General features: G+C 39.8%; 6 protein-coding genes and 1 long non-coding RNA gene across 21 annotated transcripts; 3 read left to right on the top strand and 4 right to left on the bottom strand.

Moving 5' to 3' along the window:
* The first annotated feature begins 9,035 nt into the window (after positions 1-9,035).
* On the top strand, positions 9,036-26,415 carry LOC124300130 (protein Skeletor, isoforms B/C). Of its 2 annotated transcripts, XM_046753827.1 has the most exons (14): positions 9,036-9,321; positions 14,171-14,308; positions 15,492-15,564; positions 16,409-16,517; positions 16,789-16,951; positions 17,636-17,895; positions 21,100-21,199; positions 21,554-21,738; positions 21,929-22,243; positions 22,305-22,473; positions 22,556-22,749; positions 22,835-23,059; positions 23,152-23,331; positions 24,172-26,415. In XM_046753827.1, the coding sequence occupies exons 1-14, from the start codon at positions 9,051-9,053 to the stop codon at positions 25,135-25,137; spliced, it is 3,348 nt and encodes a 1,115-aa protein (XP_046609783.1). In that variant the 5' UTR covers positions 9,036-9,050; the 3' UTR covers positions 25,138-26,415. The 2 variants fall into 2 exon arrangements, with proteins under 2 accessions (XP_046609783.1, XP_046609784.1); XM_046753828.1 differs by lacking the exons at positions 21,100-21,199; positions 21,554-21,738; positions 21,929-22,243; ... (3 more) ...; positions 23,152-23,331; positions 24,172-26,415 and adding an exon at positions 18,731-20,951.
* On the bottom strand, positions 25,938-28,119 carry LOC124300131 (uncharacterized). Its single transcript, XM_046753829.1, has 2 exons — positions 27,912-28,119; positions 25,938-27,552 (listed from the first exon to the last, which is right to left on the bottom strand). Exons 1-2 carry the CDS (start codon positions 28,013-28,015, stop codon positions 26,421-26,423), a joined length of 1,236 nt encoding a protein of 411 aa, XP_046609785.1. The 5' UTR covers positions 28,016-28,119; the 3' UTR covers positions 25,938-26,420.
* A 636-nt stretch (positions 28,120-28,755) lies between these two features.
* On the bottom strand, positions 28,756-35,752 carry LOC124301249 (DDB1- and CUL4-associated factor 10). Its single transcript, XM_046756076.1, has 6 exons — positions 34,843-35,752; positions 34,616-34,729; positions 34,323-34,520; positions 33,759-33,930; positions 32,998-33,213; positions 28,756-32,889 (listed from the first exon to the last, which is right to left on the bottom strand). Exons 1-6 carry the CDS (start codon positions 35,046-35,048, stop codon positions 31,708-31,710), a joined length of 2,088 nt encoding a protein of 695 aa, XP_046612032.1. The 5' UTR covers positions 35,049-35,752; the 3' UTR covers positions 28,756-31,707.
* A 536-nt stretch (positions 35,753-36,288) lies between these two features.
* Positions 36,289-51,673, top strand: LOC124301252 (uncharacterized). Its single transcript, XR_006907436.1, has 3 exons — positions 36,289-36,676; positions 50,572-50,701; positions 51,543-51,673. It is a non-coding gene; the product is annotated as an uncharacterized LOC124301252 (long non-coding RNA).
* On the bottom strand, positions 36,724-44,650 carry LOC124301248 (cytochrome b-c1 complex subunit 1, mitochondrial-like). 12 transcript variants are annotated; one of them, XM_046756073.1, is made up of 15 exons: positions 44,245-44,650; positions 43,502-43,572; positions 42,623-42,826; positions 42,290-42,551; positions 42,073-42,195; positions 41,832-41,993; positions 41,524-41,730; positions 39,510-39,767; positions 39,047-39,218; positions 38,793-38,949; positions 38,471-38,682; positions 38,234-38,377; positions 37,412-37,554; positions 37,075-37,278; positions 36,724-36,990 (listed from the first exon to the last, which is right to left on the bottom strand). In XM_046756073.1, exons 3-15 carry the CDS (start codon positions 42,811-42,813, stop codon positions 36,850-36,852), a joined length of 2,376 nt encoding a protein of 791 aa, XP_046612029.1. In that variant the 5' UTR covers positions 42,814-42,826; positions 43,502-43,572; positions 44,245-44,650; the 3' UTR covers positions 36,724-36,849. The 12 variants fall into 12 exon arrangements, with proteins under 12 accessions (XP_046612029.1, XP_046612028.1, XP_046612030.1 ...); XM_046756072.1 differs by having other exon boundaries at positions 44,339-44,650; XM_046756074.1 differs by having other exon boundaries at positions 44,375-44,650.
* LOC124301245 (AP-3 complex subunit delta-1) lies at positions 44,832-52,946 on the bottom strand. 2 transcript variants are annotated; one of them, XM_046756060.1, is made up of 14 exons: positions 52,604-52,946; positions 52,333-52,428; positions 52,106-52,234; positions 51,418-51,828; positions 51,195-51,268; positions 49,764-50,207; positions 49,464-49,691; positions 49,227-49,389; positions 48,963-49,145; positions 48,456-48,897; positions 48,116-48,387; positions 47,376-48,020; positions 46,863-47,291; positions 44,832-46,774 (listed from the first exon to the last, which is right to left on the bottom strand). In XM_046756060.1, the coding sequence occupies exons 1-14, from the start codon at positions 52,697-52,699 to the stop codon at positions 46,682-46,684; spliced, it is 3,705 nt and encodes a 1,234-aa protein (XP_046612016.1). In that variant the 5' UTR covers positions 52,700-52,946; the 3' UTR covers positions 44,832-46,681. The 2 variants fall into 2 exon arrangements, with proteins under 2 accessions (XP_046612016.1, XP_046612015.1); XM_046756059.1 differs by lacking the exon at positions 51,195-51,268 and adding an exon at positions 50,770-50,843.
* An 821-nt stretch (positions 52,947-53,767) lies between these two features.
* Positions 53,768-60,804, top strand: LOC124301246 (inner nuclear membrane protein Man1). 2 transcript variants are annotated; one of them, XM_046756062.1, is made up of 11 exons: positions 53,768-54,025; positions 54,086-55,042; positions 55,204-55,303; positions 55,402-55,595; positions 56,933-57,153; positions 57,254-57,388; positions 57,504-57,633; positions 58,000-58,273; positions 58,361-58,588; positions 58,680-58,864; positions 58,982-60,804. In XM_046756062.1, the coding sequence occupies exons 2-11, from the start codon at positions 54,172-54,174 to the stop codon at positions 59,131-59,133; spliced, it is 2,490 nt and encodes an 829-aa protein (XP_046612018.1). In that variant the 5' UTR covers positions 53,768-54,025; positions 54,086-54,171; the 3' UTR covers positions 59,134-60,804. The 2 variants fall into 2 exon arrangements, with proteins under 2 accessions (XP_046612018.1, XP_046612017.1); XM_046756061.1 differs by having other exon boundaries at positions 53,768-55,042.
* Positions 60,805-61,582: the final 778 nt, after the last annotated feature.

The raw sequence follows: 61,582 nt of genomic DNA, 5'->3' as shown, positions 1-61,582 counted from the left end.
GTCTGCGGAGGTCTGTGACGTCATCCAGGCCCGGATAAATCCGCCGCCTTTCGATCTGCGGTTTACGAATCCGGACGCAAAAAAAAAAAAAATTAATCTCACCTCGGAAACTCTCGTTTACCAACGTATCCGTATCAAGGAAGAAACTGTCCTGATAGTTTTTTTTTTTTTTTTTTTGAAATTGTCAAAGCCGAAATTAATATTCTTTGAAATCGGTAATTTCCAATTTTTTTGCTTGTTCAACAATCGACGCGGGAGAAGAATCGAATGTCAAATGAGACGAATCGATGATTTTTGTTTCGTGAAAGTCAGTGAATTTCTATCGTGATTTTTGAAAAATCAATTTGCGAGGTTCCACCATGGAAGCCTCTGTAAAGTTTGTTTCACTGTTATACATTTTTTTTTAAGTTTATCAAGTATCGTGAATGAAATTTTTTTTCCATCGCTTACGTCAATCCGACATCAATTTACGTCACACTTGTAAATATTAAGTCTCCGATTGATGCTCGAGAAGTGTAACTGACAACTTTTTCATTATAAATTAAATTACGTAAAATTGTTACAATTTAATATGAACTTTTAATTTTGGAGAATCGGATTCCCGGTTGATACAGAGCTGCGTTATAGATCGTGATCTTTCGGTTGAATATGAATATCGGGAATGAAATAATAATTTTTTTCACAAGGAAAAAAAAAAAAAATAAAAAAAAAACTTGAAAAATCAACCGAACGTAAAACGGTCATCTTTTCTACACAACAAACTTTTGCCCGATCATACGATCCAAAAATCGAATTCCGGTAGCGGGAAAGGTGCTAACACGAAGAAACTGCAGATCGGTTTCATCGACTTTCGCGAAGTGATTATAAGGGGTCCTATAATTGACGAATACACAGCCGATTGCCGAGCAATCGACGACTCGCCGATGTGTTTGAGGCGTGATTCCCTGCTCGGTAAACTCGTTTCGATATTTCTACGTACGCCGTTATAACACCCACACGATTATTCGTTCGCCCACGTATGCGACACGCACAGACGATTATACACGGTGAATCGCTCGGCTGGCAAAACACACCGCGATTCATGCACGAGGGCTACTCTCACTTTCACGTTTCTCCCGGCCAGGCCGACACCGCAAATTGTTCAGGTTCTTACCGCCGACTCAAAAATCCCGAACGCTGCGCGCCGATTTTGCCGAGTATCGATTTTCCGGAATCACGGTGTTTTTTTTTTTTTGTTTTTTTTTTTTCAAAGACCTCGAGAATTTAATAATCGCATCAATTTTAGTCGGATCAACGAGCGGAGAGAACAAAAATGGATTCGGATTCATTGCCGGGTTGAGTTGGATTTTTGAAAATAATTGATCAGAGAAATTTCATTTTTTTTTTTTTTTTACTATGAGAAATACAAATAATCGCATCAATTTTAATCAGATCAATAAGCGTAGAGAGGAAAAATTTGTGCAAAGGAAAAAGGGAGTTTAATTTTTGAAAATAATTGACCAGGGAATTGAAAATGTTTTTTTTTTTTCTTTTTTCTCTTGCAAAAAACAAAATTGTTCGGATTGATTTTCGATTTTTACGACAGGCAAATTTTCACCCACGAATCGTGTCGAGGTTGAACCGTTGGTTCGTTTGAAAAGAAATTTTACGATCTATCGATCTCGGAAAACAAAATGGATTCAAAAACTTGTTTGCGTTTTATTGTTTCTTGTACAGTTTTCGCCGTCGTTTAATTTTTTATTTCTTTTTTTTTCTCATTCTCTTTCAAACACTCTTTTATTAGTATCCGAACAACGATTTCGCGAATTCGTCACTCGAAACGGAATCACGGAAACTCTGCAATTTCCGTACGTATAATATACGCGATGATAATTGGAGAAGGTTGAGATCTAGATATGTTGAAATGAAATTTGGAAATAAGGATAATGAAAAATACAGCTTTGTCATGCAAATTCGATTAGAGGTGACGAGGAGAGAGCGAGGCTGAGATCAGACTGTTTAATATTAATCGTAAACTCAATCCTCGCGCACTTATGTATAATAATAAATCGTACAACGGATGCCAATCATTTTATTTCACAATAATTATCGTATCGGACAGAGTCTGAACTCCGCCCCCGTCTGGCCAACGGCGAGAATAAATTTCTAAACATCGTCGATCGAATAACTTCTGAATCGATAATATCGACCAATTTATAAAAAATTATATACACGACGATTTTGAAGAAGAAGCGTCGATGGTATTAATAATAATTAAATACTCGAAATCGCTTTGAATTCGAATTCAGTATTTCAGGCGTTTCTTTTTTACGATTGGTGAAAAAGCCCAAATTAAACTCACCTAACAGACATCCGGGTCGAAATACTCTCTCATATTCGAACTAACAACCGTTGCACAATACGGGATATGTGCTGCAGAATCATTCGTTTTTACACACCCGACATTAGTCGAGTGATCGGTATTTTATAAATTTTATACCCATACGTTGAACGATTTTCTATCCGTATCTTTCTTTAGCGGGCTCTCGCCGCGGAGTTTAAAATTCTGCCGGAGCTGTTTGACCTCACAGATAATCGCTTGGTCTTGGCCGTAATGAAGGTGACCACTCGAATCAACCACAAAGCCTCAAGGCTTCGACTCGACTATCAAGCCGCAATTTTACAACTCCAATTATCGGACCTTTTCCCCCCGTTAGTCTGAACGTCTAGCGAAATCAGCGGATTTCTTTCACTTTGACAATACCTTGTACGACGATTAGCGACGTTATTTTCAAATCGAAGTACGTATCGGGGATGAAGAGATGAACCGGAGAAAGATCAGCCGTCGAGGAAACGGGAATATTAAGAGAATCTGACAATTCGAATCGGCATCTTCTTATTCTTATTCGTAAGAAGGAAATGTGTATATTTTTTCAATTCGCTGCGAATTGATCGGGGAAAATTGTAATATTTTTTTCTTTTTGACTGGAAAATTTGAAAAGCACAGGGAAATTCGTGATGAAGATTTAGTGACCACCCTGTTATTGTTCTTCCCAATAAAGATTGCCATTCGGCCAAAAGTAATCGAACGCGACTCGATTGAATCGGTGAAAATTGATCGATTAACCGATTGTTTCGTAATTTTCTTGCGTTTTTTTGCTAATCTGTAGTTTGATTGAAAATAATTTTCACCATTAGGTAAAATATGTTCGCTTATTCTTCGCTTATTCAAACATTGAACAACAATCGAAAGGTTATTCGCGTAAAATGATAATGCTTTTTTCAAACAACAACCGATCGTGTGGAAAATCAATCGATTTTACTCGAAAATCGAGTATTTTTTCGCCGTCACTCGGAGTTACCAAGATCGAGTCTAAGCCGTATAACGCAGAGTTGCGGAGAGAATTGCGACAATACAAGAACTCGAGAGTTGCTCCATTATCGTGACTCAAGCACGGAGCATCAGACTTGCAGAGTTGTAACGCAACCGAGTGTTCCGAAACCTTATTCTCCGTAAACCGCATCAGCTCGACGGAGTTGCGGATTACAAGAACGGTTGCGGAGCATTGTTTAATCAAAGGTCTAATCATCGTCTGGTTTCGTTAACGGTCGCCCGTTACACGTCGTTGGGTAAAAGTCTCCGAGAGTTGAATAAAATCGAATGCGAAATATCGTAGAACGCGAGAAGAATTGACGTTGGTGAAAATGTTCACGTGTCAAATCATAAAATGTTTCGAAAGAATTCGGCGTGTAATTTCCACGTGTTGCACGATTTTTATTTTTCAAGTTCGACAAGGTGTGTAACAAATTACAAAAGTGCGAATCGTCAGACGCGATGGATGAAAATCCGCGTACGATGATTCGCGCTTTTTTAATTTATTGTACAGTTTGTCGAATTCAAAGAATAAAAGTCGTGGGATAAATTACACGCCGAATTATTTCGAAACGTTGCACGATTTGACGGATGAACATTTTCGGCAGGGGAACGGGAAGACTGATGCACCGTGCGGAGTGAAAAATGGACGTTGACCCGAACAACTTGCAGGACGAAATCCAGCGGGGAAGAATCGAAAGTGACTTTTTATTTTTGAGACGTCCCACGCCGATTTGACGATTCAACAGCCGCACTGTGTAAGAGAAATTTCGGCACCGCAGGCGGGCATTTGCATACGACTGGATTGTCCGCTCGAAACGGATTAATCGCCTCTCGATCCGTTACGCGTAAATCCCGATCGGAGGCGAAATCGAAAGATCGGGTTTGTTATTCCTTTTAAATGAATTTTCTAACCAATCAGTCCTGTGATGTGAATTCGAATTATCACCGAACGTCGACGTTAGAATCAAGCGGTATTCGAAGCGCCGGCAAGATGGCGTCGCGATGAGCGAACAGCTGATCGTTTCGCGCGAATTGCGCTGACGCGAAGACACGATGAAACTCGTGCAAGCTGTCGGACGTTTGTTTCGTTGCGTTGAATCGATGCAGGCTGAAATATACGCTGAAAGTCGAGGTTTGTAATTAAATACGAATCACCTTGATTCGATTTTCCGCCACCAGACGGCGCCTCTGGATATTTTGAATCCCGTTAACGCGCGTGTAAATGGATCGAGAATAGAAATTAAATCCGATCAACGGAACACCAGCGTTTAATCGTTATTTCATGTGATCTCAATATACCCGGTGTTTGAAAAATACGCGCAACTGACAAACGCAGGTTTCTTTCAGGCGCGTGATTCCACCGTTTTTTTTTTTTTATTTCTACCGAAAACCTGTCACTGAACAGCGATAAAAAAAAATGATTCAGACCCTGTGGTTAATTACCGTTGGAATAACATCCCGAGCGGCATAAATTAGGCATGAATGCATGAATTTTGCATAAATACAAAAGCTCCTCGCTACGATCCGGTGGTTATATTATGTCACTGGGCGGTTTTGTTGCTGCCACTTGTTACAACGTGTCGTTGCTGTAAACGCTAGCAAATATCCAACAGATGACGGCTCGAGACTGTGGCGCAAGAACCGGCCATTCGCGCTTGACAAAACCGTGTTAGTCGCGAAACTAATGGTAATTTGCATCCATACTACCCCCTCACGTATCGCTGATTTACGAATTTTTCATCCCCCCCATTATTCCGTAAAACGGACGCCCGAAAATTCGCGCAGAAATCTGCCAACATAAATTTTCCGCTCCCCGGTAATTTTGGAGTACTCGCTTTTCGATTCTACTTTTTCTTTTTTTCGCCGCACGGTTGTAAAACTTCAACGATGAACGAATACCTCATAACTGTGAAAACTTGGCGACAAATGCGAGGAATGCAACAACAATTTTTGGCCAGAATTTTGTTTTTCTTAGCTATTCCTTGAAAATAAAACAGATTAAAATGCGAAAGAGAATGCGAAGAAAAGGTTCCAAGTATTAATAAATATTGATTCAAACGAGTGACAGGTTCTGAACAAGGAAAAAAATTAAATAAATATTTACACGTCAGATAAACAAATTTATATTATGCACGTTGTTATATGTTTGTATTTGTACAAAGTTGCAAAGGTTTTTCATATCTAGATGTATGGGTGTAGGTAATAAAAGTTGATAACCTTGACTTGTTTTGTTCACAACACCGCGAGGGTTTGCGTATCTCAACTTTTGTGCAATTGCAATATAATATGTATTATGTACAGTAATTTGTACGGTATACTCGTTTCGACATAAAAAATGTACTCAAACGTTGCATAACCGGAGACACAATATTATTTTTTTTTTACATACTATACCTACACGGTTATAGATATAATTTACCTACATTTTTATTAGACAATTTTGGCAAATTTCTACATACGACAATAATTCTCGACAGCGAAATTTAACCACCTATATATAGCTATATTTCGTATACGAAATTCAGATAAAGGAACAAAAGTAACGAAACAACTAACTGGAAGGGAAGTAAAATTGCCGAGTTGAATAACACGGAATGAATATCGTCCGATAAAATGAGTGAGATAATTGTTTCTTCTTTCATCTTTTTTTCAAACAGATCCTTCAACGTTTCAATGACTAGATTAATTTAGGTGGCAGGAAAACGGCGAAAATTGTATTACCATAATTAATAATTTTATTTTTCCCTCTCCTGCGCCGATTTTTCCCAACACACGGAGTATGACGCGTAATAATAACGCGACACGGCTGAATAATATATCCAGACGTCGTCCGTTATATTGCCGTGTGCGGATTCACCGTACGTACGTATGTATGTACCTACCTACATATTAGCCGCGCGATGCAGAGGCCACTGATATTTAATACTTTCACTTGAACTCCTTGACCCGCACACAATCGCAAGTGAACGTCCGTGCGAAGAAGGCATGAATACGAGATGCCGACTCACAGACACGATGAAAAATGGAGAAAAACGCACGTGCGGAAGAGGGGAGGAGAAGGGAGAGAAAAAAATTTAAAAAAAAAAAAAAAAAAAAAAGAAGAAAAAGAAAAGGAAAGACGGAGGGAAAAAATCACTCCGCACGAGACTCACACGTGCCGACGTCATCATCCTTCGACATCCCACTCGTATTTGCAAATCGAGTTACATGTTATAATTCGCGATTTATCGTGCGACTGGTGAAAAGAAAAAATTTGACATATCATTTTTTCACCCCGGCGTAGAATCGAACGGAAATAACATCGCGTTCAAGTTTTTCCGGAGAGGAAAATTTCACCGTTTTCACGATTTATTTATCCATTTATTCGTCAGATTGTTTACGTTGTCAAATACAAGGATAAAAATGCAAACCCATGGAAAACTTGTTGTAAACTTATCGTTAGTTACCTGTTCGCAGGTCTGATGTAAAATTTTTAAAATTAATGGAATTAATTTTGTAAAAGTAAGAAATTTTTAAAACGTAATAATATTAATCATCCGTAAAGTATACAGTTCTAAATTTTTAATCGGCATGTTTCGAGCAACGTCCCTTAACAACGTAGTAACAAAATTGTATTTAGAAATTCTCTACGATCGATGGCTTTGCTTTATTTATCACCACGTATTGTGTTGTTGTTTAACGATTTAAATTCTTTCCAAAATTCTCGCAAGAATATACGCAATTGCGAGAATTCCGCAAGCGTTTTAATCGTTTTTGTAATAACAACTCGCGTTCCTCCTCCAGAATAGATCGTTGTCGAAGTTGTTGAGTTTGTAGGTTGTCCCCCCCAACCGAGAATAAAAAGAGCGTAAGAACACGCGTTGCTGTTGTTCGTCCCGCATGCCATTCGAGCCATGACAAAATAGAGAGTAATCAAGATTTCATTGCCCGCCGCGCCGTTCACGAGATCTTGAACACCTGCATCACGCTTCTAACGTATGAATTATTCCGTATAATATCAGTTATAATTTTCCACAATCGCACACGAGCGATTTTCACCGCAACGAATTTTCCGCACAAGTTTTGAAAATTTTTCACACCGTTGAAAATTAATAATATCGAAAGTAGACGAAGAGAGAATGAAAAAAAAAGAAAAAAAAAAAATCCACGCTTTATATACCCGAGCTAACGGGACGTTGACGAGAAGCCAGTCAAGTTAATTAGCAATGCGACATAGAACTTGTATTTCACCGCTGCACGCGAGTGAGCTTGGAGTGGATAAATCTGCCTTTAATCCGGAATTTGCATGAACGCGAATATAGTTAGACAAAGAGCGAATCGAACGAGCGGTTTTAGAGGGCGTCGATTGAGTAGGTAAATAAACGTCAGACGAACGACGAATTTTTTTTCAACTCTTTCCTGCTTTCTTTCACCTATTATTTTGTTTGTTTATTATAACCTGTAGATTTTTTTTCTTTCCTCCTCCTAGAATCGCGTCGATTATTTCTTATTCAACTTTGCCGGCGAAAGCTCTAACACAACGCGCGTCGTGTATAATACGTGTGTTTTTATACACGTGTATGTATATTATGTATATATTGAATGCCGGTGAAAAACTGGTCCTTTGATATCGCGGGAGAGGCGGAGAACCGCTACGCGTTAAACATGTATTACATACAATATCGTGCGTCTATCTATTTTCACCTACGTGTCGTTTCCTTTTTTTCGTCTACCTATGTTTGTCTCGTTGTCTTTTCGCTTCTGCGCCTCGCTTGTGGTTCGAAATTCGGCACACTCGTCGTATATCCTTGTCGCCAATCCTACGAATCGTGAGGAAAAAATTTTTCTTTCTCAAAACTCCAAATATGTCGATTAAAAAATTTCACTTCCCGTAAAGTTTTATCCGACAATAACTCTAAGAGTATGTAATAAAGTACATTGTATACGTACATAATACATATCATGAGAAGTAGATTTAAAAAATTCAAGTTTATTTGAACTGTCACGAAACGAACAAAGACCAGAAACAAAAAATTCAACGATCGTATTCAAAAGTTCAATTTCCAGTCGGTCGAATCGAATTGAAGTTTTTTATTTGTAACATCATAGATTTTGAATAACAGCATACTTTATTATTATTGTTTTTATAATGCTAATAAATCGTAACTTTATTGCTTATTGGTTGGAACGATTATACGAAATTTGACTTTACAAAAAAAGAAAACCATACATGTATCTTGTTCGAGATTTTCAAAAAACTTTATTCACGATCATCGAGTCGATTGTGTTGAAAAAAATCGGCAGAACGGTGCAATTTTCTGATTTTGATGGAAAAAAAAAACGAAAAAAAAAAAAAATTAACGTTGTCGAATCACTGAGTGATTTGCAGCTCTCGAATGTTGTTGAAAATTGAATATTCCATAAAGCCAGAGTACGGTTCTCTACAGTAAGCATTAATTAAAATTCTTGAATAGTCTCTGAACACTTTTTTCGTCGTTTCTGTTATTGGATTTCTTTTTATTTGTTAGTATTTTTTTTTTTTTGTTTTTTTTAACCAACAAACCGTACAAGCTACGCCTTCGTCATCCAAAAACGAACAGACGGACGCGAGATGTCGTGGATAAAAAAAGAGGAAGAGCGATAAGACTCGAAATTCCTTCTTAGGCCAAGACCCGATGTTTGCAATAAAGGTGCAAAACAACTTGCGCATAATCCAATGTGGATAAACGAAGCCTCCTACCGTCTCTCCTCGTCTCTCTTACCCTCTCTCGAGGCTCAGGGAGAGGCTCTGATCCTGAGGAGGAGGATCGTGGTGGGACCGGCGAAGCTAGGTGGTCAACTGGCAGCCACTTTCCAAGCCAGTAATCAAGTAGCCTGCACCATGGCGCGACCGGCACAACCCCTGGCCTCGTGCTTCAGTGCCTCAAGCTCGCGTCGACCGATCCTGAGCTTCGCTGCCATCGGGATTCTCCTCGCCTCCTGCCTACGTGAGTTTTCCGCTTCTGCCATTTTTTTACGCATTTTCTTCACGCTCTTCGTCGTCTAATTTTCCCGCGGGAAGCCGATTTCTCGTGCCGATTTCTCGTTCGAATTTGCGCGATTATTCGCACGGCCATCGCAACGAATCAAGATTTTACTTAGCCCGTCAAAATTGTCAAGGATCCATCCGATCTCAACGATCCTTGACTCGAAGATTTCTTTCACCGATTTCTCGGCCGGTTTCTACAGTCAAAATCGTCCGGCAGCTCCAGAATTATTTACACAGATATCACAACCGATTGCAAATTTGTGTTTTTTCTTTTCTTTTACTCGTCAATTTTTCAACGATCTTTCGATCAAGATTCAATTTCAAACCGACGATTCTTTGTTTTTTGTTGACGATTCTCCGATCTTTATCGTAAATGTTACAGATGTATCAAAATACTTATTGTGGTTTAAGAATTATGGATTTTAATATTTACTTGCAATGTTAAACCCTTGAGAAATCCTTTTTTCACATCGATATTTAACCTGTAGTGATCGGTGCTACCGATTTTCAAATACTAACGATTGCTAACGGTCCTAACGATTTCTAAAACAGAACGATCGAGTCAAGCGGCTTCTTTTCGTGTTTTATGATCGTTTTTTAATGCCTTTATAATTGTTTTCCCTCAAGTCACCCGAATGGATACCCAATTCCTGGATCTCGGGAACAACGATTTTTCGTACCGATTTCTCCGCTTTCACTGGAAATTTGAGGTTGTAGATACTAAACTGATGATTGCTTCAGAGAATTTGAATACTGCTTATAATTTTTGCGAGAAAGAAAAAACAATTGTCCTGTATCGTTAATTCCAGTGTTTGCAAATTCAAGAAGTGGTTGTTCCACAATGCGCGAAATCCTGAATTGATCATCCTGAACCACAAGGGTAATAATAATACTCGTATCTAGATAAATGTCTGTGGAAAATTTTCACATCGCTGTGACCGATGACCATATTTTTTTTCAACGTCATTTATTTGCCGATCTTTAATCAAATCCAGTAAATAGGTAAAAGAAATTTTTTTTTTGTCTGTATCCCTTTATACAGATTGAAATTTTTCCAACTACTAGAATGATTTACGTATAATACGAGTTACTGGTATAATGTTATGCGCGCAGTGTAAATCGTGCGTTAAATATATATGTAATATAACTAGCCGTTACCTTTCACCTGCTCGGTTTTCACTTGCAAATGCTTGTAGCCGGCGTTACATGCCCGGCAGGTAAAGCGTACCGCGTTCCATCATTATATTCATCGCATTATACAGCCACGGCGATTCCTCGCTTTATATATTACATAAACTCTTAAGCATAATGGTTATAAGAAATCGGTAAAACCAGGCTTCCTAGCTAGAGTGTTCTAAGCCGAATTCATTCGAAGATTCTTCTTCAGAATCGAAATTACGACTGAAATTGAATCGATTTTGCAAATTTTTCCATTTCCAAGAGATCGGTTTTGTTGTCCTGAATCGTACGAGTTAATCCTCTTTTTCTACAAGAAAAACACCATGAATTAAGCGTAAAATCGGTGAAAAATCGGCAACCGGTTGCCGAGGGCCGATCGTTGGTAGAGTTCCAGTGTTGTGTTGAAAAAAACATGTAGACCACGTCGTGGACATTCACTTGAATCGTAGGCCACGTGCCTCGGCATAATTGGCTGATATTTGGTCCGGTAGTTTTCTGCTCCATTTCCCCGATCGGTTTACGAACCGAGCCGCGCCGATCCGGAGTGAAAATTTTCGTGTTCGTAAAGGCGATGGAGTTCTTGTAATCACACGTTGAAAATCGGCGAAACGATCTTCCAGAATCCGAGCCCGCTAACCGATCGCTCTAAGCGATTCCCCGCGATCGAAACGCGTGAATCTCACGTTTAGACGGAGGTAGGAGGCTTATTATAGGCGTATCGGAATACGAGCGTGTATTCATGACCATGTAACGTACAGCTATCATATTAATGAATTTATTGAAGAGCCTTTGGCGGATCGGGACTCACGATCGGTTTGAAAAGTTGCTCAATGCACGGATACACATTATATTTATATGCATGTGAACGTGTAACGCCTATGCAGCCGGTGTTTAAGCCATGCAGAGGAAACTTTTACCTATTACGAGCCAACAACGCCAGGTTTGTTATTATAATTACGAAATTTCAATCGGTATCGCCGGGCTCAAGAGGAGGAGATATCCTTTCGTTAATCATCATCTATAAAGTAGAAAAATCGACACGCATGTTCTAGAACCTGTCGATAGGAAATTATGCAAACATGCAGAATGAAATGTCGGCTTTAAACTTTCTTTACGATTCGTCGTGAAACTCGGGAATCAACCGATTTTTAAATATATGGGACAGAAATCATTTGGAAAAATCGGTCGATTCCCGAGTTTCACGACGAATCGTGAAGGAAGTTATAGAAAAAAAAGATGTTATAAAAAAATCCCTCTTTTCCGATATCTTGAAAAATCGGTTGATATTTTGAAAAACGTCTCTCACACGATGTTTTGAAAGATCGTTTCGTTCCTAAGTTTCACGGCGAATCGTTAAGGAGGTATTTAAAAATATCGAGTAGCCAGCATTTTGCAACCGGAAGTCGCGGAAGCTTAATTTGTCTTGTAACGCAAAAATTCATCCGATCAACGATCAACTTTTGACACACAAATCGGGATTAAAAATTTCTCAACAACACTGCTCCCCTTCAGTTTTGTGGATGTAACAGTTTACAGTCCACTAAATTAGACAAAAAATTTCCTCCTTCACTTTCTTCTTCTTGTATTCTAAGGAACGTTTTTACTCTCCCGATTCCAGCAAAACGTCGATATTTCACGTATGTATTTACACATATTATTATTTCAAAGTCGTCTACATAAAACACGTTATTATAACTATGCCAGCTACACCTCATGCTATACTTCCTCTTGCTTTCTCTCGATCGTCGAAAGGTCGGTCTGGGTCAGTGACACCTCATCATCATTATCGTCATCGTCATCGTACATGTAGTCTAATAATTTCAGACAGATTTTCTTGTATGTATATACACGGTACGCATGTAATGTAAACCATCCGCGATTTCGCCATGCTCTTCAATTCGGTTCGACATAATTTGATAATTCGAAACTCGGTAAGAGACTACATTCGTGCACCTCGATCGAGAAAATTATCGTTATCATTTTTGTTGTTGTTGTTGTCATTATTACGTTCATTATGAAAAATATGCAGGAATATCAATCGTTACACCGAACTGTGAAACGGTGATCGATCGATCCGTGAGTATTTATCAAGGTTAAATAATCAGTCAAATGAAGATCCGACTTTTTTATATTTTCGACCGATTTTCTTCGACGATTCAAGCCGTCATATTTTCGATTTTCAGAAATCGATTATTACAAAGAATAAATTCCGCAAAACAATTTCAGGTTGAAAAACAACGATCGATATTGATTAACGTGGACTTAATACGGGAAGAACAAATCGTATAAGAAGAGAAAAAAAATTGACGCTTCGGTACCGATGATGAATTTAACGAGGGAAATGCCTAACCGCGAGTTTACCGACCTGGTTATACAAGATACAGCGGACCGTAGGGATAAGTAGGCCGGCATAATGTTGCAACAGAGAACGATTAGCGAGTGCTCGCCTCTCTCCAAAATCCGTCGATATTAAACCGTGAGGCGCAGCGGCAAAATATACGATCTCGTTGCGGAGAAGAAGCTTATTCACGAGTCTCGTCTTCGTCCTCTTCTTCATTTTCTCGCCTTCGTTCGCCATTTGCCAACTACATTTTACTTCGTTTACTGCTCATTTTCCAATTAACTCTCAGCCGGTGCCGTTAGATTGATTATAATTTTATCGATGCAATCATCATCCGCGCTTCGATGCACGAAACTGGGATGAAAATTGATCGCGAACTCGATACGAGACTTGAAATTTCGATGAATAGGAAAAAGTGTAGATAAACTCACGATTGGTGGTGTAAGAATGGTTTGTGTCACGGTCCAGGCATGTTTTACAGGTCGATGCTGGAAAATTAATTAAAATTGAAGAAAAGAACGTCGCGAGTTTTGCTCTCGCACATTTTGTTTCGCTCAATTGATAGATATTGGGGAATTTTTTTCTCGAGGGAGATGAAAAGACGAAATAACGTCCGGGGATTGAACTAGATTCGATGATCTTGAGAGGTTGACCGTTTGTCGAGCAAGCTCATTATAAATATCCATTATGCTAACTCGATGTTATGTCGTGTAATCAGGAATCGTTGAACGCGTGTCTTAGAAATGTATGTCTGTGTGTGTGTTATATGTAGAAGTAAGCGCGGTACTTGGACGTTGTTAAACCGCATTCCTTGCTCACTGACCGACCCGTCAGCGCATCTTGCGTGTTTATCGACTTCCATCTCAAGCTCAGAATCCTCAACCTTCGGGCCGTCAACGCCTTTCTCAAACCCGAGGAAGAAGAAGAAAAGGAAACTCATGACAGGAAAATAAGTGGAAGGCAATTAGAGAGATGACGAAGTAAGAGGCTGATGAAGTTTAAAAAGAAAATGGAAAATAATGTCAAATAATACAACGTACCGAGTTTTGCGGTTAAAAATTTCACAAAGTCATTTTGCGAACAAGGTCGGATAATTTGAGGAAGAACGAACGAACGATGAATTTTTTTTTTTTTTTTTTTAAAAAAAATCAGTTTCGCAACAATGGCTTGGCAGATAATTATAGCGAAAGATAAATATCCAACTTACGAAAGCTTGGAAAACTTTTTGAATAGCTAGCTTAAAATATTATATCAATCCCGTTTTTTCACAAATTTTATTCTGTTCCAGAGTCATGCGGTGCAGCAAGCTACGGAAAACCCCTGGGAAAATTGTCTCAACTTCATCACGGTGTTTCCGGTGAAGTCTTCGCCGTAGATGGACGCACCTTGTACATCAAGGACTTGACCTACGATGGCGAGGGTCCGGGTAAGCTTGACAAAACGATGTTGGACGATATTTTTGATTCTTCGAAACGTGGATTTGAAAGAGAAATTTTCAAAGGGAATGTGAAGAGAGAGAGAGAGAGAAACCGAGAAGAATTAGTTTATTTATGATTATCAAGGAGCCGGTTTTGCGATTGATCGATAAATTGATCGAGCGACGTAATCGAGAGTCTAAAATTAACTCGCGGTCATACAATTTATCCTGTCAAAATCGAACATTTTTTTACGTCTCGATGTGAATAGATTCGCTCTAACGAGACTCTGCAAAGCCTCTGTTTGAACTTGACCAACTTTCTCAACCTGGCTGTACGAAGGAAAATTTTTGACACACCGACAAATCGCGGAGCTTTATGCCCAGCCAAATGGAGCATTTCAAATAGTTTCGACGCCACTCGCATAAATTTGCCGCACGAATGTACTTTCGAAAAGAACTTTCTTCAAAAGTTTACAAGAGAGAAAGAGAAAATTACCGCACAAAACGGATACGGCAGATCCGTGGAGTAAATAACTATCGGCAAAAGTCGGTTTTTCTTCTTTCTATTTCTGACGCTGTGCTCAGTCTGTGAACATGTGAATGTGTGCTCGTGTGGTTGAGTCGAGTCCATTTGCCAGTCTTTTTATTTTCTTTTCCATCTACTTTTACACTCACTTGACAACAATCGAAAGTCGCCTTGTGGCTGTGAACTGGCTTCGTCCATTAATCGCAGTATGGCAAAAAGCCGGGATGCACGATACGCGCTTTAACCGGAATCACTGCATTCACGCAATTTTTATTAAGCACGTGACGATAGGTCAAGGTTGAGTCGAGTCAAGATTGAAACCACCTAATTTCACCGATTCGGACAATTTTTTTTTTTCCCTCCCACACCCCGCAACGATTTCGCCGAAATTCGCGGGCTTTTTGACGTTTGAATTTAAATCAGCCGTCCCACGCGTCGCGAATCGCCGATAATGCGAATTAGCATTTACCCGAAAAAGGAAACCTGCGCTGGTCCCTTTCTTCAATTCCCCGGTGAAAATGATGTTCGTTCGTTCGTTGAGCCGTGAAAAAAAGGGAGACGGAATAACAGTGAAGACAAGAGAAACGGGAAGAATTTTTAACGAATAAATAAATCAGATATCGAGCATCAAGGTTGACTAATCTTCGTGAACTAATCTACTTTCAGCCGCCTACTTTTACGCCGGCAATTCCAAGACACCGATCGACAATGGATTCAGAGTCCCGGACGAGAGGGGAACGTGAGTAGAAAGAAAAAATTGATTTTCAAAACAGAAGCCCGAAGTGAATTCAATTAATAAACACTTCGCGATACTGAAGTTGATGGTAACGTTTAACGTGACGAAAGTTGAACGAAAAATCGTTATTGTGCAAGTTTAAAATCACTTCCAAGGAGTTCTATTAGCTACACTTCATAACAAATCTGAGACGATCCTGAAGGAGCGAATTAACCCTTTGAGAGGCAGTTTAGTCTCAGTTTTTTTGTCATATTTCTAATATATTTTTTCTTTTTAGACTCTTGGATGCCTAAGTCATCAAAACTTCATACAAAATTGCAATAATTTGGTTATTTTTGTGTTTATTATAAGCAATAAACGTGAAAAAACTCATTTTTTTCAACAAAAATAATCGAGTTTTTGTAACGTAGACAGCTGAAACTTAAAATTTTTTTTTTATCTTCTACATATTCTCCACACACAGTTTTATAATATATATATTTTTGTCAGAATTTTCCGTTCGTTAGTTTTATCCCAAAAAATTTTGGAAACTTTGGAAAATTACCGCAATTTTTAATTTCGTAATTCCGACTTCAGAATCGTAATCAGCTATCCCGAAAACTTATGGACCACGTATGACTGTCGGAAATTTTTTCAGTAAAAAACAATGTGCCCGTCAAAAGGGTCAAGCAATGATTTTTCCTAAACACGGATCGTTACAGTAACGTTACCGACATCAACCTCCCAATTAATTTCCAACCTTCGAATCCTCTGCACCGACAAATCGGATCGTTAAACGTCCTCGTTTACTCATCGCGTCGTCATCAATACCATTCATGACTCGGTTTTGTGTTCGAACAAATTACAGGTACGACCTTCTGAGGAGGTACAGAAAGGAGGACATCACTCTGACACTGCCCGAGGGAAAGACCCTGAACAATATAAGATGGTTCGCGATATGGTGCGACGATTTTTCAGTGAGTACCCACCTTTCATAACGGCCGTCGGTGTGGCCTTCGGCCTTAGTCTGTCTCCCCCGTTCCTTCCCCCCGCACACTGCCCTTATATTGAAAAATTACCGCGGCGTGAAGAAACGCTCGAACGGTCGCCAAGGCTGGCCGCAGAAATGAGACCAGGCATCGATCGAGCTGCGAGCTCTCTAAGAGGGAAAAGTGCGATTCCCGGCAATTTCCCTGCCCACCGAGAAGAGAGCTCATCTAATTCCTTCCTGCTATTTCGATTCTCAAGGTAAACTTCGGCGACGTCAGGATACCGCGAGGGTTCGAGTATCCGCGACCCAAGAAGCTTGGAACCCTAAACGGCATCCACGGAGTAAGTTCGGAACCGGTTGTCATCGTCGACGCTCAGACTCTTCTTATACCCGGATTTAGCTACGACGGAGAAGCGCCAGGTGAGTCGTTACAAAATTCAGGAGCCGAGGTGGCTTCGTCGATAAAAGGGTACCACTCCTAGTAGCGTTCCAAGGAAAGTCTGCCCGCAGACTCCAGCTTCAGACACGACCCGTCCACTTCCACATTTGACCGTAGGTCTGATATCAGGATTTGCATTGCTCAAAATCTTGCGTGAGTCTGTTGTCAGGTGGCAAAAGTCCCTGTCAGGAAAAATTCTGTATTGACTTTGTTGAAACATTTCCCGCAGTCTTCTCAAATTTTTCCAACCCAAGGCAACGCTACTGGGGGTATATTCACAAATGGTACATTAACAGAACGATTCGCCGTTTCAGTAGGAGGATCAATCTTATTACACTGTTTAGAAAATTCTGTAGAATCGGAATGATCATCGTGTTGCAAAGGGGTGGTCCGAGTGTTACTTTTACATGGTGTCCGGTGGTCCTGGAAATGTCCTTGAATTTTGTTTGTCCTTCAAAAGTCCTGGAAACTATCCTCGAATTTTTTTTGTGTCCTGAAAATATTCAACTTTTGATGTCCTTGAATAACCTGAGAATGTCCTTGAATTGTCCTTGAATTTGTTACATACTCTTTACTGGACACCATGCCTTAGTGTTCTATTTTCTCCGGGCTCGTTTCCACGAGGAAAACGGGGAACTTAACCGTGACTTCGAACTCTGTTTCAGATGCGAAATTCTGGGCTGGTCCAGGACCGAATCCGACGCCCCAAGGCATCCGGATTCCTGACGAAAACGGAAAGGAGAATCCGCTCCGTAAGTACGACCACAAGACCATCGTCCTCACCCTGCCTGGTGACCTGACGGTCCACGAGCTCGGACACTTCGGTGTTTGGTGCGAGGCCTTCACCGTTGACTTTGGACACGTCAAGATACCCCAGAGCCTGAACGTTCCCCCGTCTCTAAAGATGCTCGGCGTTTCTCCCCAGGTGAGTGGCTACTCCAATTTCACGATTAGCCGCGGTCAATCCGTCGTCAGGCTTTCCCCTTTCCTCTGTCATTCTGTCTATCTCTTGCAACATCGACCACGCTCTGGTTGGCAGCGCGAGGCGCCTTTCTTCTTTCACTTTTTGTCACGTGCTTGACCGTAGGTATCAGGTACAGACGATTTCAAAATCACTCCCGGGTTGCTTTATTCTGGAAAAAAAAAGAAACACCGAAGGGTCCTCCAAGTCTTGTGAAATGAGTTCGAAGATCAAGGTCCGGTTAGTGTTGGAACTTGACTCCCGGACCTCAATGGCCTTGATTGAACCCCTTTCCGCTTGACCGGGCTCGCGTATGGTCACGGACAGTGGACAGTGGACAGTTCATTAACCTGAATTCAGGTGACTCTGTCGTTGTCAAGTGCAGACTGTTGCACTGTCCACCCAAGCGACGGAACGAAGTCGAGCTTTGCTGATATATCGTAAGACGAGCTTGAGTGTCGAGGTGTAACTGCTGTCCGCAGAAGTCAGAATCGAACCCCTGAAGCCCGAATTTCACTACCCTTTTATCGCTCCGAATCCAAACCGAAGGTAACGCAAGTTTTGTACGCCAGTGACACACTCGCCGTCCGCGTGCATTCAAACGCGCGTCAGCCAAGCGATGGTCAATATTTGCAAGCTCTCGGCAGTGAATTCGAAGCGTCGCGTCGCGTCGTCCAGGCGTTTGCACTTGGAATCGAACCACGGCTTTCCACGCGAGCGGAAAGCAAAGCTTTCGAACTATTGCGGAAGCCGGTGTTGAAATCACAAAATAACCACTGTCTCTGTCCTTGTGTTGCAGAATATGCGCGGAGGACAGGGACAGTTGGGGTTAGCGAAAGAGCCCTCGACCCCGGCGGCCTTTCCCTCGATCCTGTCCTCGTCCTCCAGCCAGGACCAACGCGTCACCACCTACCGGCCGACCCTGAGGCGCAATGACCAGGTCCAGCTGCTCCAGTCGGTCGACTACCGGATTCCGAAAAGCCTCCACCTCCAGGAGCCCATCCAGCAGGCTCCTCACTCCCTCCCGATCACCAGACGCGAGTTCCTCCTCGGACACGGAAGCCAAAACGACATTCAACAGTCGCTTTCGCGCCTCCAGCAGCTCGCCAACGTCCAGCCAGCGTTCAACCCTTATTCGCAACAGTTTTCCCAGCCCCCCTCTCACCATCAGCTCGAATATTCTCAGCCTCAGCATGACAATCGGTTCAGAAATTTCGGTGATCAGCACCGATACCAGAACCAGCAGCAAGGATCGTACGCGAGGTTCCTACGGTATCCTGGAGACCAGAGTGTCAACTCTTACGTTCAGTACTAGGGCGATTCTTGGAAAAACTTCCTTGATCATCGTTCGAATCGAACCCGCAAATCGAACCTCGAGGACGCGACGACCTTCGATAATAATCGTTTCGAAACTTTGTCGTTTGGTGTATTATTATTTTTTTATTTTCTTATTTTTGAGTCTTGTAATCATTTTTGGATGGTTTTTCTTCCCCGTGATGACAAAATCTCGTTTTCGAGTTACTTCCTACGATTGAAAATTAATTTTCACATCACACCTTGCCGTTTGAAACTGACACTGACGTCTCGCGAACAATTCGAATGAACTCGCGAAGCTTCGAGTTAGTCCAAATGACGTTTTAACGTATCCAATCACCTGTAATACTCTCTGTACGGTAACTTGACTATCGCGTCGAAAAATGGATACTGAATAGATCTTTTCTTCGTCAGTCTGATAATATAAGTAGAATATCCAATTTTTAATCAAAGCTTCTCAGCTGAGCAATTGTTTTGACGATATTGATAATTTCGTTCATTGCCCATTTCTGGATCCCGTGAAAAAACGTGCTTCGATTTAACGTCCACCCAGTAACTACCAGTGAAATAGGAAAAGCTGTTGTAATTTAAGAATAATCTCAACCGACGGAAAAGATAACGAGCACAAAATTACCGGTTCGCGACGGGTGAAATTTGGACGAAAAATTCCCGAGTTTTTTCAACCGAAAAAATTCTATCTTCATCGCGTTCTGTCTGGTTCCTTACATCTTTTTTTCCTGACCCTTTCTCCCATTTATCCACTTACTTTGTACTTTTGTTTTTCCAATTCTCTTCTTCCACGTGGCTTGCTTGCCATTAGTCGAACGCTCGGCGAGTGATATTTTTTCCACGAATTGAAATACCGTTTTATTTATTTAACATTCTACCGCGTGAAATAGGACTAAATATTATGATATGAGTAAATAAATAAATAAATCTACCGGTAGCTAGGCGCAGCTTATAAGTATTATACATAAACGTGATTTGTTTTTTTACACTATATATTATTAAATATGGCATATTTATCGGGTGAGAATTGTTTAGAGGTTGCATTGCTTGGAATTAACCAACGAAATAATTCATTGCGAAATTATAGGCCGCATGATTCTACTATTATATATACATATACGTTACACGCTATTCATATACCTTCATATCTCCGTAGCAACGTCGAAACTCGTGCATTACGTTGCAGCAGCATTTTAATGTAATTGCGCGTTTGCGATTTTTCCCTTTATGAATACTCATTTCTCTTGCAATTTTTCAATCTATACGATTAGTGGAAAATCTATACCTTCACCACTATTTACCAACATTTATATTGTATATACCTGTATATACACCACCTTCTGAACTGTGATACATTATAAACAGATCTTTTTTATTACATAAATACCTATACATATATAAATATAAACTATATGTCGTGTGCAAGTAACGGATGAAAATTTATCGTTATAAACTTATAAGGATTTTTGCAAACCGCAACGTGAGTACGATATACCTGTTTAATACGTCACTTATCAGTCACTCCTCAGTAACGAGCCAGTTTAAAAAAGTATCATAGTAATAATAATGATAATAATCATAGTGATAACGTATTATACATTTAGGAAAATATGTATTTTTTATACTTCACGTCTTTATTCGAATATCACAATTTTATACTTTCTTATTTACCTTCTTTTTTTGTACATGATGCGTATACTTTCCAATATTTTTATAATAAATATATTTTTTAATAAAAACTATAGCTTATGCGCTTCGATGTATATATATATATTTTCTCTTCCCGGAAACTAAGAGAGGATAGAAATTACAACAACGTGATTAAATTATCGTTTCGGTTTTCAGTCGAAATTAAACTGCGAAGTTCTCCAAGACGATCTCGCCTTCGAAGTCCGTTGGGCCGTTGCTGGTGACAGTGTCGTCGTTCAGCTCGTCGCAAAACTCGGTAAGAGTCTTGAAAAATTTCTATGTCAACACCAATTTTACCCGGATATTATTATACCCTTTTACATCGTATATCCCGTCATATAATTTCACTTTTACAATCATAACTATACTCAAGCATGTTCAAACTCACACTTAGATACACACACTGTATAATAAGTCAGAATATGCCCGTCGGCTAACGATGCCATTGATGGAATATAATTGAGATTTCAAAATGTCAAGAGAAAGGCAAACCGCGTTAGCAACGAGTATCGAACCAGGGCCGCAACTCTTGTCGAAAATATCTCTTTAGAGAATTAATAATGCCTGAAGCCCTCTGCTTTATTGATTTCTTATTGATTCCTCTCCTCAGACGCCGGACAGTACATGTCCTTCGGCCTGTCTCCGGACCCCAAGAAGAGCATCATGGTCGGTGGAGATGTTGTGGTCGCATGGGTGGACAAGGAAACCCTCCAGGGTTATGCCGTCGACTACTTTTTGGACGCGAAATCGCAGTGTTCGGGTCAGCGAGGCAGCTGTCCGGACACCAGGATCCAGGTACCTCCTTCCTCCTTCTCTCACTGTAAACAACGCGTTGTGTAGAAAATTTTTCGATATGGACTACTGTGGAACAGTTTTTGTGACTCCAGCTGATAAAGTGTCGGATAGACAACAAATTGATGTTGAATTTTTTATATATTATCCTTTGAAGGGAGCGCGAAAATGAACTTCCACCTTTTATGCTTAGGACAACTCAAACTCGGTGCGTTTATTGAACGCGGCGATGGTGAACGGCTACAGTATCGTGACTTACCAGCGCCCGCTCAAGGCCAGTGACGAACTTGACGTGCCAATAACGACGAACGGGAGCCAAGCGATTATCTGGGCTATCGGGCCCCTGAACGAGAGGAAAGAGGTCAGCTTTCACAGCAACTATCTGAGGAAGGATCAATTGATTGAATTCGGCAGACCACCCCGGTGGAATTGCCCGATGCCAGATAACCAGGAACAGGATCGTCATCCGGCCCTCACGGACAAGGACAAGGACTCCACGAGTCTGCAGGTACCGCTTTTTTTTATATAGAAACCGGTCGATAGAACTAACGAAACTCTTCCATCCCCAGACGGAAGTGACGACCAGAAGACCGCAGCGCGTTCCACCGCCACCAGCAGCAGCGCCGAAGAACGACCCGTGGGAAATACCACCGATCCATTGCAGCGAACCTGCTGACGGAGTTTTTTACGCCCAGATGGGACCGACCGGAGGAAAGCACGGATACCCCGCGATCACAGGTGAAATCGACTTGACGGTTTTTCAAATATTTTTATCTCCAGCGAGAGTGGCTCGAACTTGCGGTTCTGTGTTATATTTCAGGACACGTTGGCTGGGGGATATCCTGGTACATAAACGGGCTGCTTATCCCCGAGATCAACGTGGTCAGAGGCAAGAAGTACACCTTCGTCGTCGAGGGTGGTTCGGACCCGGAAGTACCGGCCCGCTATCATCCATTCTACATAACGGACGACCCCATCGGCGGTTATCAGCACAAAACACCGGAGGAAAAGGAGGTGGGTGCGAATCGCGATTTGGTCCTTGAATGGTTTGTGCGTCATAACCGATGAGTCTTACACACTATCTCCGTATACTTCCTAGAACGTGAGAATATTCGCTGGAGTTAAACGCATCCGCGGTACCATGAAGCTCACCGGAGTCGGTCGACTCTGCAACTGGGTTCCTGACCAGTCGCAGCCTCTCGCCGACGAGTTTTCGTCGTTCGGTGCCTATCAGCGCACTCTGACACTGGAGTGCGATCATGGAGAACCGGGAATCGTCGAATGGACTCCAGACGCTGACACTCCGGATACTGTCTACTATCAGGTGAGTTGTAAAAGACGAACCCAACAGTGTTGTTCTCCACTAGGAGAAGTGGCGCGAAAGGTGTCTGTATGGTTGCAATGATCTTTTTTCAGTGCTTCACTCACCGTCATCTTGGATGGAAGATCAACGTCCACGACGAATGTGACGAAGGTGGTATTCAGGGATCGGCAAGCGAAGTGCGCGAGGTCTACGCCGAGTTACCGGGAAGGCAGTTGAACGCCGGAGAAATGGACCAGCTCGTCGGAGGGGAGAGCATTCGTGTATCGAGCAAGGTAACGCCAAGGCCAGAATTCTTCCAGGAACATCGGGAATACATTCGTAATCCATCAATCATCGCTAACAACCTCCCCGTTGTAAAAGACGACGATCAATCATCGTTTACTAGCACTCAATTAATAAGGCTTAAGAGCAGGAATCCCACGTTCCAAATACCGTACGAAAGCTTACTGCAATCATTCGAGGACCATCATCACCACCATCACAATCATCATTTTAGTCATAACCATCATCAGCTGCATCAGTTAAAACAGGTCAGCCCATCCGCATCAGGCTTGCATTATAACATGAACAAGAACGGATATAAACACACGCTTGGCGCGAATAACAACAACAACAACAACTTGAAGGCTGATCAAGGCTATCAGGGACCGATGAAGCAGGTCGCGATGATGAACGGGAGATACGAAGTGAGGGAACGCGAACGTGAGCGGGATCCTAATTTGAAACAAAAACTAATTGCAGATGTCGCGAAGCGAAACCGGGGCCCAGTAATGACCAACTTCGGGGTAATGAAACTGGCTTACGCCCAGGGGGTGCCGACCTTCTCAAGACCATCCGCATCGGTGCACGCCGAGCCTCAGCTAGTGGTTGTGCAGCGGAGGCCGGTGCAGTCGCGCAGGCCTTCGCACTCCCTGATCCCTAACCCAGTATCGCTGTCGCAGCAAAGAGCATCCCAACACTTGATCCTGCAGGATAGGAAGAAATCCATTTACCGTCCAACCCAGCCATCATCATCATCATCCCCATCCCATCACAGCCTCCCTGCATCAGCGACGAACGAACCCCGGTTCAACGCGCAGATAACAAAGCTAACGAAAACCGATTTCAACCAGAACACCATCGAGGCGAAGATGTCCCAGGTCGAGGGTGTCGCCCAACGCGCCAAGAACACCGGGTTCAAGCCGGAGTCAGTCGTCGTCGAGGGTGGCTTCAAGCCCATCCTCAGGGTCACCGAAGTCAGCGACTACGCCGAGGACCGTCGCCTGAACGTCGACGAGTCGGACGACGCGATCCTCGACAGCAGGGAATACGCCCCCCTCGACAGCTTCGAGCCGATGTTCGTGCCCTCGCCGCCGGATGGGAACCAGAGCAAGAAGCTCAAGAAGAAGGCCCAGCGAAACAAGCGGCGAGAGGTTGAGGAGGACACGCAGCCGGCTGCCGACAGCCCCGAGGCCTACTATCTGCCCCCGTCTGCCCCCCGCCAATCATCACGAAGACCTGAGAGTCAGGCCCTCGTTGACGGGGCCCTGATCACAGCCGACGGGACTCAGGTACTGGACGCGAAGCTTGCGCGCTCGATTCCGAAGGTCAACGAGCGCCCCGGTCGAGTAAGGTTGTCGTCCGATGTTCTCAGCAAGACCCCGCAGTACGGAAGCTTCAGGGGAGAGCTGCCACCTCCCATTCCGGGCAACTTCAGGCCCGACGCTATTCCGCAGTTGCAGAACACCGACCGAGCAGGACGGAAGAACCCGGGAAACGGAAACACGAGACTCACTCTCGTCCAACGATCGAAGAGGGCTCCCCACCACGTACCGGGCCACAAAGAGGATGATGATACTCAAAACATGAATTCCAGTCTTGTTACTAACGCTGAGGTTACCCCCACCAATCAACAGTATCACGATCACTCCCAGCTTGACGATCAGCATGACCATCACAATCATTATCACAATCACACGGATTCCATGGATCATGCAGACCATGACCATGCGCGCGAACCCTCACCGAGTGCCGGCGAGTTGGTTATGGCCAATATCGAATACATAGTGCTCACGATTGTTCTATACTTTGTCATTTAATTTATTTTCTCTTTCCAAGGGTGGAGATCGGTCATCTATTACGCTCAAAAAATAATGATGGTATAAGATGAATATCGTTGCGCCATTTGTAGTGAATTCTACAGGCTAAATTCTCAATTTTTCTACTGCCGTTGGTATTCGAAATCATAACTACTCAAATCTTCCCATCGTTTCGTCTGTCCAAAAAAAGGACTCCATATCATAGATCACGGGGAAAGATTGCATCGCTAAAATAAAATTCCAACCTAATGGAATCAATGGTAGCCATGTTTATTTTCCCCCAGGGTTCGCAAAATTTGCACCTGCAGTTCCGTTTACATTTTTGACATACATTCTCTTGGTCTCGTCACTTTCGTCAGTATTGAAGTGAGTCAAGTTCTGAAATTTTTTACTGAGAAAGTATTCGAAGAACATGATCGTTTTAATAATTTTGAAGAATTAACTTCGGTGCTTCACTCTTCATGTCACAACGACTTACGATCAGTAAACTAATCTCGGATCCATAAATTGTCGCTGCGCGTTGTGTTTCAGTAATTCAAATGTTAAATCGGGAGTATATTTTTATGTGTACCATTTATCCCAAGGATACAAGACATGTAGTATAGGATCCCGTCAAGTATAGCAGTGTAGTATCGCAGAATGTTATTGATACGATATAAGGTTTAGTGTTAATCATTAGTTAAGTGAATCTGAGAACTGAAGTTATACATTTTAATACACACATATTCATAATCGTAGTTATCATTAATTGTACTATACGCATTATATATTATTTGTTCGTGTTTCTTTTTTTATTTTTCATACTTTTTCTAGGCGACTCGGACGAAGGCCGCGCATTAATCGCAGATGCCCGTATTGTTACTAATCCACCGTTACTATCTAGCAATTCTACCTATAAGAAGACTACGAGATATATAACCGGAGAGGATAAAAAATTTCGACCAATTCGGACGCTCAGCATGATTTCGGCAGCTCTGCAATAAGAGTCAGCGATTGTCTCGTTACACGCTGACTACAAATCCGACCGCGTTCAAAAGCGACTGTAAGGTACAAGATGTGCAAAAAAACTAACGTATATAAATTATATTTCTTCTCGATTCATTATACGTATATATAAACGAGAATTGTTAAGTTTGCAGATATAGTTGTACATACATACATATATATATATATATATATATATATATCTGTATATATATATATATATATATTTTATACGATATTAATAAAACGTAAATTAATTGTCATACAATAAACAGAAACGAGACATCATAGGAATACGGTTACCCCTTTCTCTTTTGATTTTCCATTCTCTTGGCATACCTGAACATTTTATAAAGATGATCAGACAGATTGTGATTAGTATCGGGTGCCTCCGCGATGCACTGAATCAACCACGGGGCCGCATCGGTCGACAAGCCGATATCGTTCACGAGTTCGTCGGCCGAGCGATTTGCATCGTCCTCGTCGGAAGGCGGTACGACATGCTTTCCCTGGGCTCCTTGTTTGTGGCCAATTCCCCTGCCCTTTCCCTCTTCCCTGTTCGGCGACTTTCGGTTGGAAACCTTTCCCCTGGCCTTCAGCGACTCGGGTAAAGATGTAGTGCGTTTTTGATTACCGTGGACATGCGACTTCTGCGATTTCACCGCAGATTGGGGGTTCCTGACGCCGTCCCGCTTCCCGCCTTGCCATTTTCCCTTTCCCTGATTTTGGTTCGATCTGTTCGGTAGCGGCGGCGGCGGTGGCGGCGGGGGTGGTGGCGTTAGTGTGGGCCCTGCGCCCTCCGTCGCTGTGATGTCCACCGTCGTCGTGACGGGGGTCGTAACAACGTCGTCGTCTTGACGTTTCACCAACCGCGAGTGCGGCACGCTCTCCGCGCTCGCCCTCATCTGATAACGCGCCACGCGAGCCGCTATCCCATTGGTCGCTGCTGCCATCACGTGACCCGGACTGGGCTCAGCCGCGTTCGACTGTTTTCCAAGCGGCGTCGCGTCGGCCGCCCTGATAAACCGTCGGGAGAAACTCGGCAGACGACCGTTTTTCAGCAACCGCATCATCGCCCCGTTCTGCTCCTTCGTCGCCGTCCGCTCGTCGTCCGTCGCTGGTTCCCGGTCTATCAGGTTCCCCAACACGTTGCTTCCTCGCAGCTTTTCCAACAGCGTTCGGTTCGCTCGCTGTTCCTGCAGTGCCGAGAACTCCGTCTTCGGCACGCAGTACGGCGTCTGCGACACGTAAACGTTGCGCTCAATCGTGTGTCGATATATGGCCTCCCTGTCCTCCGGGTCGCTCATCACGTGCACCAGACTATCATCGTCCGGGTTTCTCGCTATCGTCACCGACCGGATCAAGCTCAAGTATCTAGTCAGGTGGGGCAGCTCATCCCGCGATGGGACCAGCAGGAAGATGTGCTTCAGCCTGGAAAATCGAATTTGCCGCGTTTCCTTATCGTTACTTTTTTTTTTTTTTTTTTTTTAACCATGGATCACGAATGGAAACCTTTCACGAGGAAAAATGAATAGCTGTAATTACATCCAAATTTTGTCCATCTGATATTTATATCTGATTAGATCTATGCGCGTCTATGAATTATACATGTCTTGATCGGATTAGGTACTGAGAAAATTTATATCTACGTAGATCAGTTCATACTTTCCCACGTCACAACGAATTTCTCATTATGGTGGTCATCATTGAATTTCAATTCAAGGACCTGTAGGTATCACAAACTACGGTGCTAATTCGCAAATTTGAGCAAACAGTTGATGAATTCTTACACAAATTCAGCGCTGCAGAAGGCGGGCTCATCAGAGACGGTGCAGATTGACCCGGTAAAGAGTTGGAGACCGATGGTCATGAGCAAGATCCAATTGGAAGCCATTTTCTCCTTGTTCAAGAGCGTCGAGGCCGGAGCTGAAACTCGGCCCAAGACGCAATTGCGTTCCGATGTTACGCTGTCGAGATGAAACGTGAAACTGCAGGAGAATCGTTGGATTAGCGAGTTAATATTGTTCAAACGCGCAGTTAATTTACCCGTCAAGTTTTATTGCTGTTTACAATTTTTACGTCTAGCTTTGACGTTTACGTTTCTAGCATGATGTATTCTTTTTTGAACCGATAGCGAGTTGCGTGCATTTGAAATTATGATTTTCAACTGTTTTTCAACAATTTTTGCTTTGTCGATCATCCAACCTTATCCGGCGTTTTACGATCTCAGATTAATCATTGCGATCCGTTGCACTGTTCTAATTACTCAAAGTCCGATAAAATTTTCTTCCGATTTTTACGTATACCCGTAAATCACGCGACATGATTATTCTCTCATTGAAAAAGGTTCGTTTTCTAGAAAATATGAGCAAATAGATCACGCGAAGACGATAAAATTACTGAAAAAACGAGTATAAAGTTGGGCTTCCCAATAATTCAAAAATAGTTCGACCGAAATTAAAAATCATCTCTATAAAGAAATATCCTCACCCTAAATTGTTTCCTCCCTTTTTATTATCGAAGGTTTGAAATTACCGATTAAATGATTTTCGAACCAGAAATAGTCTAGATGATTGTTATATTTTATTGATCGCGTATTAGTACAGTTACATAATGAAACAAACCAATAGAAAAGGAAGCTAAAACCATCGTTTATTTGTCTATCCTCATCATATTACATGTCATATTATTGAACGACCCTTGCTATTAATTTTGTTACTTATATTTTTTCCAGAGATTTATACGTATGAATTGCAGTTTTTTATATCGATCGCTAAGGAGAATAAACATCATGCATTTCATCCCTTTTAGTATATCTCATATATCAATACATAAAAATGCATGTACAATATTTAGGATATGATCGAAGCGAGACAAACGTTTTCTTCACATATCATTAGCTGCCAAACACACTTTATTTGTTTCAATATACATAATGACAGTTTTTATAATGGTTCGGCTTGAAGTTAATCTGTAGAAATTGCACGAGAATGGCATAACTCATTGATAATATCGCAAATAACGCGTTTGCGATTTTAAGTACTTTTTATAATTTTTCATCATTTTACGAATTATTTGCATTCTTATCTATTCCTTACATTATTTCTTTTTTTCTTTTATCTTCTTCTCATCGCGAACCCAAGTGACTATCGACATACATTGCGAAATAAGTTTATTTGCGAGATAACCACGTGTACCGTGATCTAACAAAAACAAATGGAAAATCGAATATAACAATAATAATAATAACAATAATGATTGTACTATAAGTTAACAGTGCTGAATGGCAAATGGAATTTTTGTTCTAATATTTTTTTATTAATTCCATAGACTTGCGTTATGGCAAATTGTTTCTCTTATAGAATAGTTTGGCATAAAGTTCGACGTGACATTGCGTAAAAAAAAAAATAAATAACAAGTTACCAATTCAAATTTCAAAGTCGTACAAAATTTGTAAATACCACAAAAACGTTTTTAATCTTGTAAATTGGCGAATGTTTTCAATTTTTTGTTAAACCACGTCGATATAGTATAAAATTATCCACATGCTTGACGGCAAAAGATAATGTGAAAAACGAAATGAAAGAACGATATAGATTGAAAATAAGACGGAAGAATTTAGCACGGCGGATAGCAAATATATAGAAAACGCAATTCTAATCGTATAGTATCAGCAACTGAAAAACAAAAGAAAAAATAGAGAGATATATCCATGCATGTATATTATTTATACATACCTATACACACACGCACACACACACACACACACACACACACCTATATATATATATTATAAACTAGACAATAAATTATTTACAAATGTTCAATATATAATATATATGTACTTTACAGTTGTTTTTTTTTCTTTATTTTCTCGTTTTCTTTTTCGTCTTTTTTATACTTCTCAAGTATGTAATATCGGAGGTAAATATTCACAATTTCCTTTCTACCTTTTAGGATCTTAAGTTTTCATTATTCGTATGTATAATAATACAGATATAAGTTGTGTGCATACAGCGCGTAATTATAGACTCGCAAAAAATTAGGAATCGATGATTCACAAGACTGTATCCGGATGATTGTGATATTCCGTATTTGTGTACAAAGATTATAGACGCGTATGTATAGTCGTGTTATTTGATGTCGTTTCAATTAATGCAATAAATTCGGATACCCGAGATTTAAATCGAATTGAATGCTTCGATTTGATGATTACTGTTAACTATTTGCTAAGCTAAGCTGGTTCTTCAATCGGGAGATGAAATATTCAGCGTCATAAAACGAGGAAGAAAAAAATCAGTTACTCGCTTTTAATATCTTCGGATATTAATTATACAAAACGTATACATCTACCGCTCAAATAATCATTATAAATTTAACTGCCCTGTGTAATACTCGACAGTAAAAATTTTGGTTTTGTTTTCTTTAACGTTTCTCCCATTGTACGTCGTATTTAAAACCGCATATTACAAGTATAAAATAACTTTAACGTGGCAATTGATACATTTTGATTATCGATTTATTTTTGTTTCATTCCTCCCTCTAAAATTCGAGTCTTACTCATGAAATGATAAATAAAATTTCTAAGTATATATTAACATTTAACTTATGTACAAGGCTTGAGGAACGTTTCAAACTGCGCTGAGATAATTATTCTTCAAAACCAAAGTTGATAAACTCGCAGAGTTTCTAGTGCTACATAATTATAAGGTGTATACATGTAAAAATTATTAGCAAACGATCTGGATCGATACGTGATAACTTTCGTGGTAATTTTATTTCAGAATTATTTTCAACTCTTCAATATTTTTCTTTTTCTTCTTCTCCCTTACGTTACGAGAATAAAGAAAAAAAGCTGTTTCTCGGATCAACAGCAGTGCAGACGGTCCGACCTCAATTCGAGTAAAACGTCAAACGTTTGATAAAAAAAAAATTGCAATAATATAACAATGATAATAATAATAATAATAATAATAATAATAATAATAATAATAATAATAACCGATACCGGGAAAATACTGAAGGGAAAAATTCGCGTCGAAAACGAGAAAAAAAAATTATTGCTTTTAAGTCACATCTATAGTACAAAAATAATAATATACAACAAACGTAGCATATATGTATTATACTATACGTATATGCATGCGTGCGGTGAAACTAACGTCGTTGGTTCACATTTATTTTTCCCCGTTCTTATTCGTGTATATTTATTAAATAATTATTCTATTGTTTAATTACGGGTTTCAACTTTATTTTTCCATCATCTTGATATTTATTTTCTTATTTTTGCTACCATGTTGTAAACATGTGTGTATATTGTATATATATATATATATATATATATATATATTATGTGTTACACAGGAAAAATTTGATTTAAATTCACTATTACAAGATTGCAGGCTACATAATACAGACTATTCCCTGCGTAAGTTTTTACAAAACAGAGATCAACGACTGTCGTTCGCGTGTGTTACATAGGTATACGAATAATATAAATACCACGAATAAAAATTTCGAAAATGAGAACGATAAAAAAAAAGGAACTAAAAAAAAATAATGAATAATAATTAAGGAATTAATTAGCTAGACCACCGGTTGATGCCACGTAATCTGTCCGCTCAGACAGCCGGAAACGAGTAAACAGTGTTTCGGTGAAAATTTCGTGCTAACAACAATGTCCGAGTGACTAACGTTGGTGGCGAGTTCGTGTAATTTAACGGACTCGTTGCCCGGCGGTACGCAGTTAGAAAGGTCCTGACAGTCACCGGAGAATGCTAATAGACGAACGCCGTAGCCGAAGGGCGAGCAGATCAATCTGCCGTCGGAGGAGAAGCAGAGCTCCTTGATGTAGCCCGAACCCACATTCGGCTCCTCGATGTAGTGCGTCAGCCTCGGCGTATTCTGGTGGATTTTATGGTTACGCGGTATCGCGTACATCGTCTGTGAGCCTTGCCTGTTCTGGCCCTGCGCCCTCGCCCTGTCGCCGAGTATGACAACGGTGTGGGACGGCGGCATGCTGACGCTAACGCCGCTGCTCGACCTGGGCAGCCAGTCCCTCCGTTCGCCGGGGGACGAGTGGAATTCCCTCTCGCGTTCTCGTCTGTGTCTCGCTTCCCTTATCGCTACGAGAGCCTCCCAGACGTCGGTGCTGCTCACGTGAAGTTCGAATCCATCGATCACGTTTCTTCGCCGCAGGTCACTGAGCTGGGAGTTTTGACGCGGCAGTCTGTAGTCCTCGGTATTATCTCCCGGAGACGAGTTGCCGCCTGGTAAATTATCGCCCTCGTTGTCGCTCTCGTGAAGTCTGTTCGCCTGCCGCCGTCTCTCCTCAGCTTCACTTCCCGAGCCAAGTCTGGACTCCAGGGAATTTTCTATCGAGCTAACTTCTACTACACCGAAATTCGTCCTCACTATGTTTCTCTCCAGTCGCGGTAGCGCCCCGGAACGGGACTGAGACCGCGAATTTCGCCTCGGTATGTCCTGCCAATTGCTAGTTCGCGACGGTCTTATAGGCTGCGTCGCGTCCGTCGATACGAACGAGTTCGTCATTATGTCAGTCACTTCTTGCACTATTCTAGCTCGGCTCACGCTGTCTATCACGAACGGCGACGTGGTTCCTGACCTCGAAGGCTGCGGCTGGTGATCATCCTCGTATTCTTCTACAGAGAGATCGTTGAAGTGCGATGCCGAATCTTCGTTGTCTTTAACCTGCTCCTCAATTTGCGCCGCTGCGTCAGTCTCCTGAATGTCGTGAACGCAGGTCCACTAGAGAGGAGTTGAAATGGGTCAGAGGTTTACTTCGCAATAAAATTTACAAATATCGGTGAAACGAAGATTCAAGTCTTTTGCGAAGATTTCTCGGATATACTCTACCTCTGACTTTTCGCCCGTACTGACGTTCCTCGACAGAGCACACCAGCCCTGTGGATGAACCTGAAGGCTTGAAATCACCTCCGCGTCATCCCCAACAGGAAAATCAGTAAGGAACTCGACCCTATTATGTGATCGGGAGTGTGAAAAAAGGTGTGTAAAACTCGCTGCTACAGGTATCGTCGTCTGTGACAATTGCATGAGTCTGTACATATTCGGCTGTGAACAGAAATTGAACAACGAATGATACCTGCAAAAGTTTTTTCGCTTCTAGAATTTACATTTTCGCGATTGAAGAAAAGACGTTTCACAACAATGTATTCATTGCTACCTTGAAAGTCATTTCAACTTTTATCATCGAATAAAAGTCGTGTACATGAATTTTTATTATAAGATATATCATTGTCTCTCTCTGCGATTTAATTATCTGTTCTCCTATATCTCTGCAGAGTGTGATAACTCATATATTGACAAACGATATTTAATATATATATATTACTTGCGCAATTCAACAATAAAAAACAACATGAAATAACAAGTTTTATCTCTGAGATGATAGCAGTCTTCTAACCGACGTTCATTAGTATGAAAAAAATGAAAACACAATCTTTATCGAACAAACTAAGTATCATTTATCTCGAATTTACAACAAACTGTAATGAATTCTTTGTATTCATTTAATTTGCGAGATAATTTTTTAACTTACTTAGGACTTGAAACTGAGGAACTGTGAAAATTGAGTCTGAAAGCTCAGATTATAATACCTTGAATCCTGCTAAATCCTGCGACAGAGTGCTCAGCTGAAGATTGTGTATAATGATTAAGTACCCAGAGGTTGTGCAAATGAGCATTTTGGTTGCATCGGGACTCAGCCTAGTCCGCATGAGTCCGTTGGTGTGAAATACTCGATTGTACAAAAAACTGTTCTCTGTAAAGCTGCAAGAGAAAACGAGAATTAAAAAAAGAAAGGAAATCGAAGTGCAACCGAATTAAATGAAATCAGTGAGAAAAGCCAAGCTGACAGCCAACAATTTGCCAATTTGCAAACTTGTTATTTTTTATTTCACAATCAGGCTACAGTCGGCAAAGAAACCCTGACAAAAGCAATTCAATCATTCATTCACTCACTCACTCTCACATAAAAATGCTAATTTCATGTCCAAATGAGGCCAGAAGAATTTCTAGAACATGTGACATAACAAGACTGGGATCTCAAGGACACAGGTGAAAAGTATCTGCAGTACTGTATATTTTAGCTGCGTTTTTTTCAATGATTAAATAGCAGTATTCTCGATGACTCGGAGAGCTATGACTCCACAAATCCTCACCTATTGATGTCCCATGTATAAATACTGCCGTCGAATCCACTCGTCAAAAGTAAACCGTCGCTTGGACTAAACTCGATATTCTTGACCCAATTCGAATGGCCTTGGAGAGTTCTTATGCGCTGTTTAAGATTTCTCGCGTCCCAGAGTGCCACGGTACTATCGTCTGAACACGTAGCGAACATCCGCTGATCCAGGAACCTGTAGATAAACAAGAAGTAAATTTAATCATTGTGTATTCTACATTAAGAGAACAAAGTCTCAGATTTTAGCAGGCAAATGACCAAGTTTATTACCTTACACAGTTGACACAGTCATTGTGCGCATTGTCTATAGCGTGTATGAGCCTTCTGCAAAGTGGATCGAACATCAGAATACTGCGTTTTTCGCATGCCGCAAGCAGGAGGGACCTGAAAAATAAGGATAGAATTATCGGAAGGGAAACAAAAATGGGCCAGCAATCTCCAGATGCTGAGCGAAACGGAACTTGGAAAGGGGAATCCAGGTCGACAGAGATTCTTACCCATCCGGTGAATATTCTAGGTTGAAAACACCGCCGTGCATAGCACTGGAAACATTTTCGCGGTGATCCCAGGAGGTGCATGGCTGTATGGAGGAATAGAGAGTCTTGTAGAATCTGTCGTTGTGACCTAGAGGGAACTTGAATCCAATTTCTCGCTGCCTGAGCCACGAGCTATTGGACACAGGTTTAGTTCTTATTTTTGGCATTCTTCTTCCTCCTCTCCTCTGTACGTTCTTATAATAATTAAGTCACTCAGAGTTCGGTGGTTACGATGGCCGAGAGTTTAGTTTAGTTTAAGCCGCGGTTCAAGGGCTCCCCAAAGTTAGGTTAAGTTCGCCTCTCGGTTGTCACTCCACGAGTTGCAACGAACGCGGGGCTAAACTAAACGCTGCGATCCTTCGCCGATCGTGTAAAAATCACGATAATAACAGTAACAACAGAAATAATGACAATGGTAATGACAAGGTTCACGAATTTCTGGCAAGACGGTTTAAATCACTTTCTGATCCTTCGTTACGCGCATGATATCGAATGTTATTGTCGAATGTTGCGCGCCGATAATTTATTATTTTCCAGTATCTTTTTAACCCCCGACTTATTTCCATCAACCCTGTTAAACAGGGTGTCTTCCCATCCGTCCCACGTTTGTCTTCAATTTCGAGATTTTTCAACCCGAAACAAACAACCCAACAATCCGATTCTGCCTCACAGTACGTTTGTAGAAAAGTGCGTTAACTTCAAAATACTTGACCGAATATCACATATCCATCTTCCCCTGTGCCAGGCAGGCGGGCGATTGCAGCCAGTACTCTCCATTTGGTTTATCGATATATCGATATAACAACCCTCGACACTGTCGACTACCCGGGAAAAAACTAACAATATTCAACAATCTGATCAATGCTCTTTTCTCGACCGCCTCGCGCGGTCACGAAATTTTGAAATCATGCTACTACCAGATGTATCAGTAGACTTGACGTTCGCTCGAAGTATCAGCCGCTTTTCGGAATTTAGAATTTTAAGAATCTGAATTTTGGAGTGAGGAAACATGTTTCCTCTTACGAAGGTTAAAACTTGATACGATCAAACTCGAAACTAAAAGTAAATCTTTGATCCAGTAATCTCTACAAATCTGTCGCGCTATACAGTCAGATTATGTGTATTCTTTAGCCGTGAAAATCAAGTCAATTAATAAATTTACCTGACAATGATGATTTTCCTAATTAGAGTTTCTCGGAATATAACGGAATACCACACTATTGTTAGTACAATTTAGCACAGTTGGAAGGAATTAAATTAATTTTCTATCACTCCAATCGGCGCCTGACACGGCGAGCAGCGGCAACCCGCACACCTGATTTACCCCATGCGCAGAAATCGTGCGCGGCCGGTCTGAGCGATAAGCGGTAAAAGTTCGTCGCGACGTCAGTCGCATTTGGCGAGCTGACGAGAAATCATACGCTCGGACGTCGGGTCAGTTTAAACCGTTTGAACTGTAATATTCACGGCATACCGTGCAATTTTACCAATAAATACTACTTTCCGTGAATAAATTTACACCTGAGTGACATTCGGCGACTCCATCTGTGAAACAAGAACAATTCTTTGACTCGAATTTCTTTAAGCGGGAAACGTTTTACAGCCGACTTCAGTTGTTTGCGGTGAATCCGCGGGAATTCATGCCGTTGCATGTTGTGAGATTGTTTATCGCAATATTTATCGTGTGTTGTGTAAGTTTACCAGTAAATTTGTGGTACAGTGCCGTTCAGTGATTGATGAGTGACCCGCAGATTTACGCCGACAAAAAGAATGAGATTTGGACAGCATCTTACAGGTATGTCGATGATGCTTCTAACATGCAATTTTCGAAAAATATCAAAATTATTCGTCTGTGTACGTTTGATTTATTTTGTTTACAATGGAGATTCGAAGTATTGATTGGAAATAATAGACTAACAATAGATATTCTGACTACTGATTATCAGCATAAAGGAAATTATAACTAGATCAGTAACGTAGTCGATACATAGAAGATCGAATTCTGGTATAGTCTGGCAGATTCTCGACAGGTCCGAAAGCTGCTACAGCGGGGCATTGATCGTATATATATTTCGAAGCTATGTCTCTTATAGCGTTAGCCTTGATTTCCTGTAATTCAAAATTGAGTCACCCAACGATTTCTAGAAATCTTTAAACATATTCGATTTGAAGATTGTAACTCGTATAACTCACATCGTATTTGTACAGACGTTGGGAAATCTGTTCGTATCTACCCTGGCGAAACAAGCTTACGGCAATATCAAAAAATCGGTCAATGGAGCTATTCAGTTTGGCCAATTCACGTGTTTTACATTGATTTACCGCACGCTGAACCTCCTTTTCTGTTATCGACGTGCACAAGCGAAACCATTCATTTTGAATAACCCATAAAGTATCCTGAGAAATGATCAAATTTTCAAATATTTTCGACACCAAACACGAATTAAGGCAATAATGTTATAATTTTCTTGTATAATTCATCGGTTTTTAATTGGTCATGCGTGAAAATCTATGCCCATATAACAAATACCTGAAGCAGCATTCTGTCGCAAGCGAAATAACAGCCCCACAAGCCTGTGTTTGCCCAGGCGATGTTGAAGGATTTATAAACGTGGCACAAATTATAATTGAAAGCGTAATGAGCAACAGACTGCGCATTGTTATCGCCACCACCTGAAGAAGTTCATTCGTTTACACAACTTTATGTTTTTATCTTTGAGCATATACTACTGGAGATTGCTTCGCGCGTAGAGAAAGTGTAGCGAAGGAGTGAGAGTATATATATGTATTAGGATTACTCCGTCTCTCTCACTCTGTACTTTAATACCTAAGAGGAAACGGATTGGCCAATCAGGCGTAGAGCGAGAGAAACAGATTATAATACATCTCGCACTATTGCCTTATATATATATATACACGACAGCACTAGTGCTTATATACCCTCCAGTTTTTATACAACGCATGAATGAGAAATGGTACTTCTCGTGCCTGCAGAGAGTGGCGTAAGCGATGCTTTACAATAGAATAAAGATACTACGCATGCGCAAAACGGCTCGCCATTTTACTTCTCGCACTAGTGCTTTCTTCACATTCACTTCTCGCACTATTACCTTTCCACATCCCGAGCTCGCTGCAGCAGACACGAAAAGCAGCACTTCTCATGCATTTGTTGCGTAAGCAGTTACGTGACACTTGTGCCAAAGAGAGACCACATGCATACCGTACTTTGGCTCACGCGGCCAACTTCACAGCATGCGTGTAACGGTTGCTTTCTCGCACTTGTGTCACAATGATCGCAATATACTATCAACACTTCCAACTTATCGAGGAATCTAAGGATACGAAAACTTGCCACACGTCACGTCCCACGATCCAACAATATTCTTGGCCACCGTCAGTGCATATTGATCATTAATTTGACCAAAACCTGGTGTTTCCACTGCTAAAGCAACGTGGGCTAATTTTTCATCGTCATCTCTGTGTCTCATGTCAATTGCTGAAAAGAATATTAAATTCGACAATCGATATCAATATCCGTCGATGACAGATAAATTCGCTCTTCCAGACTTATTTTCCACTACAAACTGACCTGAGAATCGATAACTTAAAGGAAGCGGGACGTGATCCTGTGTTTCACATGAATCTGGCGATGGTGCAGAGTCTTCGTCGCAACAAATAATGTACTCTTCGGCGCATTTGTTGACGGTAGCCAAACTTGTGCCCCCTGTGCAAACAATTGTCATCAAATTGAACTTGAAAAAACGATCCCGGAAAGATGATATGGTCTCCGCTGATAAACATCTGGTTAATAATAGTCAAAAGTATTATTGGATAGTTGGGAAAATTAGGATTGTCTTGTTTTCCAAGTCACGGCAGATAAGTTTCCAAAAGTAATACAATAAATCTCTTACTTTATCGCACATGTCTCCGGATACACGCTTTTACTCAACTCGGTATCCTGGTAAGCAATATTCTTTAAATAGTCCATCACTATTCGTTCGCCGTCCATATCAATCTCCTGCAGTTCATGTAGAATAGTGAATCTTTCCTTGTCGACTTCATCGTTCACTGAAATATCATATTGTTAAATCGAATTTATAAAGAATAGGGTTTTACAAACATTAGTACCCCTGTATTAATCGGCAATGAGATTCAAACAATTTACCTATAATACCGTTGTTGATAATATCGCCCAACAAATTGAATAGCTTTTCGATATCGCAGGACGGAACAGTACCCCAAAACAAAAACATATCATGCATAGCGAGAGCTCCAAGTTTTCCACCAATTTCTTCCAACGCTTGTTCAATCTGCAGCTGATCTCTGCATCGTGTTTCCTGTGAAATCGTAGCGATAATTAAGACAGCTGCAAAAACCAACTGTGGAATATAGTAGGTACATTATGTAACAATGGAATAATCGGCTTTATTCCCGTTTTGCACGTAGGACTTTATTCCCGACTTAAATGTGGCCGCTTTATTAACTTGAAAAGTAGGAACCCGGCACAGAAGCGGAGTATTTCAAATTTCCCGCGTCACAGGTGCTGGTGCGAAGAGAAACCCAAAAAAACTGAAAACTGTATTTACGGGAAAAACAAGTATAAGAGGGAGAATCCTGCTTTTACTTACTCGAAATATTAAATGTTCCATAAATAAAGAGGCTCCACGCTCTTCACATTTCTCGTGCATGGAGCCTGCGGGTAAAAAAAAACCAACTGTAGTTACGTCAGAACTCTTGTATTCGCAGACTACTTTCATTCCGTTTCGTAGTTCACAAAATTCGAGAGGTTGCTCGGGAATGCATAGGCTTTGCGAGTTCGAATTTCCGTGAAATCGCTTTGCTGTCCAGAAATATTTATTCCCGCACGAGGAGCCGAACTTGAACAACTATTGAAACGGTTATGATTATGTCAGTTTAAAATTAGGAAAGAAATCAGGATTACTCAGATTCTGCGAATAATAGTAACATACTCTGAATTTTGACCATTGCTTCGAGCAGTTTCTAATACGCCGATAATATCTCAATCCGAGCATATCGTAAGATATGAATAAACTTAAATGGTTCAAACTTTATGTATTACCATCAGTGTAAATAAATAACCCACAGGATCTGTCAGATAATTTCATGGCAAGCTTGAATCTTGACGAACTAAATAAAACGAGGTGAAAATGATAAAAGAAATTCGATCCAACAGACGTGAAACAAATTTGAATATACTGTTGAAAAAATGTTCCATTTATTTTTAGCGTAAGGAACTAGTACGGATAAAGTAATAATGTTAATTAGTAACTAATAATAATATCTCTTACAAAAGACACTAGCACAACAACAATAGATAGATGAGAAAGAACTTTTCAGTATACCCATAAGTTATAAACGATATTTTATATCATCTAAAAGATAAAAAAAAAAAAATTTATTCTAGGTCGACAAAGAAAATCTTACAGTTGTTTTACACACGCCCATTCCTACTTAAAGTCAGGTATACGCACAAACACTTACATACACACAAGTTTAGCAGTTGCTCACATATATTTATATTACTACATTGATAGCTGGTAAAAGACTACCAGAATTTTTAAAGCTCTCGAGGTACAGAAAAGAAACATTTGTCAGAGCTTAAATAGCCGAAGTGAGGTAAAATTTTTCAACGCACACGATTCTCAATTTTATCATAGCGGTATAATATATTAATATAATTTATTAACCAATAATGCGCTGTGGAAAAGAAATAAAATGGAAAGAAAAAAATTTAAACAATACAGTGTACCACTCAAGCTTAGTTCTTATTGCCTACGCATTCATAATTTATGATACAGTGCACATATTGAAGTTTTGGTACGACAATTCAAGTTCTGAATTTGGATACGAAAAGAATTGTGTACAATATACACATTAAACTATCAAATTAGGACGTGATTGTATGGGATTTTTAATCCTGTAACTTTTAATCCTGTAACTTCAATGAACCTAAAGCTGCAAGAATGCGATGATGAAACTAAGAAACCAATCAATTCTCTCTTTGTTTTCACAATGCTTCGGTTAATCGAGACCTCCCTTTGATTTTAATGCTTGAATTCAAGTTTCATATTGACGTTATGTTTCATCAAATGACGATAATATTGTAACGCCAGGCTTTTGTGACTTGAACATTTCAACACCTTCTCGAGTTACGGTAGTTCCCGTCACGTCCAAATATTCAAGGCTAGGTGCATTCGCGGCCAAATGTACTAGACTTTGATTCGTTACTCGTGGATAGTTTCTGAAAGGAAAGATGTTAATTTTGTTCCAACTCATCACCATTATTATTCACTTAGACTTTTATCTCCAGCACAATTGAATCGAACTTACCGCACTACCAATTCCTTGAGATTGGGATTGTTTACAACACGCCTATCCACTTCGACGAAAATCATATCCTGTATATTGTTGAGAATTGTACGATCGCAAACGTAGCTTCCTAAAGCGCAAATAGCTCGATCGGATACGAGACATCGTTCGAAATCAAAGTACGGCACGATGCGTCTCTCGTCTATTAATAACTGGAAAATGTTTTATACATATCGAAGGTTAGATCCCGTTTTTTTCTGACAAGGCAAATAGACTCAGGGTTGTAATTTATCTTACCCTATCATTATTTACCTCCAAGATATTTTGATCCTCGAACACTCTCAAGCGCGGGTCTGTCGAATGCTGTTGAGGTGGCCTGTAGGGCCGTGGCTCATGCTCGTAGCAATAAACTGGTCTCGGCGACCGTGGACATTCCAAGTACAAATGCGTCAATGTTTTAGTGCTGCTGAAACAGCATATCTCGCTATCCCCCAGTCCAGTGTCTCTAAGATCTAAAATCTGTTGGGAGTTGAGTGTAAATTTCGTGGATCAAAGAAATTCGGCAAAATTACGAGAGCAATCGATTGTTATTTCTGATGGGTGATATTCATAAAAATTACCTCCAACGATTTGAAACCAAATCTGGTAGCCAGGCTTGCGTAAGCGACGCATTCGCCGAGTCGATAACAAGAATCCAGTCGAAGTTCTTTCAGTTTTACCATCTTGCTTATCACCATCAATGAATGTGGATAGAACCAGTTGCATTTGCTCAATATCAGGCACTGTAATTTAGACAAATGTTGAGTATTTCAACGATTATTTGCCTGTTGAAAAACCTGAGATGAATATATATAATATTACCGTCAAGTTGGGCATGTGAAAGTCCATCCTGAAAAAGTAGGATTTGTCGGTTTGCAAATGGTGCATCCTGCAGCCTTTGAGTGAAAGTTTTTCAATCATTTTGGGAAAGTCTGTGATTTGTATCTGTTGCGAGAAGACATGAGCAGACAAAGACATTAAACCCATAGAACAGTGAAATTGTTTATCCTTGTAACATTGAATCTACTCATCGACTTACTTTATCAGCATCAATATCGTATTCTTCCATAGTTAATTCCTTGAGTTGACATGTTGCTCGTATTGCACTAAAAAAGCTTTGGCTCAATCCTCGATGCTTATTCGATTGCAAGTTACCGCGTATTCTCAGTCTTGTGGTCATCGGTCTAAAAAACTTTACATACTTTTCTAGATCCTCTAACAGTGTCGGAGCCGTTCGAAAATCGACGCAATTACTCCACAGCGTTCTGTCCCTTGTTACTTGCTCCAAACGTTGGCAACACCTTAAAGCATTTGTACGTCATAAAAATACAAATACAAATATCAGACGAATCTGTAGTAAATTCACACTTACAAGCTCAGAGCCATGAGATCTTGCGGATGGAGAAACTTCATGATATTCAGTAAAACATCATCGGAGAGATTGAGAAGCCGACATTCTAGATAGTCATTATCACTGTCCCCGGAATTGGCAATCCTGGGCCTCTTGTACTCGTTACTGCTCGACGGTTCAGGGGAAAGGGATTTGCTTCGTTTAACTTTCATCTTGCGTTTGCACCTGATTGGGAAACAAAAAAATTGCATTTTTAAAAGGGAACTATTGAAAAATGGGACAAAGGATACGCATCTAAGTGTCTGATAGTTACATATGGCAAACAAAATACTGATAGTAATAAGGATCAGAAGATCTATAATTGGGGATGCTGGCTTGAAACATGTTCAATAAATTATTAAGTTATTGCAAATATGTTTCCGAGCAACACAAAGAACGTGAAGGATTGCTAAGTTCCTCTTCTGCCAAAGTTGGACGTTGAACTAAAGTTAAAAAACACAGTTTAGGGAACAGCCCGATCTAATTTCAACTCACGGTTAACATCCTCCAATAAACATGTGTTTGGCTAAAGCCCAAAAAAGAGCAATATATAGCAATGTACAAGTATTCAACACGTTTATTTAGTGCTCTTTAGTTTCAACTAAATTTTCCTTTGTTCAACGTTGATTACGTTCCAACGGGATCTCATCGAGTTCTCGAAATCCTTGCAATTTATTATCAATTGAAGAAGAGATTTTGGAAAATCTTTCTTCATTTCATTTCCGTATTTCAATTATTTGATGTTATTAATCAAAAGTCGCAATTAGTAGGAATCATACCAGGGAATCCGAGTCCAACTGTCGTTCTTCTCGTGACCTCCGATACCGTAACTATAACTTGAGTTCGAATAATATACTCAACCCAAGGAAAGTAGCTGCGATAACTGTTCACGAGCAAAATTCCCAGACTTGATAACCCGAGGCACCAGGCTTCTAAAAAAAAAAAGAGGAAATTTTCTCTACAATACCGGACATAGTTGAGGAGAAGTGACAATTGCCAGGAAAGTGATCAGCGATTCCAAGGTGGGAAAAACCGATGAGATAGAGAGACTAGCAGAATCGACTAGTCATTGGATTGGGTTTGAGCCAACGTTTTGTGCATTGTTAAAATATTCATTACAATAATGCAATTGAATGTTTGCAAACGGATCGCATTGGAACTGTAAAAGTCTCAAGAATCTGAGGGGCGTAATCAATGTAAACGTGATCTGTGGATTTAGAATATTTCGCATCTCCGCTATTCGTTCGGTCATTGGCAAAGGTTGTTTGAATAGCGATATACGCAACGTTTTCGATACTACGTAGTTCTGAGGTGAAATAAATATGTAAATGGACCAAAATAACTATCAGAGTTAATTCACGGTACGTAGGTAGTTGCGGGATGATCAGATGCTCGGTTGACAGAGATCGAACAACGAGCAAAAAAAAACTCGCTATTCATTCAGCCCCGTGATATTTGGTAGTAAACGGTCCAAAAAAAAAAAAACATACGCGAAGAATCCGAAACATTGAACTGCGTGTGAAAAAATACGACACATATCCGAAAGGTGAATTTATTCTCTCCTCTGCCCTCCTTTATCGTTATCAGGCAGTGTGCAACATAACCTTGAACCGTTTCGCCTAAGCAGTCGAATCGACGGCTCAAAATATGATAACCAGCAAAAGAGAATATCGCATTATCGCCTCCCTGAGCTCTTACATCGATCAATTATTCTTAAATTATCGTTTTTTTCACGTTTTCAGCCACTTTCACGGTAATTCACATACGAATATTATTCAGATTACAGTAAAAAATACACCTTGGGCCCGATTATAATATATCTGCGCGTGTGTGCATCTGTATATGTATATCAATATGCAATAGCCGCTTTGTGCGTCGTACACGCTGCCACTTTCGCCACATCATGCAAAAAGAACCCATTTATACATCAATATTTCAGAATTCTATTATCTTTCAATAGTTTCAGAATTTTTGAGATCTTTCTTCTCGAGGGTAGTATTTCAATGGCTGATTTGATTTCATCCGAAATGGTAGTTTCGAAAATATATTTTGACAGCTCGGGTCGGTAAGTTGATATAAGATCCCAGACTTACCGACTAGCCATTTCAATTATTACACAGATAGAAGTTAGAGTCAACAACAGGAAAACGAAAAGGATACATTACAAAGATGATAAGACAAAGTAGAATGATTCCTTGAGTATAGTTAATTAATATTTTAATCTTATATTGACTGTATACAATTTATATAACATAAAAGTTCGCGAATCCATACATAGCGTTTGGCAATATCGCTGAATACGCAGTTCCCAATTTTTTTTTATAATTATTATTCATTAAAATAACTAACCGTAGATTATAATAGCCGAGTGATTATTGTTTTACATATTTTGAATTTCATTGAGAAAAATTTTCGACGCTTAATTTTGTTACTTTGCTTCTTTGTTTTGAAAAGTAAGTAATGTAATGTATACTTAATCCACGACCAGCCACTCGGACGTGATATCAAGTATGTAAATATCTATATATGTATAGAAAATCAGTGCCGTGTACCCTAAATTCATTATCGAAAACTTTCGTTATCAATTTTCTTTAGGCACCGATTCCAAACACAATGAATGTGTGCTGATGATTTCGTCTTTTAAATTTTCTCCGCTTTCTCGCTATCTTTTTATCTCTCTCTCTCATTCTGTCTGTCTTATTTCGTTACTTACAATATAATGTGGGTATGTATGTGTATATATTTATGCCAGTGTACATTATAATCGTAGGATTACCGTAGCTCAAAGTGACGACAAAAGTCGCATAGCGTGTTTACTACGAAACCAGAATACGGCGTATCAAGTACACCGATCAAAATGGGGATAAAAAAAGTGCTTTTATCTACGATAAACTCTTTATTCATCGTCGCAAGCCACTAAAGTATCCTCTTTGAGCCAAGCAAACCTGGATTCAGATACCTATATCTATGTACATACAGTATCCATCCATCATTTGAAATTTTTTTTTTTCTGGTACCTATAAAAGTAATAGCATCAGCTTTATAATTGTTTCTCTTGAAAAACGAACAAATTATACCATGCAAATTACTTATTGATTGTAAGATAAATTTGAAACGCGTAGAGAATTTAATCATAACTGCGTCAAATAATAATAGTATAATTGAAGTTAATATGCTGATACTATTGACACTACTAGGTACAGTTACAAGTTAAACGTGGATTCGTAGATAGTACATCAGACTGTCTTCATTTGTTTTAAAGATCAATACGATCCGGAATAACAATTTCCTATTTACAGGGTCATATCTATAGCAGCAGCAACAGCAGCAACTTACCAGGCACATATCACAAATTCAAATCCTAACAGTAATAGAAAATGAAGAAAGAATATCATATCATTTTTCCAGCTCGAAAAAAAATATGCGAATACAGATACCGACAAAGAAATTTCTTGTTCACATTTTCATGAAAATTCAAGGAAAACACGAATCTGGCAAATTTTGTTCGAAAAAAACAATACTCTACGCTGTCATGCTTCTCTCTGTTTATGTGTATATATATGAAGGAAAATTTTCGTCGATTTTGGTCACGATGGACATTTTTATTTCAAAATTTATTGCCCTTGCGACCGGGTCCAGCCCCGACCGTCACCAGGCTACTGTTTTAACAAAAGAAAAAATGTTTGGCAGGACATTTCTTTTTTTTGTTAAAATAGTAACCTGGTGATGTCGAGGCTGCGCCCGGTCGAAACGTCGCAAAGACAATAAATTTTGAAATAAAAATGTCTGTCATGACCAAAATCGACGAAAATTTTCCTTCATCAAGCCTCCTTGGTCACGAACGCTAAATTGTATACATACATACATATATATAAATATATATACATGTGTATATATATAAAAAAAATTTGTTTATTTTTATTTTTTACTACGCCACTGACGTAGGGATTGATTTGAATATTATAAAGTTCTAACTATAGATAACATATGTTGAATTTCCACAATTTCCTCTTCAACTTGATACACTTCTCCGTGGTTGCGTTATACCAAAATTCGGGATATTTCATCAACGATACCTGATAACAGCGAGTTATTGTCACTTTTTCCCTCAATCATCAAGGTCCCCTTTGAATTCTGAAAGAGGCAGGGAAAAAAACAACAAAATATTCAAAATTATCGGTATGTGAATGGTGAATAAAAAATGATAATCGTGAATACTCACGTTATGTTTTAATAATAGGCAAACATGGTGTCCCTTCAAGGAATGTCCATAAAGAGATGCGGTTTGATCGATCTGTTCGACTAGAGTAACGTTGCATTTTTGGCAAACGGTATTTAACAGTTGTGAGAAATCTTGTCCGCTAGATTCAACTTCGTTTTTTATTTTCTCAGTCAACTGACCGCTGCTAAGTAATTCGGTTAGAATATCTTTGTGAGAAATATGACCGATCATAAAGCTGCTGCATGGTAATGTCAATACAAAGTCAAGCTTCTCCTGGGAAGTTCCCGACTCTCCTTCTATCATGTACGCCAAAGTACCTCGTAACTTTTGTGTAAACGTTACATCCGACACAGACATCGTGAATTGTGTCACGTTGTTGGAATTGGGCAGTAATTGAAATCGCGTTTTCATTTCGAACTCGTCACCCGCCTGAAAATCGGGAAAATTATGGAAGTGGTACAAGATAAAATGAAAAAAAAAAAAATTAAGTGTATATTCAAATTTTTAACTCACAGCTCGCAACAGCTTCAATGTCGCGGTATCGGAGATGCTAAAGTCAAATTCTTTCAAAAGGTTCGTTCCGATGTTCGCGACGACTAGGAGAATAACGATCTTGTCAGCTTCGTGAGGTAATTGTTTGACGTCGTAAGTGAGTTTGACCGTTTTATCAGTCGCTAGAATTTTGTAGGAAGAATTTTGATCCGTCGAATCAAACTGAGACAGAAGATTCGTTGACGGACTATCAAACCTGTTCAAAATTGTGTTCAAAGACGGCAAAATTTCTTTGGACGGAGTTGAAATACCGGCTGTTTCCTCATAGCCAGACGATTTCTTATCTTTGCTCAACTTGGAATCGTCTTTAGCTTTCCTAGATTTTTTTTTATGCTTACTTGTTTCATGGTCGCTTTTATTTTTACCCTTGTTCTTAGAACTCTTAGATCTACCGCCCTCTTCTTTCTTATCAGTTTCTACTTTACTCGGCATTTCCATGTAATCGCCGCTACCCATTTTCTGATTTTTCTCTGGTGAAGTATCGCTTGCCAACCACAGATCTATGCTATTTCCATTCTCTTCCGCTTTCTTAGTCGTCGGCTGCTTTACTTTATTATGTTCTTTCGCACTTTTGCTTTTCTTCTTGGACTTTCTGTGCTCCTTGTCCTAAAAAACGAAATTGTTTCTCCTCGTTGTTACTTATCAAAGTGAACAAAAAAAGGTTCAACTAATTCGTCTAAGGAACGGTGAATTGTTGTTACCTTGTCCTTTTTACTTTTCTTAACATCAGGCACTTCGTTGGCAAGACTATTCTCAACGATTCTGTGTTCCAGAACTGGCAATCTTTCGTCCTCTCGCAACGGCATGTCCAAGTCGATGTCCAGAGCCCTGTGAGGATCATTCATGTCTCCGATATCGTAATCGTCACCATCGCTCAATTCAGCACCAGGCGGTAACTCGCCTATTCCAGTGTTTACCAACTGCGTAGGGTGAACGATTTCGTGCTCATCTTCAGAACTGTTCGATCTCTTATCTGGAATGAAAGTAACGATTAATGTGACGAAAAGCAAAGCGTAATCACATGAAGGTGCATCTCGTTACTTTTCTTGGACGATTTCTTTTTGCCGCGCCTCTTGTGTCTCTTGTCACCGTCATCTTCGCCGAAACTTATATTCAAATATTTATTTGAATTTGCGAGCCCAGGAACTTCAAGCGCGACAGGTATATTCAACTCGGCAACTGGAATGCTCTCAAAATCGTCTTCATTGTTATTCGAAATATTGTGATAAGATGAAGAGTTTTTATACGTGTTACTAGAGCCCTTCAAATAATGGGGATTGTTTTCTTGTTCCAATTTTCTTGCTTCTCGCCTCTGCTGAAGTTCCTCTGATGTCAACTCAACGACGTTTTGTTTGCGGTAAGAATCGCTGGGCCTTTCAGTTTTTACAAATATGTCATTCATGTCAAGATCTTCGGAATCAGAGCTCTCTGAAGGAGGGTCGTTGATCCACGCATCGAGGTCAAGACCCTCCGGAATTTGGACCTAGTTAAACAAAAAGTTTAATTGACAATTGAAAATCATTAATCGTTCATGCGTTTGTCTTGTACCTTTCTTTGAGCTTTTGGCGCTACGGGATTCAATTCCCCGACAAACATTTCAGCCAATTCTTCAGCGAGTCCGGAAGTTTCCTTCAAACACTCTAGAAGAACAATTGCAGAACTAGCTCTCTCCTGCACCTCCAAGTCACCGCTGCATACGAAAGCTACTATTTTGTCGCTGAGCGCGTATATCTAAGAATAATTGACAAAGAAACAATTTAGGAAAATAAAATTTCAGTAAAGCTTTGATAAATCTGACGAATAATGCCATACCTCCTGTATAGATTTCGTGTCATTTTCTTTTTCCGCTTTGCTCAAAGTACAAGCGATTAGTTTTAGAATGTTGTGTACGTAAACAGCTTGAATGTGACCTGGCAATGTAGAAGCCCTTGATCGCAGCATCGATCGCAAAGTGGCCAAGGGATTTTGCAGCTCACTATAAACAAACGGAAATTTAATATCGTCGATGTCAAACTGCGATTAATTGCACGTATTAAGCGGACAACTCGCCTCGAAAATTCGCCACAAATCCATGCAGCTGCGTACAGTACTTCAGCCATAGTAGCTCTGGGCTGTCCAGTGAGCAAGTGAGCATTCTCCAAAAGCAGAGCACATTGTTGTACAGCAAAGTTTCGAATTGCCTGAACGCGAATAGCAACGTCAAGTAATTGAGTCGCTACTAATTGTCCGTGTTTTGTACCTTCCATCCGTGTAAGCTCAACCAATATGGAAATATACCTAGATTAAGAAGAAGCGAAAGAATGTAGAGCCGGAAAACGTTTGTTGATGACAAAAATGCTGGACGTTTACCATTCGAAGTACGTGATGAACTGGTAATTGTTTTGCGAGCATATCTGTATGATCTTTGAGAGTAATTCATCCCTGTATGTTGTTCCTTCAGCTTTATCCATGTGTATCATTAATTTCCGTACAATTTCCATTAGATTCTTCTTAGACACCATTCCGTAAAGCAGGTCCAAAGCACGAAGCCGAATGCTCTCGTCTTTGTCATCAAGGCACTGCATTATGAGATCCTTGTGTGCCTGAACGCTCTTTGGATGCGTTTTGAGAATTTTCGACATCGCCAAAAGTCCAAGATATTTCAGATTCTGGTCAGAATCTTCTATCAGTATTCTGAGCTTTTGAACGCATAACTGAATAGAGTCTGAATGATTTGGCATACCCGATGATATCGATATAAGTACAGCTATCACTGTATTGATGCATTCGTACAACAGCGACATTGCCGACGTACTAAAAAATACAGATAAATTATTATCCTGTCGAATGTTTTTTTTGCTTCTTAATGAATTAGCTTTTGTTTTATACAGCTACATATTTTAATTCGAACAAGTAAAAGCCTTTGTAATGTAAAAAAATAAAAAATGTTCTGTTCCGCATTTATCTAAAAATAACTTTTTACAGCCTGTAATCTTTTGAGCTAATAATTCGATTTTTCTATGGTATTGTAGTAGCTGGTAGTCCGTTATTAAAAAATTAAGAAAGAAATTAAATAATGACTCTGACCAACGTATTTCAGAGTTGTTAAGGTTTCTTGTGAAAATTTTTGTACTATGTATTTTCGATCCTCTTTCATATAGCAGAGTGACTATTTTAGTTTCAGAAACGTATGTGGCCTCGATCGGCAAGAGAATGAGCTTAAGAACGCATCGCAGCATTTCAGTCTAAGGTTTCAGTATCCACGCGAATGATGTAATAGAATTGACAGCCCACTTCAGTCAGCTCAGGTAAATCGTTTGAATACAATTACAGTGAATCAATACGACGTGTATACATAATATAATATAGCATGTACCTGTGTATTAGATTGGTAAGGGGTTCTATTAGCTTTTTGCCAAGCCTAGGCTCTAAAGGAGTCAACGCGCCAAACTGTAAGGAAAAACATTGTAACGTTTCTAATGTACAATCAACCAGCGAACATATTTTACAAATATTGTAACAATGTGATAATCTATGACGACAGTACGATGCACTACTAGGATTGGACATCTAATGAGTAAATTCGTTTTAACTGGGGTCTAAGAATATAATCCCTTCCCCTAGCCTCTGATTCAATTGATAAAATTAAAAAATCAACAAAACACAAGTGAAAACCAAGAATACAAGATGAAAGCGATATTTTCTCGTTTTCTCTCTGAAAACTAAACGATAAATAGCAGAATGTGTATATTGAACAACAAAAGATACTCTATGTTATGTAAGATTTTTTAATATAGGAACCTTGATATCAAATCAATGAGGGGCTGTGTCAAGCGTTGACCCATTTTTGGTTCAATGAGAGTTATCGCTGAGAACTGCATGGGAAAAAAAAGAAAGAAAAGATAACAAGGTTTTGAAAGAGTTAGACTGTCTCTTCCGTCTTCGACGTTTATATCACAAGTGAATTCAATACTCTATTAAATGCCTGGGCAACTAAACGCGTTTATAATTAAAAAATACTTACGAGCTTGATAATTTTTATTAGCATCCAATTGTTCGTGGATGTAGTCATGAGTTTGAAGAAAACGGGAGCAAGACTGAGATAATTTTTGGGATTTTTTCTGGCTAATTCGCATACAACGTTGACAGCTGCAGACTGAACACCGCTATCTGGATCTTCTAGTTTTTCTTTAAGCCTAGGAAAAGCTGGCCGCAGAGCCTCAGGAAACCGGAGGAAGACTTTGTACATCATTAACACAGCTTTCTTTCGGAGATATGGCTTTGTCGACGTTAACAAAGTCATTATGTCGTTTACCAAATCCCGAGCCAAGTCGGGACTAATGAAACACGACAATCCACTCAAAGCCAAACCTGCATCATACTGATTCTGACTGTTCAAATCTTTTCGCACCATATTAGTTGTTAACATCAAGAGCTGAAAAAAATAAAAGAAGGTTTAGCTCAACCAAATTATCGAGATGGGACAATCTCGGTCATAAAGAACACGAATTATATTCTGTTCAATTCACTTCATCACATTTATGTAGTGAAATAATGAAAATAAAATATATTTGTACGGTTAGAAACCCGCGACAAAGAAAAGTTATTGCTTTTTTTTTTCCAGTTATATACTGCGAAACATTTCAATGGTAATGATTAAAAATGGTACGCAAGATGTAAAAAATAAATTAAATCTGAAAAGGAATTCTCACTTCTGTATCAGTGTGAAAACTCTGGCTAGCAGCCAAATATCCTATACGTTTATAAGTGAACTTGGCGGATGACATTACTTCGATGATATTGAATCCAGCCCAGCTGATATCGTAGCCAAGCATTTGAAGCTGCGAGATAAAAAATTACACAGTTATCGATAGTTATAAATAGGAGGTTAAGAAGGAGATGAGGGGATTTTGTCAACATGAAAGTAATGTTAACATACATATGTCAATTTGGCAACAGCATTTGCTTTGACGGCGATATTGTCTTGGCGTAGTTCCTGTTTGATCTCTTCCATACACTGTGCGATGTATTTTGCCTGCAAATAGGAAAATTAGATTGTAATATACCGTTAGAAACAGACGATTGAGGTTTCGGTTGAAGGATAGTTTTTTCTTTTATCTCTTTTCTCGTGGCGATAATGGTATACTAGGTTATGTTTGAAGGGGATGTCGCATCAGGGATGATAAAGGATGGCAAAATTTAGGGCATACCTCATTCTCCTTGTTGTTTCTAATACCGCGGACCAAATCGGTAAGATTCTTATCAAACATTCGCTCAAAATTCCCCTTCACTTTGCGTAGAGCCATTTTTCGATCTTAACGACTAAGCGAAATACGGTTAAAATAACTATCTCTTGCGTATCCTAGAACGAGTTAAAATTTCGTTCAGTATAAATCGCATCAATTACACCCTGATTTCTTTACCGCCGTACATCAAACGAAACACTTTATTTATGAAAAGTCGGTCTCAAGTATCGAAAAGAACGACCATCTTGACCGTCGTTTTTGACAGGTTGGCAGAAGCAGCACACTGCACAAAATATATTCACGATTTAATGTAAAAACCGAAACTACATACACTATAGTCACGACTCTCAATAGTTATTTTTATTCGTTCATCTTTGACCATTGCGTATTTATGATTAAAGATGGCCGACTCCGCCAATGCCTCACGGCCAGGAGCATTAAAGCGATAGAAAGAGAGAGAGCAACTAGGGAGTCTGGTTGTCTTTGTTTAATCACGCATGCGCTGGCGTGCCGAAGGTTATTGACACAAACATAACCTACTTCGTACTCTATTCTCTTCACCTCTACGACCTCTACCCTCTGCACGACTATCGGTAATGTGAAATTACATGATGTAAATAGATAAAGGTGGGATTTCATGCGCAGCAAAAAGCAGAAGCAGTTTAGTAACTTACTAAATAATACTAGCATCTGTCTAGTGATTTGACGCAGTAGCAGCGCTGCTCATTAAACGTCTTACGTATGCTGCTCTTAATATATCTCCAAATATCGAAGTCGCGTATCTCAAACGCGAGAGAGCTTTAAGAGTCTCGTTCTATAAACAATTCCGAAAAAAAACACTCCAATCCATTTTCATTCGACGCAGAAATATAAAAGAAATAGTACGGAATCTACGAAATCGTAATATTGCATTCGTAGAATTCATGTCATTTCTTTATTTCTGCGTCAAATTAAATTGTATTACAGTATTTTTGGGTCCGTTTAGTTCACGTTTGAGATACGCGGACACCGATATTTGGAGATTTATTATAAGACATCGAAATCGACTAGGGCACCCTCTTAAGAATTTTAGTGAAAGGGAAAAATCAGAAATAAATCTCTCGGTATCCAGGGTCTGCCGGTGCGCAGTTCTCTTTGAAGCTGGATTTCAATTACATAAGGGTCGTTTGGCGCCTCAAAAGCCCGCGTTTTCTCGCGCCGAGGAGCAGCAGCGCGAGAGGAGAGAACAACGCGCAACCAACCAACCAACCAACCAACCAACCAACCAATCAACCAACCAACCAACCAAACCAACACCGCACGCACGCACCATCCATTTTTCTTTCGGTGTAGAAAAATTGTTGTTTTGAGGCTAGCGCGTTGGTGGTTTGCTTGGCGCGTGTCGCGGTGAGTGATCATCGCGTAATCAGTATCAAGTATAAATCTACCGTCGAAACTTGTTCGCAGATTTGGTTATAAACGGCGAACGTTCTTCTTTCGATACGGGATAAAATCCGGCGTGTGACGAACCGAAGAGTGACCGTGTATAAAAGATGCACGCCGTAGACGCGTTGTCGGATTCGGAGCTGCGCAGCAAGCTGGCGGAGTACGGCTACCCCGTGGGTCCCGTAACTCTTACCACGCGCAAGATCCTCGTCAAGAAATTGAAGAACCTGATGGAGGCCCGAGAGGCAGGCCTCAAGGGCTCGGGTCGGCATTCACTCGCCGCCAAGTACAGCAGCGACGACACCGACGACGACTCGGCGTCCGTCGGTCGCAAGAAGAAATTATCCAGCTCGCGACGCCAGACTCTTGCCAATCCCATGCCGCCGCCGGCTCCGGCTGTGGCTCCGAAAAGTCCTTCTCGGCGACGCTCCGCTGCTCGAACGACGACGACCTCGAGCATCGCGAACAACGAGGTTACCGGTGAGCCCTACGTTCGTCTCGAGGCGCCGCTCAACACCTCGCTCAAATCGGTCAAGAACGTGTCCAGGAAGGTGACGAGAAACTTCAAGACCACCGTCTCCAACGACGGTCTAGAGACTGGATCGGACTCGGACATAGCCGAGGAGCCGGAGAAATCTTACTCGACCTCTGCGGCTAGATACAAAACTGTCGAGCCAAGGACCTACGAGTCCTCGTCTTCGTCCACGTCCGCTTCTACTTTTCTGAATAACGAGAGACACGTACCTGTGAGTCTTGAATATAACACCAAGAAACGATCCATATTCACCAACAACGAGGATAGCTACGTCACTCCTGCCTTCAAACTCAACATATCTCCGATACACAGCCAGAAGGAGGATAACTACAGAGACGCCGAAGATCCTCTTGCTAATATTGAAACACCATATTTGTCCGACTTCACTAGGAGACTGAGCAAAATTTCTAGCAGCAATTTACCGTCAAAGACCAGTCTTAGCTGTGAGTGCAGAGATTTTCGATGGTCTTATAAACCTCTAGTGAAATTTTTTCAGCTCCATTTACCATTGTTTACTGTTTTATTGTGTATTGCTCTTGAATTTTTCACTTGGCCGACTAATCGACAACGATAAAAGCCTATTCTTGTGTCTGTTTATTTTTAGCTCCAATCTTACGCCACTCTGCCTTACCAGAATTGAAGGAAACCGATTCGAATGGACACTTTGCATCGTTGCGATCCAAGTACTTGCCGTCTACGCCAAGGTGAGAGGAAGATATTAGATACTTGATGATGTTGTTAGTCTTCTTGAAGAAGCGCGGGATTGTTCTAGCATCTTATTTTTTCATACATTTGATTACAGGTACAATGCGCTGGCTTCGGAGAGACCGGCAATCACAAGAACGTTCCCATCCACGTCGGATGGTAAAGAAATGAAAAACAATCACAACCTGATATCGGTTATACTGGTTGGAGTCTTGTTGCTGTTTTTCATTCTTTTGGCAGTCGTTTATTTGGGGCTTGGTGGAAAGAACGACACCTTTTCACCTGATGCTGGTAGGTATTAGTTACAGTAAAAATAAACTACGAAAGATACTCAGACATTTTAAAAAAAAATCTCATGCAATGAAAAAGAAAAGAAAAATGACATATTATATATTACTAGTAAAATGTAGTTTAGGAATACATATTTTTTTCTTGCATTTTTTTTTTTTTTTTTATTTAAGAAGAGTAATTGATACTTTACCTGTATACCTGATATGGATACAACATTACCCAGTGTATGTTTTTTCTCTCCTCGCAATTATACGTGATAAATCAGAACATTTTGGAACGTGTGTCTGATGGAAAATAATTATGACGTTTCGATCTAATTGGAAAGATACTGTCCCTTGTCTCAAGCTTTGAAAGTATCAACATATTTTAAACCACTGTACGTACTTGTACTTGTCTTTACTAACTATTTTTTTTCTTCCTTTGATTTGTTGTCGAGATATTTAATATTTTTACAATAACTTGTACACTAACAAATTTTTTTTTTACATGTATTTTGTGGATTGTTTTATATTGTACTAGGTCATTTTCGTGATTGGATCCATAGTTTTTGATAAATTTTGGAAAATCATCGTTATTCATGTCATATTACAAAGAAAACAGTGGATTTACTGTAAAGTTTTGAAAGTATTTAATTGGAACGGACTGGATGAAAGTTCTATTTTGGTATCGAGAACTGAAAATTTTTTTGACACCTGCCTTGAGGTATGGTTAGCACTAGTGGACAGAGTTTACGTGTTTTCTGTGTTTATTCATAAGCGGCAATGAAACTCTGTTTTGGTATGGTAAAATGAAAACTGAAAAACGAACAAAAAAAAGAAAACACAACTATAAAGTATATTTAACAATTAAATTCGGTAGTCTCTCTGAGGTGATGATTTGATGATAACTCAACTAAATAACAATTATTATCTAATTACTATAAAAACATGAAATTAAAAGAACAAAAAAAGAAAGAAATCGAGTGCCTACTTATATAACTCTAACATTTTAATAATATTGTATACTTTTTTCTGATTATAAATAATTATCAATAAATATTTGTGTATTGGAGAATTTTCTCAGTTTTCTGTACTTTCATTTCCTTTTCCCACGATTTTATACATACTTTTTTTCAAAATATTTCTGTTTGAAACGGTCATTGATCTGAACGTTTTTCACAAAACTCACTTGAAAGTTATTTTCTCGTAAGAATTTTGCACCTTTTACAATTTGTCGTAGCCTCCGATTATATTTATCTTATACAGTACAGCAATTATATTTTGATTTTATCTGCCATCACTGTTCGGAACGATTGTTGACAAATAAGTAAATGCAATGTTCTTCATTTATTATTATAGATAACAACAATTTTCCATTCTGCTCACCCAACGTGCCACATAGCGATAGTCCTGGTATCAATTGTATTCGCAAGGGAACGGAACACACAGCAATACAATTGCTGGAAAAGTTGCAGACCATTCTAACAGAGAAGGCAATAAGCTACAACTGCGATGACGCAACAGACTTTCCTTATATGACCGACAATAACGTGATGGAAAGATTTCTGAAGAATGATTTGGTTGGTACTAAATAATTTCTATAAATCAATGTAAACACTTTCTGGCCTGGGTTTGCTGTTGCATTGCCACGCACGAAATTATAAAATATCGTTGTCGCAGGATGAATTGGACATCAAGGAAGATCTTCACAACGCACAGTTGCTCATTTTTAAGAATCCCAAATGGGGAATTTCCCTGATCGAAATCGACGACATCAACAAGGCCTCAGCGGATACACAGATTCTAGATTCTATGGTAAACTGCAGCCGATTAATGACACTTACTCAGTTTTTAGTTACAGAAATATTTAAAATTCGATGAATTTTAACAGCGATCATCAATCTTAAGCTATACTGTTCGACCATTTCAGGATAAAGTATTGGCAAAACGCTTAGATGGCAAAGTGGGAATGGTTGTCCTAAACCCTGATGTCCCAATGAAGTGTTTGATCAAGAACAAGCTCTACACCCTGCTCACCTCGATTCTGGCTGTAGCAGTCGGTAAATTCCTTACTGATTCGTTATTGAACGATATCAACTGAAACTTATTACCCTCGTATCGCACGAATTTTCCTTTTTTTCTGTCACAACCAAGGTGAAAGGACTGAATCTTCCGATGCTCATCGCATTACTGACAGATATTCGTTTTACCATACATTATGTAGATTTGTACGCGTTTCCACTTAGTAAATTCGTACCAGATTTCTCGTTTGGCGTTTTATTTCGTAATTTTTTTATTTTTATCCAAATTTTAATGCCGAGTATTGCAGTAACCATTTCAATATCAAAATGTAGAGTCTTACATTTTTTCCTCAGTCGTACATCGCTCAAGCAATTGAGCGTAATTGAATTGATGTGATTTTCCAGGTGCTCTGATGATTATCGGCGGTCATAAATTAGTCCTCTGGCATTTGAAGCAGAAAAAGGAATCCGAGAACGAGGTATTCCGTTTGGTCAGCGAGATAATAAGCATGCTGGAACTTCATCATCAGAATTCTGCACTAACGAGTGCTGGTGGCACGCAGGAAAGTTACCTGGCTATAAATCATGTCAGGGATAATTTGATACCACCAAAAAACCGGCAGAAAATGTCCAGCGTTTGGGCGAAGGCAGTCAAGTTTCTAGACGAAAATGAATCCAGGTAGGCCTTTATAGCCCCTCAATAAACTAACCCTGAAGACTTGACTCACTCTCCTCATCCAACAAACATTGTCGTTTTCTTCTTCAGAGTTCGGAGAGAGGTGCAGCAGGTGGCAGGCGAGGAATTTCACGTATGGCGTTGGCTGCCAAGCAACAATCTGAACGCGTCTAACGTTCAGGCAGTTGGAAACACCGGAAACAAAAAGACGAAAGTTTGGCAGGGTCAAGCCTTCGAAACCATGGCAGGCTCTGTGAACAGCCTGCCCTATTCGCCGACGCCTTGCCTCAAGATCCGACACATGTTTGACCCTGACGTGTGAGTAGATGGATTGAACTAGTTGCTTTCAGTTTCTCAACTTTGGAATTTCACAAAGCTATGATGTTTCTCGACATGTTTGTTGCTCTAGGGAGTTTGAAGACGACTGGGAAACAAAGGTTCAGGACGCGATATTAGAAAAGTGTGGCGAGGACGTGAAAATTCTTCATATTCGCGTCGATCGTGGAAACCGTGAAGGTTGCGTGTACATGAAATGTATGTCTCAAGAGGATGCTGGAAAAGCGTACAGAGCGTTGCACGGCTGGTGGTTTGACAGTGAGTATAGAAGCAAATGCGATAGTTAGTTTTCCCTTATAAGTCCCAACTGCTGATACACTCAAGATTTTTCATCCAATTATTTCGACGTTCAATGTAAATTCTTCACATTTGCAGGCAAACTTGTCACGGTGAAATACCTACGACTTGAAAGATACCGCGAGCGATTCCCAGATGCTACGCGATGCGTTACGCCATTGAAACCGAGCAACAATCAACGACTGTCTATGCAAGCACACAATTGGCAAAGTCCTTTGGAGACCATTTAAATATTTATTTACATTATTAAAGATGCTAAGGAAAGAAACAAAGGTAAGAAAAAAAAACGATAATAACGGATTTTTTCCCAATGCTTTAAATTATACATTTTAATATCCGTTTTTGGCGATAATGTTACAGACAAAAGAAAAAAAAATTTTTTTTTAATAATTTGAAAAAGTTTTTGTTTTATATCACAAGAAAGAATGAAAAAATTTGATTATTTGACCCCGCATTTCATGTTGCGGCATGTTTACTTGTTTAAAATTTCACTTGAAGTCGTTTTCATCATTCAATAACAGAAGTGCGCAAATGTTGGTTCAGTTCTACTACGGACTGTTACGAGTATGTGTAACGAAATCATCCATGCGAGGACCATTAACGATTGATATTTTTAAATTTGGGGGCTCAATTGATCTCCTTGTATGCCAAGAAAACTTCTTCGCGACTGTTGATTAGTAATTGAGTAAAATGCATTCGTGCTTTTAGCACTATTTTTATAGCACAAATCTAAGAAAAGAAAGTAAAACAGACATAGCCTATTAAAATTAATTTTTAAACCTTATTTTAACGTCTAGATTATTATTATTATTATTATTATTATTATTACAAGCTTAACGTATAAGACAAACAGAACCCTAGTTATTGACGTTACTGTTAAAAGATTAAAATTTACTTTAAGATCTGTGTACGCCGGCGCAGAAAACAGGCCATTTTTTTTTTTTTTTTTTATACCTACAGCTTGTACGCCAAGTTAATTTTCCATACCAACGCAAGTTTATGACTCGTTGAAGAAAAAAATTTCCCTGTTCATAAACTTGTGCAATTTCATGAAGAAGAGATGAATATGTTTCATTTTTATTTCTTCTCTTAAATCAAGTTGTTGACTCAGCCTGTGGCTGGAGACGTTGATAATTAATAGGTAAATAATAAATATAAAAGGGACGGAAAATTAGTTTGGTGAGTGGCCTTGGTGTGCTTTAAGCCTAAGTTATATTGTAAAGGAATAAAATAGGTAATAAGAGAAGAAAAAAAAAATTAAGAAAAATAGGCATAATATGGGTGAGTAATCAATGTAGAAGCAAAGGAAATGAATGAAATTTTCGAAAGTATAATTTAAGAAGGAAAAAAAAACCACAAAAAACATACACGCAGGTAACAACAAACCGATAAATTAATTGAACTGTATAAAAGAAATTTATAGGGATACGTCTTTGTAAGTTTAACTGATTAGAAATATTATTACGATGTAACAAACAAACAAAAAAAAAACTATTTTAAAATTCACCATTTTATAAACAAAGAAAAAATGAGGAAAAAAAGAAATAAAAAATATTTTACGTTCTATTATGATATGTTATATATATGACGTATGTTTAGTAGACAATTGGGTTGATTATAATCTGCATTTTTTGTGCTCATTTTAAGAGAACAGATCGAAAATCTCAATATATAAACTATGTGAACGGGAAACCTCGATGACCGCAAAATCATTTTCGCGCCAATAATCAGTCTACGCAAAAGTGTATATAATACGGTATAAAAAGTGCAGAGAATAAAATCGAACCGACCATATTATGTGTGTATATGTAGACTGATTGTTTGTTATAACAACAACAACAACTAAAAAAAAAAAACAAACATATTATGCATATGTACGCGTATCGTCTAATACATAAAAAGGGAGGCGGACGTGTTATCTATCAAGATCTTTGAATACTATGTATAGTTATGTATAATAATATTCGAATAAATTCAAATTTTTTCAGAATTTATTAAACACATCATCTACGGGCGGAATTCATCATTAACTGTTCGCGTTTTTCCCCCCCATTAATCACCGTCGTCACTTTCCGTCTTGGTCGTTTTCTCTGTCTGAATGCGCGTATTACACATAATTCAGTTACAATGAGTTGGAAAATTCTCCGCGAATTTAGCTCGTTATTCACAATGCAGTTATTGCATCGTACGCATGTACACACATCGACATTAATTCCGTGACGGCTAGTTTTCCGACCGAGTCTATTACGTTGGTAACGCAGATACAGCAGCACGTAACGGCATAGACTTAGTAATAGAGGATAGAGTGCGCGAAGCCCAAACAGAAGCACAGAGTCCTCTCATCACTGATATATAGCTCTCCACATATCACCTTAATATTACACTGACCTAATATTCTAAAATGAAAATACTGAGTAGGCCGCATCCTTGCAAAGGATCTGGATATTGCAGAATAAATGCGAAACACGTTTGAAAAAAATCGGTATTCCACCTGATGAAAGTATAGATTAAAGAATTTTTAAGGATTTAAAATTGTGCATTCGAGACGTGGTCAGTTGACCAATATCTGTTGGTGGAAAAAAAAGACAATCTGTAGTCTATGACTGTAGGCTAAAACTGTATTACCAACGTAATCCGAAAAACTAGCCGTCTCTGAATCGATGTCCACACGAGTATCAC

The sequence above is a fragment of the Neodiprion virginianus genome, chromosome 3 (genome assembly GCF_021901495.1).
Source record: "Neodiprion virginianus isolate iyNeoVirg1 chromosome 3, iyNeoVirg1.1, whole genome shotgun sequence".
Taxonomy (NCBI): Eukaryota; Metazoa; Arthropoda; class Insecta; order Hymenoptera; family Diprionidae; genus Neodiprion; species Neodiprion virginianus.
Note: the sequence above shows the minus strand (reverse complement) of the source record. Positions and strands in the feature narration are given on the sequence as shown.

Bases quoted from the DNA above. Each gene is read 5' to 3' on its own strand.
- LOC124300130 (XM_046753827.1), top strand. From the start codon at position 9,051: ATGTGGATAAACGAAGCCTCCTACCGTCTCTCCTCGTCTCTCTTACCC. The intron at 16,518-16,788 runs GTGAGTACCCAC...TCGATTCTCAAG, and splicing joins TATGGTGCGACGATTTTTCA to GTAAACTTCGGCGACGTCAG. The intron at 22,474-22,555 runs GTGAAATCGACT...GTTATATTTCAG, and splicing joins CGGATACCCCGCGATCACAG to GACACGTTGGCTGGGGGATA.
- LOC124300131 (XM_046753829.1), bottom strand. From the start codon at position 28,015: ATGGCTTCCAATTGGATCTTGCTCATGACCATCGGTCTCCAACTCTTT. The intron at 27,553-27,911 runs GTAAGAATTCAT...TCGATTTTCCAG, and splicing joins TTCTGCAGCGCTGAATTTGT to GCTGAAGCACATCTTCCTGC.
- LOC124301249 (XM_046756076.1), bottom strand. From the start codon at position 35,048: ATGCCAAAAATAAGAACTAAACCTGTGTCCAATAGCTCGTGGCTCAGG. The intron at 34,730-34,842 runs GTAAGAATCTCT...CTTATTTTTCAG, and splicing joins CTAGAATATTCACCGGATGG to GTCCCTCCTGCTTGCGGCAT. The intron at 32,890-32,997 runs GTAGAGTATATC...ACTCCTCTCTAG, and splicing joins GTACGGGCGAAAAGTCAGAG to TGGACCTGCGTTCACGACAT.
- LOC124301248 (XM_046756063.1), bottom strand. From the start codon at position 42,985: ATGTTTCAAGCCAGCATCCCCAATTATAGATCTTCTGATCCTTATTAC. The intron at 42,827-42,914 runs GTAACTATCAGA...TTTCCCAATCAG, and splicing joins CAGTATTTTGTTTGCCATAT to GTGCAAACGCAAGATGAAAG. The intron at 42,196-42,289 runs GTAAGTCGATGA...TTCTCGCAACAG, and splicing joins ACGATATTGATGCTGATAAA to ATACAAATCACAGACTTTCC.
- LOC124301245 (XM_046756060.1), bottom strand. From the start codon at position 52,699: ATGGCTCTACGCAAAGTGAAGGGGAATTTTGAGCGAATGTTTGATAAG. The intron at 52,429-52,603 runs GTATGCCCTAAA...TCCTATTTGCAG, and splicing joins GAAACAACAAGGAGAATGAG to GCAAAATACATCGCACAGTG. The intron at 47,292-47,375 runs GTGAGTTAAAAA...CCCGATTTTCAG, and splicing joins CATTGAAGCTGTTGCGAGCT to GCGGGTGACGAGTTCGAAAT.
- LOC124301246 (XM_046756062.1), top strand. From the start codon at position 54,172: ATGCACGCCGTAGACGCGTTGTCGGATTCGGAGCTGCGCAGCAAGCTG. The intron at 55,304-55,401 runs GTGAGAGGAAGA...ATTTGATTACAG, and splicing joins TACTTGCCGTCTACGCCAAG to GTACAATGCGCTGGCTTCGG. The intron at 58,865-58,981 runs GTGAGTATAGAA...TCACATTTGCAG, and splicing joins GCACGGCTGGTGGTTTGACA to GCAAACTTGTCACGGTGAAA.